General features: G+C 42.2%; 2 long non-coding RNA genes across 2 annotated transcripts; both read right to left on the bottom strand.

The window, feature by feature from the left end:
- Positions 1-16,685: 16,685 nt before the first annotated feature.
- Positions 16,686-34,725, bottom strand: LOC141571548 (uncharacterized). The gene is made up of 3 exons (XR_012496369.2): positions 34,224-34,725; positions 31,925-32,062; positions 16,686-19,514 (listed from the first exon to the last, which is right to left on the bottom strand). It is a non-coding gene; the product is annotated as an uncharacterized LOC141571548 (long non-coding RNA).
- A 15,599-nt stretch (positions 34,726-50,324) lies between these two features.
- Positions 50,325-52,613, bottom strand: LOC141571547 (uncharacterized). Its single transcript, XR_012496368.2, has 2 exons — positions 51,514-52,613; positions 50,325-50,947 (listed from the first exon to the last, which is right to left on the bottom strand). It is a non-coding gene; the product is annotated as an uncharacterized LOC141571547 (long non-coding RNA).
- Between the last annotated feature and the right edge of the window lie 19,476 nt (positions 52,614-72,089).

Below are 72,089 nucleotides of genomic sequence, written 5' to 3'. Positions count from 1 at the left end.
GGGGAATGGCATCCCTACCTGAAAGCTGCCCCCAAGAAGCTGGCACTTGTGGTTTTCTCTGGGTCCCACTGACGGAGGGGACACTAAGGAACTAGCTGTGGGCTAGGCCTGCTGGAGGACATTGGGAAACTCACCCAGCTTCTCTGGCCTTGATGTAAACCGGGTGGAAGGGGAGGGCAAAAGGCCTAGATCCATGGTTTTCAAACTCTAAAGCTATACTATTCACTCTACTCAACACACTTTTACCTAGGCACCAACTTTGTGCAAACAACATAAACAACACAAACATGGCTCAGACCTCAGGGAGCTTGAGGTCTAGTGGAAATCTTATGCCAAACTCCACCATATGAAACAGATAAAAATGGAGCTAATCCTGAGGTCGTTTGGGGCTCTACAAAATACAGTTTACACACACACACACACACACACACACACACACACACACACACACGCTGATCTCTCAGGCTCCTTCCTGCACTAAGATTCTTGGGTTCTTTGCTGCCAGGCTGGGGCAATGACAGCGGCAGAAACTCATGCTCTGCATGCCTATCTCCAGTCCTTCGTCAACTGAATATTTTCTGTAATTTTGTCCAACAAGCCCCACGCTCTCAAGCTTGTCACAGTACTGCTGCTTTGCTCCATTGGTCTGTTCTGGGGAAGCCAGCCATTTGCATGAGACTCTCAGAATGTCTAGTTCAAACCAGGCAGGGAAGGGAAGGCCATATTTTTAACTGGAGGCAGAAGGATTTTCATGCATTACTCCCCAAGCACAGAGCGAGCCCTGGAGAGGCTGCAATGGATGTTAGCAAAAGCTAGACAAAGGGACACAGTTGTGAGTTGCTTCTTCCCAGAGAATCCTTTTATTGTTTTGGTGTTTTTTTTTAAGAAAGGGAATGAAAGCCCAGAGCCCCTATTCCCTTGCTAGTTTTGCAAAACAAACAAGAGCAAATAATTTTCATTCATTGACTTTGTTTTCCCCTTCCCAGGAAATCTCTCCATCTGCTAAGGAAGACCCATTTAAGATTTACGGCAAACTGTCCACTTGGTGAGAAGGGATTTGATTTTTTTTTTTCTTTCTCACACCATTCTGTGCCAGCGTGAGCTTGACCATTTCCAGATGAAACACTGCCTTTACCAGAATGAAATATTTGCGAAAAGGTCTTTAATGAACTGAAAACGTTAATTTGAAAAGTCTCCTCTGTGGAAAGAGTGAGGCTAGGAGAGGGAAGGAAATGACACACAGCCTGTGGACTGGCAGACGGCTGGTTTCTCTCAAGTTTTTCAAAGAGGGGAGATGCAGAATGGGCTACATTAGTTGGAGATCCAAAATTGACCCTCACTTGGAGGGCAGCACCAATACAGCAAGTCTGAGCTGCGTTCATACACTCAGTTTTGTTTTGCTGTTTTAAATGCCTCTATACACAGGCTTCTCCCTAGTGAAAAAAACACTACACAGTCTGCAGGCTCCTTCCCCACCACCAGAAATTCCAGTAAATGCCCCACTGGCATTATTTCAAAGGTAATCTCAATGTGAATGATGGTCATGTTAACAGCAACAACCACCACTAACACCACCGCTTTTTTAAAATCAGGTGTTACCTGCTCTGCCCCATCAGTGCCACCCATATTGCACACAGAAGGAGAAAACTTGAAAGTTACAGACTCTGCTAAGAACACTGATTATAAGTCATCGGGCAGATATAATTACAGGAATTGCTCTCCCTAGCTGAGCTGATATTTATTTCAGCAGCTCTGACCCTTCACGAGGATCTTGCTGCCACCCCACCCCCAACTCTCAACCCCTCCACCAAAGGGCTTTACTAACTGAAAGCAAACCCAAGCCAAGTCCTGCTCATACTCTCGGCCAGGTGCCAGGAAAAGTGTAAATTTTCGTGAGCTCCAGCTATTTTGCCAGAAGTCTGCAATGTGTCTGGACACGAATGGCTGTTCCTTTTGTGAGGCCAGGCCTGAGCACCAGGAAGTTCTAAAAGCAGCACATGGAGACAGATCGGGTAACCAGAAAAAGGGCTAGAAACAGCCTGTCTGCAGTATGTGAGGCTCTCCTGGGGTGTCCTGCCTGCACCCAGAGTCGGTTACCTTATTACCCTCCCCCCCCCCAAAAAAAAAGAAAGGTAATTTTTCTCAGATTCAATATTTCAATTGTGTGCTAACTTTGTTCTCAAGGGCAATCTCCCAACTCCCGACCAGGCCTTCACCTTTCATAATGGAAACTAAACCAGTTAAGGTTGGGGTAGGGGTGGTAAACATGGTTATGCGTGCATACATGCACGTGCATGTGAGTGTGTGTCTGTGTGTGTGTAAGAGAGACAGAGACAGAGAGAGAGAGAGAGAGAGAGAGAGAGAGAGAGAGAGAGAGAGAGAGAGAGGTGGGGGGACTAACTTTAGGCACAGGCACAGCTAACTGTATTTAACCCTTGTTGCTCCTTTGGCTTTGGCAGAGATAAAAGCAAAAAGACATTTTGAAGCTATTTGAAAGAATTTTTTTAAAAGTGGAAAGCAAAGATCACCAAGCAAGGAGAAGGCATCATTAAGCAGTCTTCCGAGAGGGTCACTCTTGCTATCCAGGGTCTGTAGGCTTCTACATTCAGAACCCCCCAAGGCCCCTTGGGTGTGTGAGCTGCCCAGCCCAACTGAGTCTTCCCTTCCGTGATGGTGCGATGCATCCCCACAGTACGACATTGGGGAGTTTCACTGCTCAGTGAAAGCCTGTGGTCTGTCTCTAAATCCCCCAGTTTTCATTCCATCCCTCTTAAAGGGGACCATAAACTTTAACGTGAAAGATGCAATTATTTGGGGGCCTGGTATGACTTAACAAGCTTAAAAGCCTCTGAACAAAAGCAAAGCCAAAGGGAAGGGCATGTCTTCCAAGAGATTAAAAGCAGTGTTATTCCCTTCACACCCCTCCTGGCCACCATCTTGCCCTGACAAAGCAAGGGAAGGATGCAAATCAAAGAGCTGGACTTTACTCACCAAGTGAAGGTATTCAAGTGCACTTGCTGCCAACTTTCTATCAAACTGGCAATGTCAAGGATAGGAAAAGAAGGGCTGGAGTGAACAAAAGGAGGGGACAAAAAAACCATAAAGGAACACAGGTTTGCCTCAAATTACACAATAGACACATTTCATGAAAGTGAAATATAAATCGTTTTAATAAATGGATTCACTGTCAGTGTATCAGCTATTGTTCCTAGAGGGGAAATCTTTTGTAATTTGAAAAAGCAAAAGTAGCTGCTATTTATCTTTCAGGCCAATTTGGGTTGCTAGGTATGATATGGAATTTTTATAAAGTAAAGAACATCAAAATAAAAGGTTTTTCTGAATTTTTTAAAATATGGCACTCTGGCCAGAAATGTAGCTGCAAGAGAGGGAAAGAGAAGGAGGAAGGAAGAAGAAAGAAGAGGAAAAGGAGAGCAAGTGAGAGACAATACCCTCTTGGGTCCAACGAACCCAATTCAATGAATTAAGTTCTCCATGCCCCACCTTAAAAGGGACTGAGATAAGTAAATAGCATATAGAGAGATAAAGTGCCAAGCTGGAGAATCAAAGAGAAAAGGGGTTGTTACTGCACAAAGAGCAAAGAAGAGTAAAGGAAGTGAGGTCAGGAAAAATGCATGCAGACTCGGTACTGAGGGAAGTCAGAGACCCCAGCCATGTGTTTGAAATAGCTCTGATCTGGGCAGAAAAAGGTATGTGTAAAGGGAGAAAGGGGAAATTAGAGATACACAGGCCCCCCTTGTTCTGTAGCAAAGAAGATTCCAAAATAAAATGTGCTTTTGCTACCTTAGAATCTCATGGGCCAGTGGTCCATACGCCTTTCTTAAAGCCACAGCACCATTCTGTAATGGAAAAAGTTCAAGTTCATTTCCAGCAGCAAAATATACCCAAGTCCTGTGAGCCCTGGAAAGAGTAGTAATTCCATTGACAGAAGGAAGAAAATGAAAAGTTACCAAAGAGAGGCAAAAATAGACAGCAGAACAGGAAAACTTTCAAATCATTAATTCCTAATAAATACAGTAAGTTTCTAACTTTTGGAGTTTTTAAATATGTTGTTTTTATGTCTTTTGCTGAATATGTGTGTTTAAGAGGGAAGTTCAGAGACTGGTACGTTTTTAGGTTACGTTTTTAGGTTATTTTAAGAAATCTGCCTCAGTAATTCCATTATTCTTAGTTACACGTTTAGCCCATGCAGATTGGAAGGGGCTCCTTGGTATCCAGCACCCAAGAAGCTCCTCAGGTGTGCAAGATCCAGCCCCACCCCACAAGAGATTATGATCTCATTGTCACGCAGGGAGGAAGATCAGGCCCCAGGAAGAATCATTAGGTCTTTCTTAAGGGCCAGACATTGTGCCAAGAACTTTCCCCACCATATCTTTAAACATCCTCACCAAAACCCATGTAGATAGATATGATTCCCTCCAGCTTATGAAGGAGGAAACTGAGGCCCCAGGAGTTTACATCCTCTGCCCGAGGTCACACAGCTAGTTAAGTGGTTGAGTTTGAATTTGAAGGTGGCTGACTGAGTAACAAGTGATGTAGAACACACCGTACATGTTGTAGGCATCCAGAGGAAAGCAGAATCCAGGGTGACTTCACAAGTCACCTCAGCATTGTCATGGGTGACCTGACAGCCGAAAGGGTAGGCTGGACGGCTACCAGCCAGATCAGGGGCGCTGAGAAACACAGGTCAGTCACACATGCAACATTCAAAAGAAAAACCACCCTTTACAAAAAGCACGTAAAGGAAACCCATTTTTCTATCTTTAGGTCATTCTTTGCCTCCACAGCCATCTGCAGAGATGGAACATGGTTTCATTAAACATGATATTTTTGTCAGCTTTCTTATGCTTTTCTGTTTTGTTTTCTCTTGCTTTCAATTAAAGGATTCTTTTCACCCTCTCAGAAATTCTTTGGGGATTTGAAACCCACTTCAAGGAAGGAGAAAAAAAAAAAAAGGAAATCCATCTTACAGTATTAGTCACCGAGATGGGTGTGAAGACAATGGGCTATAAACTGAAATCAGCTCCATCTCCAAAAGCAAAGAACGATCTCTAACAAACTGCTTTGAATTTTAAGAACTAGAAATCATGCTGGCAAACAGGTTTGCCTTCCTTAAAATGTAATTACAAAAAAAAAAAAAAATCTTCCAAACTAAATCCCAATGGTTACAACCAAATAAAGAACACAGGCTTGGTCTTCACGCCGAATCCAGGATACTCCACCACAGAAAAATACTCAGCTATGAAGAAATACAAATGTGAGCTGGAAACAAAATTAAAATCACACAAGAGCGAATTTGTGGGCCCTGGAAGTCTTGCATTCCACCAGCAAATAAAACCAGTGCAGCATGGGCTAGTGTAGAGTTGGGTTCAGTATTTCCCACTTTGAAATCAAAGAAATGGGCATGTGTGGGTTGTCTGCCCTGCATGTATGACTGTCGCTGTCCTTTGCAGAGTTGTGATGAAATAATCACCCTCTTATCACAGCCTTTGATCTCACAATCCCCTTTTCCCACGCTATTAAGATATCCCATGTCTTAGCAATTCAACTTTGCACGCTCAAATCCTTTTTTTTGGCTTGCACCTGCCCACACATCAGTGGCTCTGCTTTGCTTTATGCCTTGTCCACCTTGCAATGTTTTCATTAGACAGGAACCATCACCATGGCAGAGGCCAGCTGCCACCCACATGTGGGGAACTGAAGCCAGCTTCCCTCCTCCGTGGGGCTGGAGAGGGGTCACAGGAGTGGGAGGGTTCTCAGCCTCCCCAAGAGAGAAGGCGTTGACCCAAGGGAAGGAAAAGGTCACACTTGCTTAGCAAACTTCTCCAGGATCTCAGGGACTCTCTCCAGAATTCCTGAGCAAGCATTGCTGCCAGGAGCTCACTGGGGAATTTGGCTCAAGAAGAGACTACCTACCTGTATCTTGTCTTTAACAATCATTTCCACTGGGTTTGCATCACTGCTCCCTCAACAACCTCCTGGGTCCCTTCTATGTCATATAAACGGAATGTCTATGATGCAGGATCCCAGCCTGGAAATTGCCTGCCAATTCCAGCCAGCCACCTTTGATCCTCTTCTATGGAAAAGAGAGCAAGATTCTGGAATCAGATACACCCAGGTTCAAACCAACCTTTCAGTAGGCCCGGAACCTCCTTGAGGCTCAGTTTCCTCATCTCTAAAATAAAAATCACAGTATCTTCCTCACATGTGTTTTGTGGCAGTCACAGTTAATCAAATGTGTAACCTACCTATGTCATCCAGTGTCAGGCACATAACAGGCACTGAACCATAATGGTTCCAACTCCAATTGCCCACACCGAGTTTATATCTCCTTACAATAATAATTACAACTATTTATTGAGTCTTTACTACTTGTTAAGCACTGTCCTAAGTATTTTACACAGATAATCGATTGCATCCTCAAAAATAAAATCCCGTGAAGTACTGTCCTGATTCCCCTTTGATAGGCCAGGAAACTAAGCCTCAGTGTCTCAGGTCATGGCCCTTAGTAAGCCACAGAGGTAGAACACAAACCCACATCTTCTGGACTTTAAAAACCCTGTTCTTTCCTGCATATCTGCTGCTTCCTATATCTTCACAATCTTCATGAAAACTTCTGCCTGACTTGCCAACTGGTCTTTTTAAAAAGTTTTTCCTTAATCTTTTCCATTAATTCATTCATAAACAAATCCTAGCTTGCTTAAGTATAGCGATTTTTCCCTATTCCATGATCACTTACGTGATCCGCAACTGAGTACCTCCTAGAGTATTATTAGCAAAGCAGAGATCCCAGTAGAAAGCAAATTGCCCTTTGCCAAAACCCAAGTTTTAGCCTGGGAATAGACACATTTCTTCATATTCCTTGGAACAAGAACCCTGGTCCTCATCCTAGGGCATTCATCCTGTCCACATCCTTTACAAAACCTAATTTTTATCTATCTATCCTAAGGCACAATAAAAACGTAAAAACCTTTATTATGTGTGAGTTCAGCCTCCTGTATTCACCCTGCACTTTGTTCTCCAAGCCCCAGCTCAAATCCCTCTAGGCAGCCTTCCCCCGTCTTTCAGCCCAAGGCCCAATCCCCATGCCCTGATGTGTCACAGAGCTCAGAGCCTGTTCAACAGACACCATCTGGCACTTCCTTAAAGGGTTTTCTAAGTGTTTCACATGTGGACATCTTGTCAACCTAAGAAGATTATAAATTCCTCAAAGGCTCGGATCTTGTCTTCTGTTATTTTTGAAACTCCTGAAGTGCTTAGAACTTTACTAGGCATCAAGGAAATGCCTAGTAGAACGTCCATGGGTGTAATTACCTCCTGAAGTGCTAAAAGCATCATTTGTCCCACAGGCCACAAGCATACCTCTGTTTTTTTGTTTATGGTTTACTTTTTTTGCAAGGGTCAGGGGACCGGGGGGGCTTGAAAGTTACTACCAGCCCTATCCCAGTGCCCAAGCTAAACCACAATAATGTGTGATCATGCAGAGATCCAAACAGAGGTCAATAATCCTATGTCTGTGACCCAGGTAACCACCCACCATCTCCTCCTCACGAAATTCATCCAGCCAAACCCACCCAACCCAGCCTCTCTTTGCCCTGAACTCTTCATTTATAAGGAGGCACAAACATTAATTCTTCCTTCTTCTGATAATAGAAGAACCCATGGCCAGCAGGGAAGGAAGGGACATGGCCAGCGGGGAAGGAAGGGACCCTACCCCCCACACACACACACCAATCCTAATTCTTTGAAAACTGCTCTCCTCCCAACACAATGAATGCTTCTGACCAGGGCTGAGTATCTCCTTCTGTCTACAATGATTGGTCCAGGGATGAGCACATGACCCAAGATAGGCCAATAGCATCCTTCTCCAAGATTTTTCTAACTGGAAGTAGCAGAGAACCTCCTCTCTCTCTGATTATGAGGTTGTAAACATGGAAGTTGGGAGCTGCCTGTCTCCTTTTGGAAGAGAGAAACCATCTGTGATTAGAGCAAACAGAAGACAGAACCTGAGAGAGTATTAACAAAGTTCAAGCCCCAGCTTCAGTGATCCCCAAGGCTGCTATCCTGCTGTTCTGCCTGAGGTTGGGTTATGAGAGTCCAGATCTCCCTTTAGTTTAAGTCAGGTTTCTAGCACCTGCACTCGCCGTGTCTTTCCATACGTAACTTCCCAGGAGTTATGTAACATACATAGGAGGTCTGCCAATTAAGTCTGTGAACTTGTTGCAATGATGTTGCTAACTTTTTTTTATATCAGAGGGATTATTCATTGTGAATTTGTACCAACTGGACAAACAGTTAACCAAGTTTACTATTTGGAAGTGCTGAAAAGGCTGTGTGAAAAAGTTCGACAACCTGAACTTTTCTCCAACAATTCATGACTCTTGCATCATGACAGTGCACCAGCTCACAGGGCACTGTCTGTGAGGGAGTTTTTAGCTAGCAAACAAATAACCGTATTGGAACACCCTCCCTACTCACCTGAGCTGGCCCCCAATGAATTCTTTCTTTACCGGAAGATAAAGGAAATATTGAAAGGAAGACATTTTGATGACATTCAGGACATCAAGGGTAATATGACGACAGCTCTGATGGCCATTCCAGAAAAAGAGCTCCAAAATTGCTTCGAAGGGTGGACAAGGCACTGGTGTTGGTGCATAGCTTCCCAAGGGGAGTACTTCAAAGGTGACCGTAGTGATATTCAGCAATGAGGCATGTAGCACTTTTTCTAGGATGAGTTCGTGAACTTAAATTGTTTGACCTCATACTTCCCAGGAGGGTCATGTGAGTTAGTGCCAGGAACACGTGTACATTAGACCTTCCTGCAGATTGAGGCAAGTGGGTGGCAAGAATCGGGCCATGGGTTTCTCACGGGCAGAGGCTCTGCTGGCCCATAGATGGGTACAAGAAGGATGATCTTCTCAGCTCACTGTGGCCTGGGTCACGGCCTGAAGCATCAAAGGGCTCATGACTGAAACCCCCTGGAAGAAATGTCCCTTCCTTCCCCGCTGACCATGGGTTCTGAGGGGCAAAGGGACTCACCAGCCTCCTGGTTGGACTTCTGAGGGTGGGGCCTGTTCTCCCTGGCTTAGAAGACAGGCAGCCCTGCAAGGTTCCTCAGCAGAGTCTGCTTCTCCACGTCAAAATGGCAGCAAAACAAAAGCCTAGTCGTATTACCAACATAGTACGGAAAGCTGAACAGGGAGTCAAAGCTTGAGACCCAGGGCTTCTCTGAGTCTCAGTTTCCTCTTCTGTTACGGGGGTAAAGAAATGCTTGGCTGCCTCCTTCCAGGCCTATGCGAGGCTGGAATAAGAGAAAATAACTAAACTACAACTTTCTTAGCAGTCACTATGTGCTCAGACTTCACATGCATTATCTTGTTAAATCCTCACAGCACGGCCTGGCACATACAAGAAAACTCTGGTTTGATTTCAGAAGAGAAATCTTACCAAAAGGCACAAAGCTAGTAAGTTGAAGAGCTTGGAGTGCAAACCACGTCTATATTATCAGCATTTGTGTTTTAACCGTTATTCCAGTCCTCCACTGGGAGATAGCATTGCCAGATTTAGCAACAAAACAAAACGAAAAACAAAAAAACACTCAAACAAATAAACAAACAAAAACAGGACACCCAACTACATTTGACAAACAATATTTTAGTCTAAGTATGTCCCATGCAATATTTGGGGCTTACATATATGAAAAAGATTATTTGCTGTTTGTCTGAAATTCAAATATAAGTGGGTGTTTTATACTTTATTCTGGCTCTGTACCTTCTACCTGGAGATCAATTTTATGAATCCACTTTGAAAACAGCAGAATACCACCCAAAGTAAAGCTATTTTGTGATTAGCCCTAACCCCCGGTCTGACTGGCAAGCGGCACTATCCTGGGACATTGGGATGTACAGCTATAAGATCCAGATAGTACCCAGCCCTAGCAGCTTGCATGGCTTTGTGGAAGTCAGATAAGCTCTAAGCACAAAAGATAATTAAAGTCAGTTGGGATTCAGAAAAAAATATTAACCACTCATATATCCCCCTGCACCACCATGCACTCTCCCTTTCCCAATGCCTGGGGATTCTTTTCTGGGGCTTCTCCCCTTTCCCCCACTACTTAAATACCTAGGTGACAAGGTCATCCCACTGGCGGAGTTTCTCGCTGCTGCATGCCAATTTAGTACTAGATTCTGGGGAATTTTACTGTAGAGATATGGGCCCTGCCCTCAAGGTGTCACACTATGGTTTAAGAGATAGTGTACAGTTACATAGGAGTCTAATGAGACAGTTCCCACTTATGGGGCACCTCAGACTCATCAGGCACTGTGCTAGTTACGTTCCCAGGGATAATCTCGTATAATGCTCCCAGCACCTCCTCCAGGAATCACGCACATCCTGCAACCATCCAAGCAGCTAGAAACCACCAGGGAGCTCCTACCCTGCTGTCAAAGGTGCCAAGAGAGGCATTGGCTCTTAGGGGGTGAATAATTAAAATCACCAAATCCAGTATGTTAGGATAAGAGGCCCTGCCCTTTTCCATTTCTCACTTTCTTCATACATATCTCCTTAAGACTGACCAAGATGTTCATGCCTCAGGGACAGTTAGAGTCTCTCACTGGACTGGGTCCCAAAACATGACGCCTTTCAAAACACAGGGTATGGCCAGAATAATAGCAAAAAATGGCTCCATTATTTCTCTCTTGGAGACAGAGGGGGAAGGACAGTGTCCGAGTTTCCTTTCCCTAATACCAGTCTGTGGCTCTACCAGCACAGTCAGCTACCACCTCCCAGATCACTTTCACCCAGACTTTCACTTCCGTCCAGCTAGTGGCTGTCCTGCGTTCCACTAACGCCCTGCTTTTGTCTCATTGTGAATTCCTAATCTCTTCTCATTTTTCTACATAATTCCAGTTGATAATAGTAATCAACTTTTCTCACTGTAGAAGAGGCCTTTTGAGATAATGTAATCCCTTCTATTCACAAGCAGTTGAAGGAGAGGATTCAACAAGTGCTATCCAGGTTCTAAGCAAAACAGAGCAGAATATAACAAGTTTGAAGAGGCCACACTACTTCCAACTTCCCACACCACTTTTTCCAACTCAGCCCCTGGCTACACCGGAAGCATTATACCTAAGCACTTCTAATGGTATCAACATCACCAGCCTTCCTAAGGACAGTTTCTGTTCCCATTTTCCCAACAAGGTACTACTCTCACCTTTCCTGCTTCTTCACCTGGACCTGCCCAGGCCTTGGCTACAATGACCTTGACTCATCTCTCATTTAGAGAGTGCAATGGGAACCTTTGTAAGGTGAGTTGAAGCCATGGACCAGAAGGACACCCACCTCAGCTATTGCTTGTGTTCGATTCAGCTTTGGAACTATCTCGTTTTATGATCCAGGAAATACAATTTGACACCTTGGAAAACTAAATCCAGAAATGAGCAGATAGGACCCTACTGGACTTGCATGTCCTGCTTCTATCACCTTTTCTTCATTTTCTGGACTCTATCGGTAATTGCTTTCATAATAAACATCACATCTGTTTGCAATCCCAAAGTCTTCCATGCTTCATAAGGGATGCTCAATATCACCTTTCCCTTTTTTTTTTTTTTTTTTTTTGCCTGCTCTTTCAAGGTCTTCATTTTACACCACTAACTTGTGGTTAAAAGGATTGCTTTTGTTGCTATTTCTGTATTAATCTGTTTGGGGGGTTTTGTTCATTTGTTGTGCTTTGTTGCTTTCTTTAAGAGAGTCTAGGCTATTGACACATGCATCATATATGTACCACCATATTTATGTATACATATATTACGTTTTGCTATATTATATACACATCATTTTTTTTCTGGCTACCAGCCTGTTTTTTTCAGTTATAACCCCCAAGCATAGGACACAAAAATTTATTTGTGTACCATGTCCTTCCTACATGGGGTCACAGAATGATTTGCAGTGAGTCAGTGGGGAGCTGACAGGGAGAAAACGTTTTTTGGGAGCAGGGTTTGAAAGGGGAAGTCACTGTGAGGCAAGAGTAGCCATTCATTTGTAAAGAGCACAGCCCTGATTGGCCTGGGCTCAATTCTAAAAGAAAAATCCCCAAAACTATTGAATTTTTAAGTTGAGTTTCACTGTGAAAATGGTGAAGGAATTGGTTGAGTGTGTCTCACTTTGAAGGGGAAAATTTTACTGACCCTCTTATTTAGGAACTCACAACCAAGGGAAGAGTAATGGGGGATTTGAAAGGAATATGGACAAAGGTAGGGATTTCAGAGAGGCCAAGGCAAAACAGAATGTGCTGGGTGGTGAAAAGGAAGTATTAGAGACATAAAGCGAAGAATGAGGTCAAATATCAGATACTGGAACCAAAGTTACACCCTGTTTAGTGCTCCATCTCAATCATCATTGCTTATGGCATTATTACCAGGACTAACAATTATTGAGGGCTAACTAAGTGCAGGTACTCTGCGAAGCAGCATATATGGCCTTAACTTTAATTCTCACCAAAACCCCATGAGGTGGTTATTCTTTATCATTCCCATTTTACAGATGTGGAAACTAAGGCTTAAAGAGAATTGGTAACTTGCTGAAGTTCCCATAATTTGGCAAGTATTAGAGCGAGTAGGGCAAGTAGAACTCTGGCTCATCCAGCTCCAGGGCCCATTGTGCTAACCACTGCTGATGTTCTCCTCCCCTTGGAGGCTTGCATTTTAAAACTGTACATGGGTCAGAAGTTTGAGGTCTTACTACCAGGTTGCTCACCAAGAGACTAATCAATCAGCATTGCTATAGTAGGTCAAACTTTACTCCTAATCTTTGGTGGAGTAGAAAGATGATAAATTGCTTATGCAGAAATTGATCTAAGCACTGTTTTATGAAAAATGCAGGATATCCATATATTTAGAGAGTCTTCTAGAAGAAATTTGAATTAGAGAACAATGTAATTGAATTTTTCTGTCTTTCTTGGCATTTTAGCTACTAATTAATGTAGAGTCTTGGATGTTGGAAAGACTTAGAGAGATCAATAATAATATTAACCCTTACGAAAAGGTTTCCTATGAGAAGAGATTGTAACTCAGGGTCTTTGATGGAAAAGTCAAAGGTTAGAGTTCATGAGTGCCTTCTCTATTGGCAGGGAATGGGTGTGGGGCAAACTCTATTGCTACTATCACCTTTAAGATTTCCTCAGAACCCTAGCTCTCTCTGCATCTGAGGGAGATAGTAATCCCCTTCTTAATACATTGAGATTGGGAGGGGAAAGGAAAGAGTAGGGTTGGCAACCACAACCAGGCAAGATATCTGGTATAAATGGGGCCCTCCCCATCACCTTCCCAGCCAGGCAGATCGTCCACCCCGCAGCTCTGCCCTAGTAAGAACTCCCCTTGTCTCTCAGGCCACAGTTGGTCATGTGGATTCACCCCTCCCACACTCTCAACCCCCACCCTGGCATTCTCCCTCCTTCCAATAGTCCTTTGGGCAGACATGACTGACAACAGTGCCACGGGCGATGATGTCACAAAGAAGGGGCAGTGTGCCCTGTTAGACCATCTTTCACTCCAGTGGACTCGCCTTCACAGACAAATTGATTTGCAAAGGTTCAGGCTGCCAGCCCGGCCTGCTTTGCATACAGAACGCTCCCTGGTGACACAATAAAAAGTGGCCAGGCTAACAGAGGAGCACAGCGGGGTCTGGCCGGTTCAAAGTCCAAACTCCACTCCCCCTCACCTCAGTCTGGTTTGAAAGGTCACTGTGTGTCTGGGAAAATAGTCGCAGGATACAATCCTTTATTAAAGGTCACTATTTTTCAACAGCACTTAACACACACTTACACACAAATTGAGACTGGAGAGGGGAAAAAAAAACTGGGGGCTGCATCGTATTGTATATTGTGCTTGCAAGATTTATGTCTTGTGGTCACCAGCAATAAACACACACTGCTTCAGTATTAAAGTTCACATTAATCCACTGATTCTCCATCCCCTGGAAATCAGCCTCTTCTTTGCCAAGCAGACGGGGGCTACCGAGACTTTTGTTCATCTCTTTTGTTCCTTCCCCATCTTTGCCTTCCCTTGTTGCAAGTTTTTTAGTTTGGTTTAGTTATTTTATTATTATTATTATTATTATTATTATTATTATTGCTGGTGTTGTTATTGTTGACATGCAGCTACAGGACTTTACTGTCGGTAGTTTCCTCTCTTGCGTTGTGCGTGATGTGTGCCCGGCATTTAGATCCAAGACCATGCATACTCACCATGCCAGAGACCCAGAGTGTGCCTCTGTGAGTCTGTGTCTGTCACAGACCTTGAGAAGGGAAAGTCAAGTTCTTTTCTGTACTACTCGTGAAAATCCAGGGGAGCACTGAAGCCACGCCAATGGCCATAAAGCCATCAAGGAGGCTGCCAGTCCTGCCTATCCATTATGTTGTATGTGTTATTTGAGTAAATACTTCCAATACGAGCAAAAATAGCAATTGTATTTTCTTCCAGTGACAGGCAGTTCATGTTTGGTTCCCAAAGAATGTTAACAATAGCAACCCCTGCATTCTTAACAAAAGAGATTTTCAAAGAAGTCAGCCCGAGCTGTTAGACTAATTTAGGCAAGAACTGCAAAAGAAAATATTTAGGGGAAATTCTATGAATTTCAAATAGCCGGCAAAATATATAACGTTGGGGATTCCACTGTGCTCTGTAACACATTTTTGCAAAGCTTTTGCCAGTGATAGATTTCTGAGCTATCAAAAGCACATTAATTTTTTCTGATTAAAACAGCTGTGAAAATATACAAGTGTAACTGTGAAAAATCCGGGGCTTATTGTAATACTTTCAGCAAAACAAGGATAAAAGATTTTTAAATACAGACTTGCCAAAAGTAAAATATCTAACACGGGGAGAACTAATTCTGCGCGTGCTTCTAATATTTTGGCATAAATACTTTAATCCTCTTGTCCATCCTGTTGGCACCTCGTCTACAGTTGACTTGTTAAGGGCGAGTTCCTTTGTAATGTCGTCAGCACCTCTCCGTAGTTATTGACTGTGCTCTCATTAAAACGGCAAGATCACAAAACGGCAGAAGTGAGAAGAGGTGGGGAGGAATCTGGCTCCTCACTACAAAGGTATTCAGAAAGGCGAAAGAACCTAAAGGAGAAATGAAAAAACATGACAGAAGTGAAACTGTCTACCAAGGAGGAGGAGGAGCAGGGAGGAGGAGACTTCCGGAGGTGGGGCTGGAATTAGGAGACTCTGTTTTCATGTTTCTGTTTATGATCAAAATACACAAGGGAATCACAAAGACCAAGTTCAAGTTGCTTGTTGTGTTCACCCAGAGTTATGCTGTGATATGGCACATGCATGAAGCACACGAGCATACCTACGCGCTCGCGCGCGCGCACACACACACACACACACACACACACACAGTTTGTGTCCTCATTACTTAAAATAAATTGTTTTGGAGAAAGATGTCAACCTCTCTTGTTTGAGCCCGTGATTCGGGCTTGGCTGGTAATAATTTCACTGTGGACCTAGACTCTTCATTCCCTGATCTACTGCCTTGAAGGGGTGACTTTATGAATAAAGTCATTATGTGATTCAAAAGCATGGGGTGGAGGGCAGTGCATGCTTAACCAAAACAAGGTGCCTTTTGAGGAGAACAACCCAAATTCAGCCCCCCCACTCTGAAGGCTGCAGGCTGGAAACGCACGGTTGTGCTGTGCTGCACTGACTGGCCATGGCTCCCATTCAGACAGGAATTCTGGGGTTGGGGCTCTGGGTCAGCTGTGAGGTTGCCAAGTGCTAGCCATTCCCAATGTAGAGCTCAGACTCAGCATTCCCCTGCCTCCAGGAAAACAACACAAACAAAACCCCTCCTCAAAGCTGTTCGGAAAGGACTCTGGTCCCACTATAAACGTAAGTGCCTGGCATTCCAACCTAGAGCCCCCAATGTATTCCAAGGCAGCAAGCACACGAATGCATAAAATGTCTGGGCTCAGCTGAGATGAGGCATCTCCTAGTCTCCGCAAATGAGGCCTTTCGGACAGGAAAGGATGAAGAGCCAGATTCTGAGGTGGGTTGGGGATCATGGAGCCAGGATGGTCCCTCTCTCCCCTCCCCTAGACTCTCTCTCCCTCCCAGCCTCCACCCCTCACCTCTCCGCAGGTGATTAATTCCAGGCCCAAGAGGGTCTCTAAAGGGAGCCACATTCCCTGCAGTGACACCCAGTGCTAAGGAAGAGCAGAACAAGCAGAGGCTCCTCTGTTACCAGATGTGGCGAGAAGTCAGCATGTCTCCTCCGGCCAGGCTGAGAGTGCCCTGGTCCCTGGGCAGCTGTGCACTCTGCCTTACCCAGGATGGGGTGCTCCGAGACACACTCCGGCCACTGGATTGTGGTCTGAAGAATTCCTGCATGTCAGAATGGCTCCCAGCACCTGTGTGCAGCACAGGGCAAGCCCGCAAGCTGTCTGCTCTTCCTCTGCATCCTGGTTCAGCCTCTTGCCCAGGACCACTCCACCCATACCCATCATTGCATTCTATCCCACCCTCGCCCCTCCACCCCTGGAAACCTGTGATCAGGTACTTGCAGGTACTATCCATCCAGGTACGTTCCAGGGAAATATCACCTCTCACTGTAAGAAGTACTCGGACTTTTCTTTTTTCTTTTTTTAATGTATCCTTTTTAATTAAAGTTTATTGGGGTGACCATTGTTAGTGAAGTTACATAGATTTCAGGTGTACAATTCTGTAATACATCATCTATATATCACATTGTGTGTTCACCACCCAGAGTCAGTTCTCTTTCCATCACCATATATTTGATCTCCTTTACCTTCATCTACCACCCCTCTCCCTGCTGACCCTCTGGTAACCACTAAATTATTGTCTGTGTCTATGAGTTTTGTTTTTTCATTTGTTTGTCTTGTTCTTTTCTTGTTTTCAGTTTTATATACCACATATCAGTGAAATCATATGGTTCTCAACTTTTTCTGTCTGACTTATTTCGCTTAGTATTATACTCTCAAGATCCATCCATGTTGTCACAAACGGTCCTATTTCATCTTTTCTTACCGCCGAATAGTATTTCATTGTGTATATATACCACATTTTCTTTATCCATTCATCTATTGAAGGACACTTTGGTTGTTTCCATATCTTGGCCACTGTAGATAAAGCAGCAATGAACATTGGAGCACATATGTCTTTATGGATAAATGTTTTCAGATTTTTTGGGTAGATACCCAGGAAAGGGATTGCTGGGTCACATGGTAATTCTATTCTTAATTTTTTTAGGAACCTCCACACTGCCTTCCATAGTGGCTACACCAATCTGCATTCCCACCAACAGTGTATGAGAGTTCCCTTTTCTCCACAGCCTTTCCAACACTTGTTACTATTTGTCTTGTTGATGATAGCCATTCTAACTGGAGTGAGGTGATAACGCATTGTGGTTTTTATTTGCATTTCTCTGATGATTAGTGATGTTGAGCATTTTTTCATATGTCTATTTGCCATTTGTATGTCTTCTTTGGAGAAATGTCTCTTCAGGTCCTCTGCCCATTTTTCAATTGGATTGTTTGCTTTTTGTTGTGGAGTTGTATGAGTTCCTTATATATTTTGGATATTAGCCCCTTATCGGAGGTGTTGTTTGCAAAAATCTTCTCCCATTCAGTTGGTTGTCTCTCTATTTTGTCGATGGTTTCTTTTGCTATGCAGAAGCTTTTTAGTTTGATATAGTCCCATTCATTTATTTTAGCTTTCACTTCTCTTGCCTTTGGAGTCAAATTCATAAAATGCTCTTTGAACCCAAATTCCATAAGTTTAGTACCTATTTTCTTCTATGTAGTTTATTGTTTCAGGTCTATGTTTAGGTCTTTGAGGACTTTTCCATGCATGACAAGCCCTGGAGATTGCCCCAAATGGACAGAGTCTGGCTAATGCAAAGGCCTCTCATGACACAGTAGACCTTCAGGCTGAAAAACTACTATCACTTTTCTCCAAGGCTCAGGAGTTTGGGACATTTCAGTTTTTCCTATTTTTGCAGGCCCCAAAGAGAAGTGTCCCAGGTATTTTCTTAGCCCTGCGTTATTTAATCCTATCATGATTATGTGGGAGTGTGTGCCCATATATGCGTGTCTGTGCAAATCACACTGGGGGAAACACCGATGCCGTCATCCTTTGGTTACATGGAGGGCTCAGTAGCTCAGACCTTGAGAACAGGAAGTTTTGGGTCAGCGCATCCAGAATGTCAGCAACATGAGAGCAGGGACTTTTGTCTATTTTATACACAGCTTAGTCCCAGCACCTAGTGTAGGCTGGCTCACCAGTCCGTGCTCAATAGATATTTATTGAAAATGTTACACAATGTGAGTGTATGACTCAGTGCTTTCTGTCATTTCTTTTATTTTCAACTGATTAGAAAAAAAAAATCACCTGGGTAGGAGATTGACACGTTGTTTTTTGCTTATCGGACCTTCCTTCTGTGGTCCTCCGAGGGGAAGACAAGGCAAGAGCATGTGTGTGTGCGCGTGTGTGTGTGTGTGCATATGTGTGTGTACATATGTTGGCGGTTAGCATCTATATGTGGCTCTTTTTCCTTTGCTATGTCTGGTCTAATCCCTCCACTTCTTCGCTGCCTGGGCCATGCACCTGAGCTCTGTTATAATAGTAATTACAATGGTTTTGACAGCCTTATGAGTATAGTTCGTAAAGGAGCTGTCACAGAAATTAGCAAGTTTTGCCAACAGCTCAGCTGGGAGGTGATGGGAGCCCAGGCCGGGACAGGAGGAGTTAACTGAGATGAGTGGGGTGTTATGCAAAACACCAAATCCCTAAACTCCTGCAAAGATCTTTGATGATGGCCATGATCAATAGATTCTCAGACCACACTGACATAACCTTGTCATGCCTCAGCAAGGGTACAGTGGCTAAAAAGGCGTGGGGAGGTGGAGAGGTGGGAGGAGGTGGGGGGAGAGAAAACAGGGGAGGGGATAAAGATATCATGTGTCCTCCCTTCTCCTGCCCCCCAGCGCCCCTCCTTTCCACACCCACCCCGTCTTCAACAGGCTTCACACAGCAAGTGACTGGTAATGGTTCTTTGGCCTTGTACAGCTTTTAAAATCCTTCAGCTGAAGCATCTCAGCTCCAATCGCCAGCAAAGCTTGAGCACCCTTGAGACCCTGGTGCAGATAATCATCATCCACTCAGTGACAAGAAGCTGAGCGCCGCTTCGGTACCAAGGAGACCGAATGTGGCAGGGCACCAAGGTGCCATCTTAGACACATCCAAGCAGCCGCTGTGGCAGCAGCAGCAGGAGCGCACGGGGATGTGTATGTGTGTGTGAGTTGTTGTTTTTTTCCTCCTTTTCTTCTTCTTCTTCTTCATCTTCTTTTCCCTCTTTCCTCTCACCCTCCTCAGAGAATTGTCTCTCAAGAGGGATGCTGTTAACACCGCTGCTCTTAGCAGGCTTCCCGTTACCCAGTGCCTGCCGGACCAAATTGAATCCTGTAGTCAATACTGTTGGAAAGGAAAATGACATTAATTTGTGTAAAAGTGTAATCAAAAGGTGGTTGGGTGATTTTTCTTGCTTTCAGAGAAATGCGGGTTTGAGTTCATGATTATATAAAAGAGAGCCAGCCGGTCAGCCACTTCCTGCCTTTCTCCCAGCACTTCCCAAGCACTCTTTCTGCCATGTGACAGCAGTATAGTTAATGGTGCTGCATTATGTATACAATACACTGTGGATGGTACAGCTGGCTGGGATGGTCCTGCGGACCAGGGTGCTGATGGGTATTTACACGCCAGCTGAAAGGTAGAAGACAGAATACCTAGAAATAAAAGAAGAGCCATCCCTAACATACACAGAACTGAAACCCCCAGCAGCTTGGAACAGCGGGTAAATTTCTAAATCTCAAGGGCCCCTGCGTTTATATTCTCTTTCCACCTCAGGCCTTTGGCTCACATTTTCCATTCACAGAGCTCCCTGGCAAATTGAAGATGGTCTAAACAAGGAATACCACATCCCTTGCACGTATTAAAAATAGCTCTCCAAACAGCCCGAAATATTTTCATTCCATTGTCAACTTTCCACCTCGCACCTTAACAAGGGACAGTCCTCAGAGAGGGACAGCTCCCGGCAATTGTCCTTTGCAGGCATGACTCTAAAGCCAAGTCACCAGGCCTGAACCCCATACCCAGAAGCAGCTCAATTTTACTCTTAAGCAGTCGTGCAAAGGAGATTGCAGGCACTGGAGGTTTGCGAAAGGAAAGATGCTGTTCCATTCCGACGCCGTGAGGACAGAGGTGGGCATTGCATATGCAGCTTAGCTATTCCCCAGGGGCGAATGAATGTTAGGCACTGACCACTACGCTGGAAGAGGTCACGGTAATAAAGCTGGGAGCCTGGGAGAAAAAGAAAGGGAACCATCTTTGTCCTGAAAGTATAGAAAGTTTGCCAGGAACCGAAGCAGGGAATTTTAGGATCCCAGAGAGCCTGACGAAAGAAAGCTCCATCTTTAAAAAGTTATTTAAGGGATTGGCCTTATGCAAGGAGCCGAGGAGGTGGGAACCCAGAGTCAGAAAGGGCAATCTCGATGCCTCTCTATCCCATCATCACCCCCCACACACAAGGAAAAGCTGTCCCTACGTGCTGACCAAAATTTGAATTCATTTAGTTGATTCATTCATTCAATAACATGTATTGACCATCTACCATATGCCGGGCACTGTGCTCAATCCTGGGGATACCACAGTCAACAAAATTCACAAAAATATCTGTTCCCATGGAACTTACCTTCTATCCTTCCACGAAGGATGAAGCCTTTCATAAGACAATGAGAGATGCAAACAGATAACTAGGTGTGACTGAGATCTGTGTTCTCTATGGAATTTTTAGCAGGTGGGGGAAAGGAGTGCAGGACATCAAGCTGAGAGGGAAGAAGGAAGAAAGGGGCCGTGCAAAGAAGGAAGGAGGAGAGTACAAAAGCTGAAGGCACTGAAGCAAGAGTCCCCAGGCTTTGCAATTTTGCTGAGGATTAGCACTGGCAATAAAGTGGTGATCATGCTAATATCCGCGGGGTTAAACGCCAAGGTTCTGAGTTACTATCATATGTATAAGAGGCGAGAAGCTGGCAAAAATCTTCTCTGCTCAGCAGCCAGTAAGCCTGTTTTCCAAGGCCAGGTTTAAATGCAAAACTCCAGGGCTTTCCAATATTCAGAGCAGTAGAGAAACTGTTCCTGACCACTAGGGAGCTGGCCTCCTCCTTCTCGCCCCAGGTTTCCCACAAATCTCTGGAATGCCTAGGAGCCCAAGCATGGCAACCTGTTTACCAGAAAAAAACCAACAATTTATAAATAATAACTCTTTCCCTAAAATTCTGGTGTGCTGTACAAACTTAATGAAAAACTTGACCTTCATCCTCAATGACAACAGTATCTACGAAAGCCACGGATTTCACTCAAGCCCCACGTCACGCTTTGCCCTAGTGTTCAGATTCATTCAGAGTCCTTGAGTCATAGAAAAGCCTGATTTACATCTGAATCATCCCTGAGCTTGTGTCCAGTAGCCTCCTTGCCATCATGCTATTTCTAGCCCTAACACAGAGTCACTGTCCCCTTCTCAGCCCTGATTCCCTTGGCCCTCTACCTGCATCGTGACATGGAACTCAGGCATCGCCCCCACTCTAGGAAGGTTTTTTCCTCTGTAGTTAGAATTATCGCCAACTTCCTTCTCTCATAAAAAGGAAAACAAAAAGCTTCCAAATTACTTCATAGGAATCAAATAGCATCCCAAAAGTAAATAAACAAGTCCCTTTGCAATGCCATGTGTACATGTGCACATATACATACACACACACACACACACACACACACTCTCACTCACTCACATGCAACCATCCCAAAACTACTGGCCTGAAAACTTGGCTATCCCACAGTTGCCCCTTTCTAGATAACTACATAAAAAGAGGTCAAGTCTCGGTCTGCAGCCTGAGCTCAGTCTGTGGTCTGCCCAGAGTCACTAAAATAAAAAGATCATCCAAAGAGCTGAAAGAATCAAAGTTACTCAGTGTGCACACTGCCCAGGGGTACTGAAACAAGGTTGAAAATACAACCTGGTAGGTGACGGCTATGTGGGGTATTAGATTGTGGCTGGCCCAGGGTACTGAATGGCACACTGATCTACTGGGCACAATTTGGTTATGCAGAGAAACGAGCTGAAGAGAAAGACCCAAATACACAAAAAGAATGAGAGACAAGGGGAGAGATCTAGAATGAGACCTAGTGATTGAGGGAGACAGAATGAGTGACAATGAGACAAAGAGGCAGGGAAGACAAAGGCAGTGCCCTCTTTTCCTCAATGTTCCCAGAGATTAGAAATGAAACCAAAATGAATAAATCACCATCCTGGTTGGTGATATTGGAAACTTCTTTTTTTCCTTGAGGGGAGGGACAGCGGATGAGGTCCTCTCTTTATCCAATTTTAAACAGTCTGCAGGGAGAGGGGGGAGGGCGGGATGCTGACCAGGAAAACAACAGCAACAGGAGGAAGAACGGTGCATGGATGTGAACCGACTGTGAAAGTTTGTGTGGCAATCAAATTGTTGTGATTTTATGACTCTGATGTCTCCTTGCCAATATTTTTTCTTTTCTCCCCTCAAACATGTTCCCTTAGGCCCTGCTTTATTGAACTTCAGACAATAGTGACATCAACATAGACACATACATCCAGGCAGACTCAGCCTGAGGCGGGACACCACGCTGCAAAGGGCAAAGGTTTGACCCAAGAAAAATTTCTCATGGGGTCAGATCACACTGCCTGGCCAGAGGGATTTTTTTTCGCCTGGTATTGTTTTCTCTCCTCAAGTGACTGATTTTCCCAGCCAAATCTTTAACTCTGGTGCAGAAGGAGTGATATTTACCTCTTCCAAGTTTGGGTGTAGATATCTGTCTCCTGCCACTTCCCATCAAGACCATCACTTTTTTTTAAGCTGCCACTTATCCAAGTCTCAGCCTGGTGACATAGGCAATGCAGCCAGGGCTGCACTGCTCTAGCTCAGGCCTCCCTGCAACTTCCCACCTGCCATCCCTACCCCTCCACCCCCATCCCTGTCCCATGCCCTCCTCAGGGGACTAAGCATCTCTCAAAACTTCAAGATTACATGTGGGCCAATGGGAAGGCATTTGTTAGTTGCAAATGTTCAAATTAACACTTGCTTCTGTCTCTGAGTCTACAGGGAAAACCAAGTCTGACTACTAATTACGGCTTTTGGGGGTGAAAATAAACGGGAATGTGGCAAGTAGAGGCCTTGGTGCAGAAGAAAAATGTCTTCATTTGGTTGCAGCATGTTGACATTTGGGGCCAAAAAGTGGGAGAGAGGAGTCTGAGGCAGCAAGCAACCTTATCCCGCTCCCTCAGGGAAAAGCACAGTGTCTTCAGGCCTTGCCATTATACGCTGGGCCTCCAAGTTCTAGGGCTGTCTCACTCATCTTTATCAGTTTTTTTACAGTAGCAGAATTGGGAGGGAAGTTGTCCCAGGGATCAGTGGAAGGTCAGTGGAAGGTGCACGGGCTGCCCAACATAGCTGGTCTCTTTCTGACCTCTGAGCCCCCAGTTCCCTCCACAGCACAAATCCTGGCAGAATATCCCAGACTTGCAGCAACACCTATGAAGAGTTTTCTGATGATTCCATCCCATGCAATTTCTTCATTTCTTTGAAGTACTTTTTCCACTACTCTTTTGCCAATGTAACTGCTTTGTAGAGTTGGTTAACGTTTACTGATCAGCCCTAATGAGATTTTTCAGTCTGAGAAATACTGTCTTTCGTCTTGGGAAATTACACCCTCAAATATTATTGCTTCTGCATCTTTTCCTCTATTTTTCCTCTTGGGACGCCAATTAAATATATGTTGGGGCATTTTGATCTCTTCTTCAGATTTCTTAAGTTCCTTTTCATGTTTACCATCCCATTATCTTTTTCTGCCTCATTTTAGGATACTTTCTCAGATCAGCCTTCCAGTTGCCTACTTCATTTTTTGTTGTGTACAATATGCTATTTGGTCCATGGTGTGGCTTAAAATATACCTGCAAATTCTTAGATAGTCCTTCCTCTAAGAGGGGGCATTTAATTCCTCTCCCCTTGAATTAGGGCTAGTCTTAACGAGTCTCCTCTAATGAACAGAATGTGGTGGAGTTACAGACTTGGTCACAAAAAGTATTGTGGTTTCCTTCCTCCTAGCTCTGTGATCACTTGCTCTGCCATGTTTTCCCGAAAATAAGACCTAGCTGGACAATCAGCTGTAACACATCTTTTGGAGCAAAAATGAATATAAGACCCGTTCTTATTTAATATAAGACCAGGTATGATATGATATGATATGATATGATATGATATGATATGATATGATATGATATGATATGAGATATGATATGATGATATGATATGATATGATATGATATGATATGATATGATCTATATGATATGATATGATATGATATGATATGATATGATATGATATGATATGGTATGATATATGATATGATATAATATAATATATCAGGTTTTATATTTACTTTGGCTCCAAAAGATGCATTAAAGCTGATTGTCCGGCTAGGTCTTATTTTCGGGGAAACACAGTAGGGGAAACAAGTTGCATGTCATGAGGACCCATCAAGGTGCACTTTGGAGAAGCCGCATGGGGAGGAACTGAGGTCATCTGCCACCTTCCCTAATAGGGAATCATCTTGGAATCAGGTCCTCTACCCCCAGACAAACCTTCAGATGCCTGCTGATCCGCCTGATATTTTCACTATAACCTAATGAGAACCTGAACTAAAATCATAACTAATATAGCCATAGACTCAATTTTTTATTCCAGTAACTATTTCTTCATTTCTGAAGTTTCTAATTTTTTTAAATAAATACCTGTTCTTATTTTATTGCCTTCTGTTCATATTTCATTGTCTCTATGCCCTCCCTAATTCTTGCAAACATTTAAATTAATTTTAAAGCTTTTTTTATTGCTCTAATATCTCTTTTCCTTGGATGTTGGTTCATCCATTTGCTAGGTTTGTTATTTGTCTATCACAGTGTTGGACTTTCTGGGTGCATTGTAATTTTGGTTTGTGAAATTATCTTCTATGAAAATTTCTTCCTATAAATATCCAGAAAACCCAGGGCAGTCTTAAGGAGAACTTGATATACAGGCTTCTCAGCTCAAAGTTATCTACGTACTGGCCCTGGCCCTGAGTAAAACAGCATGGTCCCCAAATCCTGGGTGGTACTTCTCAGGACCTTAGCCACCCAGGCAGGAAAGCAGGGTTTTTCTGCATTTAATGGAGAGAGTATGCTTCCAGGCCTTAGCTTTATATAGGCTATACGATTCTAGCCCCCAGCTTTCAGGGTAATGGGGTCCCAGCCTTAGCCCATTTATTAGTTCCATTCCCAGCCCCCACAAGCCTAACAGCTAAGGCCTCCAATTTCCAGCGTAGCCCATGTGTTAAATTATTTTATGGAAACCACTCCACTTATGACGCTGAAAATTTCCTCTCTTGACTTAAGCCTGATTATGCACTTGTTAAATTTGTTTCCTCATCACTTGTAAGTGTTCAAGGTAAAAGGGGAGGCTTCAGCCAGTGGCCAGTGTATCCTCCTGGTACCAGAAGTCATATTTGCTAACTTCCCACATTCAGGGTTCCTCTCTCCCCAATCACAACTTAAGTTCTAAAAGTCAGGGACAGGATCATACCCTTTTTTGTTTCCCCTCATTGGAAGAGCAGAATACCTTTAACTTGGGAGCTTCTCTATAAATATTTTATTGAATGACAGCTGAGGGGATGATATGATGAAGAGATTTGGGATAAAAATAAAATAAAACCCCCATATTCATTAGGATTTTTGATCCTCAGATTTGGAATCCCTCTAAGAAGGTGTTTCTTAAGCTTTTCTGGATCACAGACACTTGTAAAACCTAATTAGGCCCTCTCTGCAAAAGATCAAATATATATATATGCAACAAACAAACACAAAAACGTCTGTGTTCAATTTTAGTAATTTTAAAAATTAATCCTAAAATATAAAAATGCTTCTTCTTTGTCTCCCTTAACAAAATTTTGTTTGCTGTTGTGAGTTATTTTTTTCTTGCCCCTTACCAAAGATCCTTTTTTTAATCACTAGATGTAACCCTGTCCAGCATTCTCTCTTGACAGACATGGAAGCTGAGGCCCTGAGAGCCTATGTGACTTGCTCGAGCAAATCATGGTCTGACCTCTGGCTAGAAGCAGCTGCAGAACCAGCTGTTTTCCACTATCTAGACTGCTTCTCATAACTTTGGGACAAGGTACATTCCTATGTGGTAGCACCACAAAAAAGTTTGAATTAACTCTAATCCTGTCAATAAATGACACTGATTTGCTACCAATATGGAGCCCATACTTCACCTTTCTTTAAAAACACCCCCTTGTACCTGGCCTTTTGCTGCGAATTAGTAAAGTCAACTGGTACATCTAAAAATGGAACCTATAGTATCAGCCCCCTTAGCCAACTGAGTGCATGTCATGCTCCCACCTGTCATTCAAGATCATTTCAACCAACATTTATTGATGCCTGGTATTTACCAGGCACTACTTTCAGCACTAAAAATACAGAAATGACCAAGGTCATCCAGGGTTCATTGGCTAATGGAGTAATAGACGTGTGGACACATGTGCTGAACTCAGGATATCCACAAAATGGAAGACCCTTCTAATGAAGAAAATTACAATTAATTTGAAAAAGTGGAAATTGTTTAAACTGAATTCTCAATTCACCATAGAACATATCCAGAAATTATTAACAAAAGTGATAAAACCCTCCAAAAATACTCTCAGCTCCTTGAAATTTTTAAAATTCACTAATAAATAATTTTGGTTAAAGAAAGAAAAACAGTGCAGTTCAGAACTACGTAGAAAATTATATACATGAGCATATGAGATACTCTCAAATCTATAGTCAGAGGGCAAATATATTATAGCCTTAAATGTTTTCATGAATTTTTAAAGGATAAAAAGAAACTAAAATTTTAAATCAAATGATTTAGAAAAAGTAAAGAAGAAATGATTAACAAAAATAAAACAGAAATTAATGTATTAACAAAAGAAAAAGAGCTGAGCTTATAAATAAAATTAAGAGAATAATACATAAGTATTCAAAATTAGGAGTGAAAAAACATATAATCCACTGACATGAAACACTTTTACTTACACAAGAATCTCATGTGCCACACTACACCAAATAAAAATAAAATTTCTGCAAAACAGATAATTTTCTTTAAAAATGCAGATTACCAAAATTGTATCCAAAAAAAGTAGAAAAGTTGAACAAACAAAGCCATGGAAGAAATTGGAAAAGTCTGCCAAGGGATTAAACCCAGATGGCTTTATGGGCAAATTCTTTTAAACTTCCAAGAAATCAACTACTCTATTGCTATATAAAATGTTCCAGACCATATAATTTTTTTGAAGACTCCCTTGTTTAATTTGTGAAATTAGTATAATGCCAATAGAAAAATCTGACAAAGACAAAAACAAAACAATAAACAGTCTAACAAAACTTTGGCCAATCTCATATTAGTATAAGTAAAACGATCAACACATATCGAATGCAGGGTAAGTATGTTCATTATTCCCACCGCAGTTTTGTTTTGTTTTGTTTTTTAAGAAATTTAGCCAATGCAGTAAGACAAGAAGATATAAGAAATGCAAACATCGAAAAGGAGACCAAATTAATATTATTTGTATAACTGATAGTCACCAACCCAGAAAACTCAAGGTAATATACCTTTGAAACTAGTTACCCAGTAAACTAGACAATTACAAAATAAATATATATAAAACAAAGCTTCTTAAATTAGCAGCAATAACTACACAGTAAATATAATGGGTAAAGTATTTCATTTCCATTAGTAACAAAAACACAAAGATATTACAATAAATTTAACAAGAAATGTGCAGGACCTTTATAAAGGAAACAACATGCTCTACAAAGATCCATAAAGAATACTTGAAAATAGAAGAGTGTTTTAGGTAGACAGGTAGATGATAGATAGATGGATGATAGATAGATAGATAGATAGATAGATAGATAGATAGATAGATAGATGATAGATAGATAGATAGATAGATAGATAGATAGATAGATAGATAGATAGATGATAGATAGATATAGATTGACTGAAAGGTGAGATTTAATATTGAAAAATTGTACATTCTCTCCAAGTTAATGGAGTTTTTACTCATAATCACAATGGAAAATTTAGGAATCTGAAAAAAATGGTTTTAAATTTCAAAAATTGTGTTGAAAAATCAAGAAGGAGAAGTTGAACTTCAGATACCGAAACAAATTATAAATCTAGTAAATAAAACAATGTAGGACACAACAGAAAGCACCAAAACAGGTCAACCAGATAAGAATTTAGTCTAGGAAAAGTGTGACATTTCAAATACACAGAAAAGATAAGATTTTTAGGAAGTGGTTCTAGGACAACTGGGCAACTATTTGAAATAAAATGTAAAATTCAATCCTTACCTCATATGGCATGCCAAATTTTTAAGTGGATTTTAAAAATCAATGTTCAAAAAATTATAAAAGAACAAAAGTGTAGATGAATATTGATCTGATGGTTGGTATGCAAAACTTTTCTATGAATAAAATAAGGAAGGGAGGGAGAGAGGATGGAAGAGAGGAAATACCAGTAGATTTAACTATATGAAAGTTACTTCTAGATATAAAAATGACATTAATAAACACTGAAGGCAAATATAACTTGATAAAAATATTTGCAACATGTAACAGATAAAGAATGAATATTCTTACAACTAGCTCTTGTAAATCTATAATAAAAATAAAAATATTGTTTAAAATTAGCAAATGATAAGGATAAGCAATTCAAAAAAGGAAAAACACATATAATGTAGAAGTGCTTAAAATGTTTAGCTTCAATAATAACCAAAAAGTTTCAAGTTAAAACAAGGCACCATGTTTCATCTAATTTCAAAAATTGAAATACCCAAGGCTGGTGAGGATATAGGATTATGGCTTTTTTACATATTCTGCTGGCAAAGCTGTAAATTAATATACTTCTGAGGAGCAGTTTAGTAATAGGTATCAAAAACCACTCAAATATTCACCACTTTGACCCAGGATTTCCACCTCTCGAATTTCACCTTAAGAAAATGATCAAAGCTGCTTACAAAGATATGCATACAAGAATATTCTTTGCAGTATTACTTCAACAGAGAAGAGTTTGATTCCTCTAAAATACATTTAATCAGGGCCCTGATTAAATGATTTACAGCATGTCCACATGCAAATTCATTAAAATTTACCTATAGATTATGTAATGACACAAGAAAACATCCAAAATACATTGCTAAAGAAAATGTTACAAAACAGTATGTGAAATATAATCTGAACTGTGCTTCAAAATTTTAATCATGAAATTTGTTATAAGTGTCTGTCTTGTTCACTCTTATACTGCTAGAATTTTCTCATCCCTGGCTGCTCATTAGAATAGTCTGGCACATTTTTACAAAAACCCCTGCCTGGGCACCACCCAAAATAAATAAAATAAAATAAAACAGAATCTCTGTGGGTGGGTTGTTTTTATGTTTTGTTTTGTTTTTTTAATTTCTCCAAGTAATTCTAATGTGCAGCCAAGGTTAAAAACTACTGCTGTATACCACAGTGATGCTCAGCCTGGGCAATTTTGCCCCAGGGGACATTTGGCAATATCTGGAGACATTTTTGGCTGTCGTCCCATCTTGGAGTGGGGGAGTTGCTACTGATGTCTAGTGTATGGGGACCAGGTTTCGTGAGCTGCATTTGTTCCTTCAAAACTTATATGTTGAAGTCCCAATCCCTAGTACCTCAGAACATAACAGTATTTGGAGATAAGGTCATCAAAGAGCTGATTAAGCTAAAATGAGGCCTTTTGGGTAAGGGCCTGAATCCAATATAACTAATGTCCTTACAAAAAGGAGACACCAGGAATGTGCATGCACAGAGAAAAGGTCACGTGAGGACACAGGGAGAAGGTGGCCGTCTATAAGCCAAGGAGAGAAGCCTCAGAAGAAACCAACCTTGTTGTTACCTTGAGGTTGCACTCCCAGCTGCCAGCACTGTGAGGAAATAAATTTCTGTTGTGTGAGCCCCCCCAAGTCTGTGGTATTTTGTTATAGGGTGGCCCTGGCGCACAGGGATGTTGCTAAATACCACATAATGCACAGGACAATCCCCACCAACAAAGAATTATTTGACCCAAAACATCAATCGTGTCAAGGTTGAAACTCTGTTCTGGAGTCTAGCTTGGTGCTGTGTGTAGATAATCAATAAATATTTTTGTGACTAGGTGAATGAGACATTTAGTAGGTAAAAATCGGAAGGACATGGTCACCAATGAAATGTGCACAGAGAGGAAGAGGGCAGAGTCAAGAATGGCAACCAGATTTCTGGTTGGGCCAACTGGGTGAGTGAGGAAGGCAGGATCTAGCAGGGTGGACAGGTTGGCATAGAAATTAAGTGGAAGCTTAGGGGCTATCCGGTGAAAGTTTTCAGTGGCCAGTCAGAAATAGTCTCTGGAAATACAAACAAGGCAATAGCTGGTGTGTAGAAAGAGATTCAGCTGCTACACGGAAAAAAAGAAAAAAAGACTGTCCCGGAGGAGCAGCAAGAATCAGCCAGGTACCGACAAGGAACCTTGAAGACCACCAATATTTAAAGAGCAGGCAGAAGACAAAGGAGCTAGCATGTCAGATGAAGGAAAAAGAAAGACACTAACTGAGAACCATCGTCCAAGAGTAGCCATTGGAAGCTGTGCTGGTTAGTGACAATGTACCTGGCTAGTCTGTACCAGTGGTACCCAATTATTCAACCAGACATTACTCTAGGTGTGGTTGTGGGGTTATTTTGTAGCTGTGGTTAACATCTGCAATCAGTTGACTTTAAGTAAAGGATAATATGAGTGGGCCTCATCCAGTCAGTTGAAAGACCTTAAGAGTTAAAGTGAGGTTTCCCTGAGAAAGAAGAAGTTCTGCGTCCAGCAGCAACCATTCCTGCCTGAGTGTCCAGCCAGCAGCCCAGCCCTGCAGGCTTCAGACTTGCAAGTGCTCACGGTCACATAAGTCAGTTGCTCATTCCGTTTCTCTGAGGAACTCTGACTGGTACAGAAGCTGAGGAGGGGTCAGGGAAAAGGTGAGCTCACGGCTCCTTTCTGCACCCTTACACTCTGGCTATGGCATAGATGAGTGAAAAAAAGAGGTTACTCAACACCCATAGCAAGAACTCAAGAGAGGAGAAAAGAGAAAAAAGAAGAGAGAGAGAGGGCACAGGAAGATTTCAAAATTGTGTGTCTGCCTGTGGAAATGAGGAGAACCCAAGATAGGGGAACATGGACGGAGCAAGTCAGGACAGGTGCCAGGGCTGCCCCACCAGACCCCTGCCACTACCCGCTGAGCGCTCACCGCACCGCAGATGCTGCTTCAACCTTCCAGGGGGGTGTTTTCATCTTTGTTTTTTACAGACGTGGCATCTGGACTTGAGAGACACTAAGTAATTACCCTAGATCCTCCGCTAATTTGCAGGGGAGCCGAGATCCAAACACAGACCTCTCTGAGCCCACTCTCCTACGATTCCCCAAGCAGTGTCATCAGCTTGATGGAAAGTCCAGGAGTAAACAAATGGAGTTCTAATGCCGACTTTGCCCTGACTGGCTGCAGGGCATCTATAGGCAGGTGGCAGGTAGTGGGAGTCAGTCATCTGCCATGATGGAACGACACAGGTTTTGGGGTCTGGATCTCAAGTCTACCATATACTGGTCAGGTGGCCTTTGACACAGTTCTTACTCTCCCATGATTCAGCCTCCCCATCTTTAAGACAGAGATAAATGATACCTACCTTTAAAAGACTGGATTTTCTGAGACAGCATGCATAAAACACATAGCAAGTACTCAAGAAGTGGGAGTTCCAGTCCCTTCTCAATCTTTCTCTGGTCTTCAATTTTCTCACCCATTCCACCTCCTACAGGGTATTGGGCTGGTCCAATGAGATAATAAATATAAATGTTCTTGATACATTCAGGGCATCATCATTATAGAAGGACAGGATGCAAACACTGCACTCTATGCCAAATTCAGCCACCAATTGTACAACCCTGAGTAAGTCATGCACACACCCTGTGCCTCAGTTTCCCCATCTGAACGGTATGCCTAGTGATACCTGTTCCACCTTCCTTAATACGTAGGCTTCTGAAGACAAACAAGTACAATTTGTAAGTATTATAAATTGACTTTCAGGTCATATTATTGTGTTGGACTTCTAAACGGCCAGATGGCATCCCCAGCCCTCTTTGCTATACACACACCTCTCATATCCTATCATGGAAGATCATGCCCTTCAAGTAAGGTTCTTTGTCTCTTCAAGGACACACTACCTCTAACTTCATAGGATTCTCTTTTGTTTTTTCAACTCCTGACTCAATGCATATCTCATGCCTTGCTCTCCCTGTCATCTTCTCTCCCAGAGTTGACATATGGCTGAACCGATATCCTTCCTCTGTTTCCTTTCTTGTTACTACATGTCCAGTAGTATTGCATAAAAGTGCTTAACGGGAAGGGTCAAGCTCAGTTTCAAGCCTGAGGTCTGGGATTACATCAAATCCGTAACGTTTATCTGCCCTTGCCATCAGCCAAATACTTCCCAATTTAGGTCTCACTCACATCCAGAGAAGACTGCATTGTCTGGGCCACAGCGTCTCCTGCTCTTGTCTCCATTTTTCTTACTTAACTGCAGAGGTACAGCTCCCAAACCCACTTAGGCCTGTGTAATGGTCACAAACAGTGTGCCTATTCTGAGCCAGGGAGCATTTCTACCTGAGGTGGCTGCCAGGCTGCTGTCAGGGAAAACAGACCACCTCCATCAGGCTGGAGGGGGGAAGGCCCCTACAAAGGGCTTTCGGTTTCAATTAAATAAAAAGTTGATTTGAGCCCCATTTCCAAAGATCCTTGCTTTCCATATGACTTGGGTACACGGTGAATATTATTATTATATGACAGACCATTACACCATGCACAGCCCTAACTTGGGGCGAGAAGATATTGGCTAGTCCAAACACTGGCGTTTTTGTGAGATTCCACCTTAGGAGATGCCTCCTGCTGGCAAATGTGGTGTCCCTCTCTGTTCTCTTGCCTCTTGTGCATAAATTCATTGTATTGCCAGTAAATCTACAATGAATAATTGGGTGCATCCCAAGTGTCTAGGGCAGTGCCTGAAACCCAGGAGGCACTTTATAGATACCGTGTTTCCCCGAAAATAAGACCTACCCCAAAAATAAGCCCTAGTTAAGATCATCAGCCAGACAGACGCATTTAGTATGTTATAACGATGTTCCAGAAGAAGATGACATGACTGTATTTGAATAAATGTAGACTGTTGTATATGAAAAAACAAGACATCCCTTGAAAATTCACCCTAATGCGTCTTTTGGAGCAAAAATTAATATAAGACCCAGTCTTATTTTCAGGGAAACACGGTGTTGGTGTGGTGAATACACGAATGATGTACAAATTAAAAGTTCAAGTGGGGGTTAAAAGGGAAAATAGAGTTTGGGGTTTGGGCTTTTTTGTTTGTTTTGTTTTGCACTTAAATAGAAGAGGAAAAGAAAGAACTGTTTATTTGGGTTCCAAATTAGAAGGCAACAAAGCCCAGGAAAAAGTAAGTCATTTGTTTGACCCTTTGAGGGTGTAGTGGTTGGTCAGTACGTACTGCTGGAGATCGCACAGGGCACAGCTCTAGAAATCTTCTGGGTCCAAGAAGTTTCACGCACCAGACTAGGGATGTCCCCTCTGCAACCTCTGCTCCTCACTTCTGCCTGTTTTGCTCATCCTGCCCACCTACACAACCTGAATGTGGTTACTTAACCCTGACAGCTTTCTCTGCGGAGCAGTTAGAGCCTTTAAGACCTTACCTCTGCTTCACCAGAAGTATCTTCATTAAAGAGTTATTTAAAATGTTTCCAGGACCTAAAACATTAAGATTTAAAGGAAACAACTGACTGCTTTATTCCATGCCCAACCAGACCATTGTTTAACATGGTGAGAGCTACCACTGAGGTTACTGAAGTGGAAAACAGGGTCATATGTTGCTGGAAAAGAAAGTTAGCAGGGAAATTAAAAGCAAGATAGGCTGAGGGACAAACCTAGTCAATGTGATGTCTTCAGGACTCAGGCTTTGCAGGGGTCCTGTAGTCCAAAAGTCAGACTCGAACTGGCCTCCAGGATTTTCAAAGCACCTCCTTTGTCCTACATCCCATCTCACAATATAGTCAGACTGGAAATATGCAGGCCATGAGGAGAAGGCTTCATGGAGAAGGAAGCCCTTGGCCTGCTTTGAAGGATGGCAAGCCAGGCAGGCAACCAGCAGAAGACAAGATCTGGCAATGTAAACAAAGGGGTGAGAGACAACAGGGTCCAGCAGAGGCTGGAAGCTTGTTTTAAAGCAGGAGATGAACTTCTCCTTTCCGACCACACCCCACCTTGCTGAGAAAATCTCACCCTTCATGGGAAAGTGCTTTGGGGAACATCAGTCATCTGTGTCTGAGTTGGGGAGTTCATACTGAGTCATCTTGGTGTTCTGACTTGTGCGTTGCAGTTTGAGACAGGGGTTCCAATTTATTCAAAATACTATCTGGTCAGATCAGAAAATGGAAATAGACATCATCTCCTTCAAACCTGAAGTTTATTAACTCAGGACAGGAAGGAACCTCCTAAGTGGGCAGGGAATGGTGAACACATCTGTTTGGTGTCCAGCTCACAACAAATGGAAAACATCCCTGGGTTTCTCTAAGCCCTTATGGGCTTCTGTTTACCAGAACTTTCTCAGAAAAAAATTCTTCACTTTTCTGAGCTGTGAGTTTATGCAGGCATCAGGATAACTCAGCAATTAAATCCCCACACAAACCAAACTCAGATGATTTTTTGCTTTCCCGGTCATTTCCCATGAAGGCCTTGTTCTCTTTGCAGGGTGGAGTACTATCAGAAAGACCAAGCCCACATAAACTTGCCTGGGCTCCTTTCATTTCCTGTGGCTGTTTGATGCTTGTGAGGACCCCATACCCAGCACGCCCCTCTGCCATGCTTCCATGACAAAGGCCACCTTCCGGTGCCTTACTCGTTGCAGGGGCCTCATAAAGGTAATCTAGACTTTTTGTCCTAAGTAAGATTTTCAATTTTATTGAGGACCATCTGTATACGATCCTTAACTGCTAGCAAGCAACAGTGGTCATATTTTTACGGACCCTTTCTATATTGGGGGAAATTCCCATGATATCAGTCCTGCCTCCTCAATGTCGTCACAACGCAAATGCCTAACCTCTTCTGCAACTAAGATGCAGCACTGTGACCTAGCTCTGTCATTCTACATATCCACATAGGATTTTGTCCTGGAAATGAGTAAGGGAGCAATGTGAGGAACCAGGCTCTGCCAAGGGAATGAATCTCTTTGACTGACCCTAGTAGCAGCATAAATATCAGACATTGGGGGACCAAGCCCAGCTCCAGACACACAAGCAGCCTAACGCCAGGAGCAGCAGTATATGCAGGAGGGGTGATGTGGTTTAGGAACTGAGTTCTCAGCAACTGCAAAGGTGGTTCCATCTTCAGAACAATTCTACAGTGAGGTTGCAGCATTTTTCCTGGAAGTTTAACCTTGAACCTGATTCTCCCCCAACTCCCAATGATTCTGGGAGTTGGGGCGGGGGGGGGGGGGAGTGACCAAGTATCATTTAATAAATCTATTTTCTTCTTGAAACTGTCAGATCAGTTTCTGCTGTCTGCAACCAAGAATACTGACAATGGGCATTTTGCAAGTGGAGGGGACAGAAGCCTAGGGGCACATAGACCTTTGACACTTGGCTATGCTTCATGGGGGCTCTCTTCTCTGCTGGTCTTTAGTGACAGGGTAGAGGGGCAGGGACCATCTCTTCCTAGGATATAGGAAACTCATTCTTTCAATGCTAGGCAACCTCATAACTTATGAGTAAACCTTTTTTTGAATCAATGATGTCTGCATATATACGTTCTTTGACACCCAACTAAAGCTACAACACAGAAGAAATTCAAAACATGACCTCAGCAGGGGTTAAGCTTCCATGATCTCTCTTTGTCCTCCCTTCCCTGTTTCTAGCTCAATCTTTATTTCACCCCTTTCCAGAAACCTAGTTATTTCCTGTCTCAAACCCTTCTCTCTCACTAATCTTAGCCAAACTTGCAATCAACTCCTTTAAGGCATAATAACTAAAAATTGCTTAGAAGATGGTCCTTTGCCAGAAGTATTTGCATGAAACAGGAATCAAAGCCTTGGACTAAAAGAACAATACCTCCTGGCACAATTCCAAGCATCAGCCCAGCCAATAAAGGAAATTCCTGTTTGATTTGCCTCAATTTTTATTTGTTTGTTTGTTTTGGGGCCATGAGGACTTCCTAGGGTGACTACAAAGCCATCATACAGGAAGGAAGGACTTGAACATTTATTGAAAGGCACTGCGCTGGACGTATTTTCCAACACTGTCACACTTAACCCTTTGCCCTCATTTCTCCAGTCACACCCACCACCCCGATGCCCCTCCAACATACTCGCTCTAGCCTCAGGCCTTTGCAGTTTCCAGTCCCTCTCCCTCAAGAACGCTGCCAGATACCTACGTGGCTCATGCTCTTATTACCTTCAGGTCTCTGCTCAAATATCCTTAATTAGAGACACCTTCCTGGCCACTTGACCTTTACCCACTTACTGCTAGTAATCTCAGTCCCCCTTACTGCTTTATTAGTTCTCCATATCACTGGTCACCATATGACATACTTATTTATTCACTGGTCAGCCCGCTCCCCCCACAACAAAATGTAAATTCTGTAAGAGTATGGATTTCATCTCTGTTCCTAGCACCAAGAGCAATCACTGGCATGTAGTCAGTGCTCAGTAAAATTTGCTGAATGAATTAAATTCCTATAGAATGATATTCATATCATTCAGAAAAATAGTGATGTTCAGAAAAATTAAATTGCAAAGGGTCTCCCAGCTAATCCATGGTGAAACCTGTCCCCAAACCTGAATCTGAACAACAACATAGACCAAGCTTGCTCACCCCTACCACACTAGGCAGGTTAATCATAGAGAGTATTAAGTCTGACTCCCTCAGGTCCTCCGTCACCTTCCTGGTGATAACACTTACATTGCTTAAGGTAACGTTGGTTGCTGTAACTGATAAACCTTCATATGCAAGTGGATTAACACAATATAAGCATCTGATATGGGTATTCCTGGTAGGAATGGTCTCTTCCAAATGGTCAATCAGGGATCCAGGCACTTTCTAACTTATGGATCCATTATCTTTGACAGGTGGCTCACAGGATGCCTTGGGAATCACTTCCACTTTAGTCAGATTGAGAGTCACATTTACAGGGAGTTAGGGGGGTGGGTTACATTTCTGCTCACACTTCATTAACTAGCATTCAGTCATATAACTAATCTAACTACAAAGGAGTCTGGGAAATGTACTGTGGCTATGAGCACAGGGAGAGGAGGAAAGAGGTATGGTGTTCAATTACCAGCCTTAAGAAAATCCAGGTGTCATCTTCTATTAGTAACTCAGGTTTTAGAGAGCCCCAACTGCTGAGTGGGGAGACACCATGAAAAGTGGTAAACCACCTAGACCTAGAATTCAAGCAGTCTTTGGTTCAAATCCTAGGCCCACCACTCACTACTTGCTTGACCTTAGTCAAAGTTACTTACCTCTCTAAGTCTCAAATTTCTCAACTATAAAATAAGGACAATATGACATCTACTTCTCAGGTTGTAGAGGGGAAAATCTGAGATAATGCCCGTTGGGTATGTAGCACAGTCCTGACACATGGCTATTATCAGGGGGAAAATATTCAGAAGGGGGAGTCCCCAACTTCTTCTCCTGTACTCTTAATTCCAAGCTAGCTAGTGGTCCAGAGAGCCTCTCCACATCTCAAAGCTTAAATGAAATAAGCTTTGTCCCGACTTGACAAGTGACCTATGAGTCCTCTCTGTTGCATCCTATTGACGATTTCTGACAAATCCCACAGTATCAGTTTGCATAAGTAAGTTTGAAATGCCCTTTCCATTAACAGAGGAGCTCTGCTATTAACTAATTACACTTTGGCTTTTCCTGCGTTAGCCGCTGTGCCAGGGAGAAGAGGCCAAGTGTGAGGTGGCCTCTGACATGGAGAGAAAGATTGTGCAGACGGGGATAGGTGGGGGCTAGGGTGGGCATGGGGGCTGCTGTTTTCTCTCTTTTCTTCCTACAAATCCAGTTAATGGGAGAGAGGTCTGTTGCAAAGAGGACCCATGGAGGAGCTTCTCCTAATTTCCCACAGGAATGTTTTCAAAGGCTTTGGAGAAACTGAGATTTTGTAGAAACATGCTGATATTCAGAAAAAAATTTCAGTAAACTGCTCAAAGTCGCTCAGCAAATACATGGTTTGTTTATGGTGGGGTCCTGATGGGAAGAGCTCTGGTTTCAGAAACTAGGGCCCTCACCGCTGGAGAAACCCCATGGCCAACATCTACAGAGGCATCCCTGTACCAAAGAAGGAAGCAATGGTCTGCCCACTCTCATCTTCGGCTGCACCTTCCTCTTGTTCATAAAAAAAGTTTTGGTTTTGGAGTGAGTCAGCTGTCAATTCAAATCACAGCTCTACCTCTTAGGCAAGTGGTATAATCTCTCTGAGTCTCAGCTTCCTTATGTGTAAAGTGAGAAAATCCACCTTAAGGGGATACCACAAGGATAAACTGTGAAAAAGTGTGATTCAAAGTAGATACCAAGTAAACGTTAGTAGGTAAGAGTTTCCTACTTCCTTCCCTCTCCTGGGATCTCTCTCATTTCTGTAGGCCTTGACGTCATCCATGTGAAAGTGTTCTTAAGAAGTGGCCCTCTCTGAGGTATTGTCATTTTAATGCAATGCATTGTATAGCTGAGGAATGGGGGAGTTTGCCAAACCTTCAATAGTGAGGTACAGGTATCTCTGTGACACTGATGGAGTGGGCCCACCAGAAACCCACTCAATGGGGTCTGAAGAACCTCTGGGGGACAACTCCTCCTGAGAGAAAACATCAGAAATTATGAGCTTCACCCAATAGAAAGTCTTCACCACAGAAAGTGTGTAGGGATTTTGAGGTGGAATCACTCAAACCTATCCCTATCCCAGCCACATGGATAGGTGTCTAGGTCCGGGACATAGACAGTTAATAAAAAGAGCTGCGCGCTGCTTTCAGTTAGAATGCAGAAAATTACAAGAAACTGTTGCTTTTACCCTAACATTGAAAACAAACCAAATAAGCTACAAAATCACAATTGTTTAAAAACCATCAGAGAGCTGAGGGTGCAAAGAAGTGAAAATGAACTAAATTTCAAAAAGTGATCCTTTCCTGGCAAGAAGAGACAAATGATGCTTTCATCACTGGTGGAGGAGCAGAGAAAGAGCAATCTGCCATGCATAGGAGTCAGGAGAAAGCCACCAAACTTTTGGCAAACTAATAGCAGTGAGTGGGTTGCCATGACAGACTAGGACCTGAGGAGTCCCAGCTATACTGTGCATCTGTAACTACAAGCCAACTCACTCCCACTGTTCTCATATAGGCCCAGAGGTAGTATGCTGAGGGCTGGGGATAGGGCAAGAGGGCTAAGACAGATTTCTCTGTGGTCTCCAGAGCCTTCCCCAAGTACAAGGCTGAAGCTGGGGGTGGGGCAGGAGATCTGAGGGAAATCACTTGGAGGTACTCTGGGCTCTCACCGAGTGCACTGAAGCCTTCCTCCAAAGGATGAGGGAAGGACATCTGGGGAGAGAGAGAACTCTCAAGATGAAGAAAGCTAAGGGCAGAATTGGAAAGCAAAGAGAATACTCTCCAGTGGATGGGTAAATAAACAAACAAACAAATAAATAAATAAATAAAAGCTGGTAGCCCAATTATAAAGCATAAAAAATTTTCTGGAAGTTCACCAGTGCTGAGATCCCAAGCCCTGCTACAGAGAATCTTGATTTTTATTTTCTCTCAAATTATTTTAAGCCAGTAGAAAAATGAATCGAACTTAAGTTGCAATCAAGCCCAGACTCAGCTGAACTATAGATTGACTCAATATCCCCACACATGCCCTCAGGAAAAAAAGATGATCTCCTTTTCTGGAGACGACTATTTTTATTTAGTCTCTACTGTTATTCTACACATAATGATCCCATACATCAAGATCTGTGAAAGGGTACAAAGCAGCAAGAAAATCTTACCCATGGTCAAAAGAGGAAATGGTCAACAGAATCAGACTCAGAGATGGCCCTGAAAGGGACTTTAAAACAACAATGATAAATATTTTAAAGAATCTAGTGGCGGGGGAAGCATATGCATCAACAGATTAGTAATTTCAGGAGAGAGAAGGAAACTATAAGAAAAGACACAAATGGAGACAATAGAAATGAAAAAAATATATATGATATCAAAAATGAATAATTTATTTAAGATTTAATAACAAACTAGATATGGCAGAGAAAGTTTGAGGAACTTGAAGACAAATCAACAGAAATCATCCAAACAAAAACCAAGAGTAAAATAAAAGAAAACTGTGGGATAAGACCAAATGGTCTAGAAAAAAATGTATTAGGTTGGTGCAAACCTAATTGGGACTTTGCAATTATTTTTAACCTTTTAAACCTCAATTACTTTTGCACCAACATAATAATTGGAGTTCCAGAAGAAAAAGTGAGAGGTAACAGGGCAAATACGGTCTTTCTTCCTTCCTGCTTTCTTTCTTTCTTTCTTTCTTTCTTTCTTTCTTTCTTTCTTTCTTTCTTTCTTTCTTTCTTTCCTTCCTTCCTTCCTTCCTTTCTTTCTTTTTTCCTTGCTCCCTTCCTTCCTTCTTTCCCCCTCTCTTTCTTTTCTTCTTTTAGAAATAACAGCCAAATTCCATCCCAAATCAACCCATAGATCCAAGAAACTCAGAACCCAAGCAGGATAAATACAGAGAAAAAAACCACACCTACACATGACATACATCATAGTTAAACTGCTGAGACTCAAAGATAAAGAGATAATTCATAAAAATAGAAAGAGGAGAAAAGATACATAATTTACATGGAAAAACAATAAAAATGAGGCCAGAAAACTGGAACAACTTCTTTATTAGTGCTAAAAAGGGGGGGAAAAAAGCTATCAACTTAATGTTTCATGTGTTGTAAAAATAGAGAGAATGTACAGATATTTTCAGATAGACAAAAACAGAGAATTTGTCTACAAGAAATGTCCCTCCAAAATTATACATATGTGTATAACACATATTTGTGTACCTGTGTGTTATTTATAAATAGTGTAATGTATGTGTGTGTGTGTGTATAAAATCTCCATAAAAACTGTTGACTTTTCAAAACAAAAAATAATACATTATGAGGTTTATAGCATGAATAGAAATAAAATATATGAAAACAAGAGCATAAATGGTAAGAGGCAGGTACATGGAATCATTGTTGTAAGGTTCATACATTGTTCATAAAATAGTATGAACATATCTGAAGGTAGATTGTGATCATTTAAAAATGCATAGCTTAATTTCTAAAGAACAAATGCTATAAAAATAACACAAAAATATAGCTGAAATGTCAATAGAGAAGATAAAATAAAATACCAAAAACTACATGATTCATCCAAAAGAATACAGGGAAAATAGGAATCAAATAACAAAGAACAGATAAAACAAATATCAAAACGGTAGACTTAACCCAATCATATACTCAATTACATTAAATGTAAATAGATTAAACACACCAACAGTAAGGTAGAAATTGTCAGACTGTGTTAAAAAAAAAAGTAAGATTTACCTACATGTTATTTAAAAGTAACATATGTTAAGTACAAATTCACAGGTAGATTAAAAGGAAAAAATATAAAAAGATACTCTATAGTACACCAGCATAAGAAAGCTGGACTACTATTAAAATCAGACAAAATGGACTTCAAGACAAAACATACTACCAGAGATAAAGAACATATTTTATAATTACAAAAGTGCCAATTCATCAAGAAGACCTAATAATCCTAAATGTGTGTATACTCAAAACAGTTTTTCAAAGTTTACAAAGCAGACATTGACAGAACTAAAGAGAAATCCATATTCATAGTTGTAGATTTTAACACCCTTCTCTCAGTAATTAATATAACTAATAGACAAAAAAAAAAAATCAGTAAGAATATAAGAGTTGAACACCACTTTTAAACAGCTTGACATAATTGACATTTATAAAATACTACTCCCCAAACCTGCAAATACTCATTAATTTCAAGTGCATATTAACATTTACTAAGAGAGACTGCATGCTGGGCCATAAGACAAATCTGAAAAAATTATCAAGGCTCAAAATCATATCAAAGTTCAAAATAATACTCTCTGATCACAGTAGAATTGTTAGATATCAAATACAAAAACAGACCTAAAAAAATCTTGATTTATTTCAAAATTTAAATGCCCACTTCTAAATAACCCATAACTCAAAGACAAAATCACAAGAAAAATTAGAAAATTTCTAACTGAATAATAAAGAAAATATAACAAAATTTATGAGATGCGGATAAAGCTGAGCTTAGAGGAAAATTTAGAGCTGTAAGTGACTATTTTTAGAAAAGAAAAGAGTAAGTCAAAGACCTAAATTTCTACTTTAAGGAGCAAGAAGAAAGCACAAATTAAAACAAACATTAAATACAATAAAGCAAATAATAAAGTTAATAGCAGAAATAAATGAAATAGAAAATGGACAAAGAAATAAAATGGACAAAACAAATTAAAAGTTGAATATTTGAAAAAAATTAATAAAACTCATAAATCCTTAGCAACACTGATGAAAAAAAAAAGAAAACACAAATCACCAAAGAGTGAAAGGAGATGATATCATTGTAAATCCTACAGATGTTAAAAGAATAAGGGGCTAGATCCAAGATGGCAGAGTAGATAAACACTGTGCCTGCTTCCTTCCATGAACACATTAAAATTACAACTAAATTATAGAACAATCAACCTGGAGAATCATCTGAAATCTAACTGAACAGAAGTTTATAACTAAGGATATAAAGAAGCCAAGTCAAGACTGGTAGGAGGGGTGGAGACGTGAAATGGGCTGGCCCCTAACCTCTGTGTGGTGGTTGAGAATTGGAAAAAATATCACAACCATGGAGGTTCCCCACCCAGAAAAGCGAGAGACTGAAGCCCCACACCAGCCTCCCCAGCCCAGAGTACTGGTGCCAGGAAGAGGAAGCCCCACAACATCTGGCTCTGGTGAAAAACAGTGGGGATTGCAAGCATCCGGTAGGACAGAAGGCTTTGGAAAACCCAGACGTCCTCTTATATGACCTGTGCACAGACTTTCTCACTCATAGGCACTCACTTTGGGCTCTAATAGAAGGACAGTAATTCTGAGGGGGAGAGTTGGAGGTATGGGTGGGGAGCAGACTAAGGTGTATGGCTGTGAAGTGAGAACTGGAAACAGTTGTCATTTTCCTTGTGTGGGGTCCTGCTGCCATGCAGCGGGCAGGTGAGTGCCATCTTTCCTGTATTGAGCCTTCCCCCACAGCTCAATTCTGAATCTGATTGGCCTGGTGAGCTCTGCTGCTCTGCCCTGCTAACTCCCTGAGACCTCGCCCCACCCAACTTGCCCAATAGCAGACACTTTCTCTGAGAGCAGCCAGCTCCACCCACATTGCACTCTTTCTTTAAAAACTATCAGAGTCGACAGGACCCAGACAGGTGGCAGTTGCCTTCGGTGTGCTCTGAGACTTCTACTGAGTAGCTCCAGGCTCAGCACTGGTACCAAACCAGAGTTTACATTAACCTGGTGACTCCCTGAGACCCTGCCTCACTCAACTCGTGCACCACATGAAGCTTTATCAGGGGCTGAATCTTAAGAGAGCCAGCAGGTGGCAGCAGGCCTCAGGGTGTCCTAGATTTTTGCAGAGATACCCTAGGCCCAGTACTGGTGGCAGCCATTGTCAGTTCATAGCTTGGCCTTTCCCATGTGCCTCTAGGGTTAGCACAGGCTCCTACCAGATAGTCCCCCAGTCACAGGCAGTGAGTGACCTGGGCCTGAACCAGAGCCCCTCCCGAAAGGACCCAGAACCAACAAAATTGGAGGTTGGCTTCACACCACAGCAGAGCACCACCTAATTAGCCCCATAAGTGGGACGCCTTAAGGGCAGTCTCAACAGGCACAAGAGCCTACCTGGTGCTGGTGCTCCTTAGTGGGGTAAGCCTCCCACACAGCAGCCTGTAATCTGTGGGTGTGGCCAAACCCCACAGCCAATCAGCCTGAGGGTCAATACCACCCACTGGCATGCCAATAGCAACCAAGGCTCAACTATAACAGGAGGGCATACACAACTCACACAAGGGACACTCCTGGAGCACCCAGAGTAGGTGACCAGGGAAACTGCAAGGTCCCCACAGGGCACCTACTACATAAGGCCACCCAGCGAAGACTGGGCGATATAGAAGATCTGCCTAATGCATAGAAACAGAGAGGCAATCAAATGAGGAAACAAAGAAATGCATCCCAAATGAAAGAACAGGAGAAAACTCCAGAAAAAAGAACTAAATGAAATGGAGGAAAGGAACCGACCAGAGACAGAGTTCAAAACAAAGTTTGTAAGGATGCTGAAGGAGCTTAGTGAGAACTTCAACAAAGAGATAGCAAGCATAAAAAAGACATGCAAACCATAAAAAAGAATCAGTCAAAAGTGAAGAATACAATAATTGATATGAAGAATACACTAGAAGGAATCACCAGCAGACTAGATAAAGCAGAGTATCGAATCAGTAATTTGGAAGACAAAGGTAGCAGAAAACATCCAATCAAAACAGCAAAAGGCAAAAAGTATCCCCCCCACCACAAAACAAAAAAATGAGGATAGTTTAAGAGACCTCTGTGACAATATTAAACATAACAACATTCGCACCATAGGGATACCAGAAGGAGAAGAGAGAAAGCAAGGGATTGAGAACATATTTGAAGAAATAATGACTGAAAACTTTGCTAGCCTGGAAGTCCAGGAAGCACAGAGAATCCCAAACAATACACAAAATAAACACAAGAAACCTCTCCCCAAACTAGGAAGGCAGGAAGAGAGTCCAACTAACTTAGTCTGATAAAAGGAATCTACAAGAAATCTACTGCTGATATCATACTTCTATCCACAGTCACCACATCTATTCAGTATTGTACTAGAAGTCCTATTTATGTAATAAGGCAAGAAAAAGAAATACAACACATAAAGATTTAAAAAGAAGTAAAACTATTGTTATTTGCAGATAATTGATTGCTTGGGTAGAAAATTCTGTAGAACTTACAAAAGAAGCAGTAGAACTAATAAATGAATTTAGCAAGGTCACAAAATACAAGGCCAATATACAAAAAGCAATTTAATTTCTATATAATCCCAATGAATAATTGGAAATCATTTTTTAAAATCTTATTTACAATATCATCAAAAATATTAATTGTGGAAAAATAAATCTATTGGAAAATGTGCAAGGCACAAAAATATTTTTTCAAAAGTAAATTAAAGAAGCAAACAAAAGGATATACCATACTCATGAATTAAGAGACAAAATATTATTAGATGTCCATTCTGTCTAAATGGATCTACAGATTCGATATCATTCCAATTAAAATTCCAGCAGGCGTTTTGAAAAATTCACAATCTGAGGCTTTAAGTTATATAGGCATAGAATATCCAAAACATTTGAAAAATAATAACAGATTTAGAGAACTTATACTGCATGATCTCAAACCTTATCATAAAGTTATAGCTTGATCTCAATGCAAGAATAGACAAATAGATCAATAGAACAGGTAGAGAATCCGTAAATCAACCCACACATACATGGTCAATTGATTTCAACTTTTGTTGAAAAGGTGTCTCTCTAAATATGATGCTGGATCAACTGGATATCTGTATGAAAAATAAAATGAACCTCAACATTTACTTTACTCCTTACATAATTAATTCAGGAAAGATGGATCACAGATCTAAATATAAAAGTCAGAACGTTATAACATCTGGAAGAAAACACAGAAGAATATCTTTGCAAATTTGTGGTAGCCAAAGATCTTTTAGAATGGTTGCAAAAAGCACTAACCAGTAAAGAATAAACTGATATATTAGAATTAGACTGGGGCAGATTGTATTTTCCAAAAATGACTATTTCTAGTCCCGTATGCTCTTCCAAAACATTCGCCCCTCCTCCACTGAGAAGTGGAGTCAATTAACCCTCCTCTGGAACCAGGGTGAGGTTGTAACTGTTCCAACACTTAGATTAAAGCAAAAGTGATGATATATGACTTCTGAAGCTAAGTCAGAAAAAGAAAACAGCTTCCATCTGACTCTCTTTTTCTTGAGATGTTCTCATCCTGGGAAGGCAACCCCATTGAGAGGTCATGGTATATTTTATTGCCAATAGCTCAATCTAAGGTCTAAGCTGACCATATCAATGGCTAGATATGTGAGTGATGAAGCCTTCAGATTATTTCAGTCCCCCAGCCTTTGAGCCACCCCAGCTGACACCAAAGGGAGCACAGACAAGCTATCCCTATTGAGTCCTACCAAAATTACAGATTTGTGAGCAAAATAAGTGTTGTAATTATTTTAAGTAAAGAAAAAAATAGGGGACAGTTTGTTATGTAGTCATAGTATCTGGAGCATTATCAAAATAAAAATGATTCTGCCCATCAAAAGACACCATTAAGAAAATGTATAGGCTACCCACAGACTGGGAAAAAATATTTACAATACATATATCTGACAAAGGACATGTATCCAGCACATATAAAGAATACCTATAAATTAAACATTTAAAAACCAACAGCCCTATTTTTTAAATAGGCAAAAGACACCTCACAAAATATGTCCAATTAAACATGAAAAGGTGCTCAATATTATCTTGAAGTACAAATTAAAACCATAATTTCATACCTACGAGCATGATTTAAATAAAAAAGCACTAGCAATAACAAATGTTGGAGACAATGCGGAGCTAGTAAAATGTTCACATATTGCTTGGTGCATATACAAAATGGTACAATCACTTTGGAGAATGGTTTGAGTGTTTCATATAAAATTAAATATATATCTACCGTATGACCCAGTAATTTCACTACTCAGTATTTACACAAGAGAAATGAAAACATGCTTCCACAAAAAGACTTGTACAAGAATGATAATAGCAGCTTTTTCATAATAGACAAGAACCTGGAAACAACCCAAATATTAATTTATAGGAGAATAGAAAAACAAATTGTGGCATATCCATACAATGGGATATAGCCCACCTGTATAAAGAATGAACTATAAATACATGTGCAACAACATGGATGAATCTTGAAAATGTTCTTTTAAGTGGAAAAAGCAGACACAAAAGAGTACATATTGTATGATTCCATTTAGGTAAAATTAAAACTGATCTAGGATGATAAATTAGAAAGTGGTTGCCTCTGGGAGACAAGGGAATTGACTGTCAAGAGCTACAAGAGAAACTTGTGGGATGGTCTTTATCTTTTTTGATTACACAGACATATACAGTGGTCAACACCCATTGAACTGAGCACTAAAGATCTGTGTATTTGTTTAAATATAATTTATACTCAATGAAAAATTAGAGATGTTTCTATAAACTCTGTAACACATTGGTGCTCAATCAGCCCTTCTGTGGGACTTCCTCTAACAAATGCTTCTAACAAAGAAGACTAAGTCACTGCTCTGCCCCACCCCCCACTCTCCCACAGCACAGCCCTACAGTGGTGCACAGAGGTACTGAGTAGGACACTGTGGAGAGCAGCAAGACACATGACAAATATCCAAGGTCCACCAGCAGGTGCAAGCTTCTTTACACACAATGCTTCTCAGAATGTCCCAGGAGTACTAGTGTAAGTAGGAATTTTTGCAGGGGGCCCCAGGTCATGAGTTATGCAGGTTGGACTAATGAGCCAATCAAATATGTGACTTAATCATACCCAAAGGTTGGTGAGTCAGGTTACATCAGAGACCTGAAAGCTTTAAAAATTCACTCCAGTGAGATTGCTCACCTTACTGTATTTCCCAAGCCACCATCTTCCCCCACCTCACCAATTACCTCCTCTACCCAACTGATGAGCTCTAAAATTCATTCCTGCCATGTCTTGCATATACGCATACTATTATTTTCTAAATGTGTGTTTTCCAAAATGTAAGTAGACACTGATTATTTAAATACAAATTCACTTACGAGCATTACTGAATTCACTATATCTTCTCAAACCACAAATGTTAAAGGTAGAACTTCTACTGAGGGCATCAATTATTTTTAATAAATAATTTTAAGGGGAGAGGTTCTTATTCTTGGACACATACTTGGCTTCAGACAGACCTGGATTCAAAGCCTGACTTTACAACTTGCTGGTTGTGTAACCTTAGGAAAATTACTTCTTCTTTTTGACCTTCAGTTTCTCACATGAAGAGAGAATAATGACAGTCTCTGCCTCATAAGGTCATTGGGAGAATTAAATAATGATATCAAAGCCTTTAACACAGTAAACGGCAGATAGTATGTGCTCCATAAACACTAGCATTATTCAACAGAAACTGTAAGTTATACCAAAAAAAAAAAAAAAAAACAAGTCCAGGACCTAGAGTCAAAATCCCTAGTCTTCCTCCTGTGCCCTCACTTCTCTCTGTGATTTGAGCATGTTCTTTAACTCTCTGGACCTCTATTTCCCTACATGTAAAATGAGAAGCTTGAGACTAGTTGTACTGGTGGCTCAGCACCCCTGAGCACCTCCTCCTGTAGCTTGGCAGAAGATGCCTAAGGATGGAATGGTTTATCCTACCATCGACACAATCCCAATGCAATCCCAATTGCAGCAAAATGGCAAAGAACAGCAGGGCTGGGGTGACCATAACTGCCACTCTCTGCCAGTGGCACAGACAACAGAGACATGATTCAGGAAAAAATCTGGTCAGCAAAGAATTTGGGCGTGTTGAGATAAGAATGATCTCTTCCGTCGGGATTGGCAAATGAGTCAATTTTTGAAAATCCAAGCAACGAAGACCTTCGGGATAGGAGAGGCATGGGTCTTTCCAATGGGTCTGCCTCTTTCCATTTCCATTACTGCCACCTAAGTCAGGCCTTCCTGGTCTTGCCTTGGAACTATAGAGAAAGTCTCCTCACCCATCACCATGCCTCAGGGAACCCTACCTCCATTCTATCCTAAATAGCACAGCAAGAGCTGCCCTTCCAATGACATGCTCTCTCCTGCTCAAAGTCCCTCAGTGGTGATCTTGGATACTGGCCTTATGCTCTTCCTTCCACCAAGAATGCTTTCTAAATTCTGCTGGTCCTTGAAGGCCCAGCTCAATTCCTACTGCTTCCAGAAAGCTTCTCTTCATGGGTACTTGGATGGAAAGTGTTCACTCACTGGAGAATCTCGAGAAGAATATCCCAAGCACATGTACACAAATCTTTATTGATTCCCCATTTTCTATTGAATTCAAAAAAGAAATACCTCAGACTGGCACTCAGTACAGCCCATAACATAATCCCCACCCATCCTTGCCATTCCACCATACCTCACCTTATCTCCAGCCACTTCTGAGAATTTCCACGTCTGTCTTTATTCGTGCTCTCTCAACCTGGCATTTTGCCCTCTGATTGTCAAAAGGTGACCCATCCTTTGAGAGTTATTTCAAGTGCTATCTTAACTCTGCTGCTTTCCCTAATTTTATTCTCCTTCCAAGCCCCCTGAGCACCTTGTTTTTCGCTTGGGACTCGAAATCTCCTTGGCATTTCAGTCAAAGGTACACTCAGAAAACATAAGGCCATTGAGGGCTGAGACTGACCTCTCTGTGTGTTGTGGTTGCTGGATCAGCACTGTCCATGCATGTCATGGGGCTTAGGAATTGTTGGCTGAGGGACAGTGGAAGACCGCTGCTTTGGCGGTGGTACGACACGCCAGCATTGAATGGGAAGTCAGACAAATGGCACCTAGAGTCCCTTCGTGGTCTAATCTCCCAGGAGCCTGAGAAGGCTCAAAGACCCCCTGAACTCTGCTTTTTCTGAATTGCTTTGGCTACTAGTCACCCAATTCAGCATGTGATTGGCTGTTTTTTTTTGGTGTTGTTTATATTTAATTTTTTTCAAAGATAATACATTCACATAGTTCAAAAATGTTTCCATAATTAAAAGGTACAAAGGACAACATCTTAGCCCCCACTCTTATCATGTGATTGCTCAATTAACACTTTTATTAGCTTTTTGTATCCTTCCAGATTTTCTTTATGCAAATATAAATATATGTTCTTCTATTTTATTACACAAACAGAAGCTTGCAGTTAGTCGTTTTTTGCAATTGATCTGGGAGTTAAATTTGCCTCACCAGGTGCAGTGAAATTTCTGTGTGACGTGCGTACCTTAAAGTTCCTTCATGTCCTATGCTGCCTAGCTCAAAGCTGGGCGCACACAAATGCTCCAATGAGTGCTTCTTGGTTGGCTGCCCTTCCACAACTTTCTCTGGAGCTGAGAACAAGCACGTGCCCCTCATACAGCTCCAACGTGCAAAGAGAGGCTCTGCATTCTCACTTCCTCTGACACATTTTTAGAGAATGACCTGGGCCCCAGGAGGGATCAGTACAAGTTTCAATCTGCGGTATGCCAATCCTCCTGCCACCTTTCAGTTTGGTAGAAGAGAAAGCAAGATGGACTGGGAGTCAGCAGACTTGGAGTTCACTGCAGCTGTGTCCCCACGTGGCCATGCAACTCCGGACACGTCATCTGTCCTCTCGGCCTCAGCATCAGCGCAGTCCTGGGTCAGGGTCCTTCAGCCTCAGCTCTGTAGACATCATGCTCTGTGGGCATGAGGGCATGTTTGCACCCAGGAGTCCATGGGAGCCTTCTGAGGCACTTCCCCTGGACCTGTGTCTGCTGCCCTGCTGGTACTGGTCATGATGACACAGACCTTGCTGTAGTCATAAGACAGAGTATGAGCATCTCAGGGTAACAGTTCCCTCCTTGAAACCACAGCCAGCTGTCTGCGTAAAGCCAGACTGAAATTTTCCTGGTTAATCAAGAGAGGTCTAAGTAAGTGCCCCACAATTGTCCAACTTTGGACCCCACGAAGCCTAAGGGCACATGTGGGGAGGCCAGACTACCCATCCATGCAGCCTTCAAGGCCAGCAACCTTCTCACCTGCACCCTCTGAGCAGGTGGCACAAGAATAGGGAACTGTGTGGTTCCCAAGAGCCTCTGCTGGGGAATTCCTCTCAAATCCTCTCTGCTCTACTGCCCTTCCTGCCTACCTCCATCTGCCTTCAGGGACAGGAAAGAGCTGACTTGGAGGGACTTCCAAGGCCATCTGATCTACTTCTCAGTCTATAGATTCAGAAATTGAGTCCAGAGAGGGGAAGTCACTTACCTGGGGCACACAGCTGCCTGAGGGGGAACAGTCTTCAATGACCAGCCACCCAAGTCTCAGAAAAGGTAGCCAGGGAGGGCCCTCTCTTGCCTTCTGTTGGCCTTGTCTGCACATCCACAGTGAGACAGGTGCCATGCCAAGGGTCCCCTCTCAGGGAACAGGGTGGGAAAGTGTCTCAGAGGACGCAGCCAAGCAGAGACTTTTCAGTTTCCTGTTCTGGAGGAACCCCGGTTGGTTGATTCGGTTCTCTGCACCAGTGGCAAAGGCTGGCTGCCTGCCTGCCTCTGGGGGCATGATGCTGGTTATAAACTTATCACGACTGTCATGAGCAGGACAGGCTGAGCAGAGCAAGGGAGGAAAGCAAGGTGACAGTTTTGTCTTCAGCTGACCGGCCTTCAAATTGGGAGTCAGGCCTGAGCTCAGATCAAAAAAGTTATTTCTAGGAGGCCTGTTCCCTACAAGGCTTGAGATCATAAAGGTTTATGACATTTCCTCCCTCTGTTGAGTTATTCCTACCTCTCTCTGCCTGTCTAAATCCTCTCTCTTCTTTGAAAAGCCGTTCAGGGCTGCATCTTGCTTGAAGCCTTCCCTGACTACAACCCCCTGCCCCCACATACACACACACACAAGGCACACGTGCTATATCCCGGACTACTCCTTAGAATGTGTGTATGTCTGCAATCATGACCAAAAGCTGGTGACTTCAAGAGGAGACCAATGTCCTACTTCTTTAACACCCTCCACAGCCTCTAGCCCAACAGAACACACAAAGTGTACACAACAGCAACTTGCTGGTCAACCGATTCCAATTCCTCCCACTGAAGGAAAGTGAAACCAACCACACCATCCTTGAAATGCTTGTTCTCCTGTCGGACAGCCTGTGTGCCCCACACCAGCGCCCCAGGCAGTTCCATGAGGAAAGGACTGCATGGTGAAAGGTTGTCTACAGGGTACGAGGACCTGGGATCAGCCTTGGACTCCACACGGCCTCAGGGACTAGGCACAGTGCAGCCACCCAGAATCTGTAAGTCCCACCTTCTATCTTCCCTCCAGTCATCAACACACACACACACACACACACACACACACACACACACACAATGTCCTTGTGTCTTCCATCCTTTCCTACCTTGACATCTCTTTTCCTCCAACTCTTCCTTGATGGATAAGTTAGGACAGGTGTGATTTCTCCCAGGGCCCATATGGACTTGAGTAAAAGTCATACCCCAGTCTCCACCCATTACCTGCCACCAAACTCTCCCCCAGGGAGCCCCTCCAGCTCTAGGAAAGGCCAACAAGAGAGCTCTGCACACCTGTCCTAGAGGGATCAGAGCAAGTCAAACCAGAAATGGAGGAATAGCAGCAATAAAAGCAAATGCCATTTCTTCACTGGACCTCACAGAGGCCCTTGCCCACATTTAGAAAGACCCTAAAATTCCCAGACTGGTCTGATCAATAATAATCTAGAGACAACGTGAATGCTTGATTTCTCTTTCCCCAGGATTTGTGGCTTGTGTAGACCTCAAGATCCTTGCGTTCTAAATAGTGTTTCTGCTCATTAGGCAAAGCTGCAGGCCCCAGTGGCAGTGGCTGTCTCCAGCCTCCCTCACCTGGCCCAGCCTGAGGTAGAGGAAACCTCCTTGGTGAAAGCGAAGGGTCTCACAACGACATTAATTCAGACTCTTCCACACGTGTAATATTCCTGAGTAGTGCTTAAACTTGTAAATCCATTATTTACGATGCAGAATTACCTGTGTGATGTGATGTGGATATGTTAGCATCACCACAAGAAATTAACTTTTGATTGGTCTTGTTTCGAGAGGTACAACATTTACAACTTTGGCAGTATGTCACCAAATATTTCTTACATAGCTTACTTTCATATGTTGTTCAGACTGGTTAGTTATATTTAAATATAGAATTCCCCTACCTGATTACACTGAACAAATTAAAAATGGCTCAATTATTTGCATCCACGTTCTGGGTTTCTTACCATCGCACTCGCTTCCCTATTGTAACACTGAAATCAGACCATAACTGTGTTTGTGAAACAAAAACACAGGAGGCCATTTTCATTGCAGAACAGAAAGTCATAGGCAAGCACCTGCATTTCTTTCTTTGTTGATTGGGGGTGGAGCAAGAAGGGAGGAGAAAGAGAAATACTTCTATTTCCATGTGTCAACTTCAAGTCAGAGATTGGGAATTTCAACCACTGCATGTCCAGGGCACCCATTGATTTGCCTTCTCTGGGCCATAACCGCCTGCTCTTGAAAACAGCCTCTTATCCTGCTCCTCTTAGCGGTAGGCTGGCTTGCCATATCCCAGCACACACCCTGCGCTTCAGTCAGAACCACAACAATCCCACTGAGTCACTGGCTCACGCTTAATCTACACCACCCCCTGCCCAGCCTTGTTCTTCTTGGTCCTGCACCAGGACCTGGCTCACCTGGCTCACCTGGCTCACCCTTAAATTACACCAGCCCCCTACCCATTCCTTCTGCGTCCTTCCATTCTTCCCAGCCTCACGCAGCCCACCTCCTCCCTGAAGTCTCTCCCAATACCTTCTGCCCCTCACCAACCTCCCTTCTCTGCACTTACGTCGTACTCCTCGCTATGTCACCAGCCTTATATTAAAGACTATATTAAAGCTGGTGACTTATACCAGCTTGTCCCTCCACACTTGGAGGACCCCTAGCTTATATGTTGGTGCATTCCAAACAAAGCTTAACAGAGCCTTGAGTTGAAAGTTGACAATAAATATTCAGCCCTTTTTGGATGAAGAGTTGGCAGTTGCAATCAAAATTTTAAATACACTTGGCCTCTAATCTAGCACCCCCACTTCCAGGCACCTAACCTGTAGAAATACTTGTTCACTAATACAAAGATGCAGTTTAAATTAGTTCATACATGGAAAGACCTTAGAGCGGGACCCTGCCCATAGTAAGCAAACTATTCAGGATTAATGGTAGCTGTTGCTGATGCTATTGTTGTTAGGATGTTCCCTGCACTATTGTTTATAATAGCAAAACTCTGGAAAGAGCACAAACGGCCAGCAATGAGAATCACTAAGTAAATAATGGTACATCAATACAAATCTATGTAGATTGTTAAAAGAATGAAGTGGATTTATATGTACTGACATGGGAAAATGCCCACATTTTTCTTGTTTACCAAAAAAAAAAAGCAAATTGTGAAACATGTATAATATGATTTTATTTTTTAAGAACTAGATATGTAATTGTATGTGTATATGTATTATCCACATTCCTGGAGGTAGCATAAAGGCATAATTAAGAGCACAGATTCGGGACTCAGACGGCTTGGGTGTCAGTCCAGACTTCAACTCCTACTACCTGTGTGATCTCAAGCAAATTACTTAAATTCTCATTGCCTCAATTTCCTCATCTGTCAAATGAAGAAAATAAAAATACCTGCCTCGTACTGTGTTTCCCCGAAAATAAGACTTAGCCAGACAATCAGCTCTAATGCGTCTTTGGGAGCAAAAATTAATATAAGACCTGGTCTTATTTTAATATAATATAGGACCGGGTATAATATAATATAATATAATATAATATAATATAATATAATATAATATAATATAATATAATATAATATAATACAATACAATACAATATAATATAATAATATAATACCAGGTCTTATATTAATTTTTGCTCCAAAAGGCGCATTACAGCTGATTGTCCGAGTAGGTCTCATTTTCGGGGAAACACAGTAGGACTGATATATGGACTAAATGAGTTCATATGTTTAAAGCATTTAGAAAAGTATCTGGCACACAGAGGGCTCCAAATAAAAGTTAGTTGTTATCAATATTATTACCTGCAAAGGGGAAAAGAAGAGGAAAAAAATAAACTATTAACAGTGGCTGCTTCTGGAGAAAGAAATCGGAGCCAAGGAAACTTTCTATTTTTTTTTTCACAAGCAAGTATAACTTACATAATATAAATATAAAGATGCAACCTACTTGCCAATAGGTTGCAGGTTTGACTCCTAACTGCTACCTGAGATGTAGTGTGAGATATCAGGATACAGGACCATAAGCCACGGCTTCCCCATTTCTAAATCCCAATTCTAACTCCAACCCACAGCCAGAAAATAAAAAATAAAAGATGTTGTTATCGCCAGCTGCTGCCCCCCACACTCTCAGCAACCCCACAACGTGCTAAAAATTTGAGAACATCTGTTTGAAAAAAAAAGCATCAATTACTATTTTGAACGGGAAGAAAGGGAACAGGAAGTAAATTTGGTGACCAGTGTATTTTTATTCATACATCTTGACTGCCAAGGTAGGATCTAATGCTTCTTTAATCATTATCTTCCTGTGGTAGAAGACGAGTCTAAGAACTACAAAATACTATTCCCTCCACCTTGCAAAACCCTCCTCTTCCTAGACACCTTCCCAGCTAACCCCAGTCCACAGCATTCTCTACCTCCCACCTGTCAGAGAAAAGCTTTGGCCTCTGGCCTCCAGGAAGCCATCATTCTGGTGACTCACATGATTTGACATGTGCTCCACCGAGGCCCAAAACCTGAGAACAGGGGTCTCTCTACCTATCCCATTGGCTACAACACAAAACCCCAACTCCTTAGCCCAACCTCAAGGTATCTTCTAGCCTAGCCCACACTCTTTTTCCAGCCCATCCCTCCTACTCTCCCATAGGATGCCCTCTTTCTGGGGATGAGGTAGACTGGCCAAGTTCCTGCCCTCCAACTCTACCTTTTATTTTCCATTTCTTACTTTTGTGGCCACTTACATGTGTTCCCCTTATATTCTCCATCTTTGTGCTACTGTCAGCGTCACTTCCCTTCCTCTTCATAGACCCACTTCTGAATATCTCTTTAGGCCAACTTAAGACCCTACACCCTGGTCCCTGACCCATGCTTAATGATCTCTTTGCCCTCTCCACTCTGCATCCCTCATCCTGTACTCAGCAAATAACCCAGATCACACAAGCTACCCTCTGAATGGGAGAGCTTATCTCCTGAACCAAATTCCTTAAAGGCAGGACACATGCCAAGGTTCTTTTCCTTTCTTATATTGGGCATGGGAAGAGTGGGGTAGAGGGAACATTGGGAATTAGGAGAAGGGGAAGTGGGACCCTTCTCCCAAAAACCTAAAGTGGAGTTTCATTTAGTAGTGAAATCTTTATTGACAGCTTGCTAACCTCTCATGGTAACATTTTCTTGTTTGTCTTTCTGTTCATTTTTCTAGGAAAGAGGGAAATGTGTTAAAATTTAAATCTAAAACTTTCAGCTCTGATAAGATGAGTTTTCTCAAATGCCAATAATTCCACACGGCTCAGCTAAAATTAGAGAGAGAAGTGACCAGGATTTTTAATGGATTGGCTTTCACAGTAGATGCAAGATAGTCAAAATTTATTTAAATGACTTTCTTAGGGAATTGGAGCAGCAGGCAATGCATCAGATGCCAGAAGTCCATTTAAATATTATACTAAGAGAAGGGAATTCATTTGGTCAAGCTGCTAAAGTGAATAGGCAGGAACAGAAATGCCCTGGAGAAGTGCTGGGTGTTGCATCTTGAATCCATTTGTAAAATAAACACATTTATTTTACCATGTTTAGTACTTCAACTACTTCCTGGAATCAGTATTTGCACAAATCTAGACTGGGATGGCCAACTGGAATTAAAAAGTGACCAAGACGACAAAATTAATTTGACACTCCTCAATTTCCTTGTTTAGAAACACAAAACAAAATCCTAATCAAATTGGAAGTTTATACAGTATTTCAGCCTACAACTTGAAAATTGTCACAGGGTGTTGGCAAAAAGCAGCCCTCAGCGCCTCCAGCCCCAATGTGCTTGCGATGATGGTTCAGGCTGCAGCTGTTTATGAGCTTAAAATGCAAACATACTAACTCCTTTCTTCTGCAGGAAGAACTTGCATCCCCACTGACACCTACTGCTGTCTCACAGATGGGCCTAGCCCTGAGATTTCAAATCTTCTACAGGAAGCACACAGACACACACACCCTGCTCAGGCCCCATGCTACCCAGACACTTTTTAAATTGCTTTTCCAGTAGGATCCCAGGAAAAGGTTCTGTTTAACTACCACCTGCACATGGCCAGGATATGACTGGTTTGACAATCTATAGCCTCTCCGGTCCTGCAGGGGTCCTTGAGGTAACTCTGCCCCCCGCCTGGTTAATGACCCCTTATGGGCTTTGGATTGGGTGTTTGGTATCCTGAGTTTCCTGTGGCTAGCAGAGGCAGGAAGACCACACAGTATCAGACATAACATCCCACAAAATGAGGTGTGGCACAACAGACCTACTGTGCTGGCAACTGGGGCTGGCTGTGGAGCATGTTGTTTAATGGGTCAGCAACTCAGGGGCTGGTTTCATTATTGAACACCCCTTCTCCCCCCAGTAACAGAACTCCTGCAGGCAGACCTGGCTCTTCCCCATAGCTCTCAAAGGTTACAGAAGGCCCTTCTGCCCTTGAAAACTCTTTCAGCAACAGCCTGACCTGTTCTCCCCATATTGTCAACAGTTCATAGCTGAAGCCTCAGTGGAATATCCCATCCAATTTCCCATAAAATGGGACATGAAAATAAACACACATATTGTATGTTGGTTTACATTTCCTGCACAGACCCAGCAGGGGCGACAGGAAAGACATTAAGGAAACTATTTCTAAAGCAATGGGCTACATTTTAGCAAGAATACTCTCACTGACCCTAAAAAGAGAGCCATTCAGATGGCTTAAATCCCATATAATTCTTTGAAAACATTCTTGAGCATTCCCATTTTAATTTCCCAAATCAATATGGCTTGCTAGTGCCCCATGCTCGATGACAACAATTCATATTGATGGGGAGGGAGGTATGAACATTTTTCTATTGAATGGAAAATTTGGTTATTTTTAAGGACATTATTCCAAGAGAGAAAAAGGTCTTAAGTCCATTGCACCTGACAGAGTATTGCTTTGTTCCTAGAAGGCTGGTTTCTCTTGACATCTCTGCCCTCATTAAAAAAGCATATCACGGTTGTCACCTTTATGTTTTCAGTCATGCAATTTCAAGCCCCCAAACAGAATGTTGTCATTTATTTTTCTTGTGAAGAAAAGCGCTCCCGTGCACTCCCAATGCCAAAATTCCAAGAGAACATTCCCGCCACACGTCCCTAATGCAGAGGATCCAGCAAGTCTCAGTGAGATGTCTGAACTGGAGAACAGGAAAGGCTGTTTTCTTTCTTTCAAGCAAATTCACTAACTAGATAATAATCACTTGCCATTAGGACATTAAAACTGTATGTAAGTGGTGCTACGAAAGTGCTAGAAAGCCGTTTGTTCTCAGGCAGATAAATGGTCCCTCCTGCAGTCTTGTTCACACTGTTAATCTGCTCAGCAAACCCTTTCCTCATAGATCATGCAAACATCAGCCCCAGGCGCCATGCCAGGGAAGCACACACAGCCCAGTGCCACCTTGAAACAACAATGCATCTTCCCCCACAACGGAGCCATTTTACCTTGCCTCAGAACCTGAAAAACAACAACAATAAGGAGGCACTCTAGGTAATATCATTGCCTCTCTCAGCAATGACCTGCCTTTGGTTGGGGACAAAATCTTAGTCCTACACTCCAACCATCAGGAGAAATCCGGTAGTTCATTCCAGGAAAGATCCCTTCACATCCTGCTCTACACTAGCCTGACTTGATGCCGAGTCTTCCCCTTCTTTCACTCCCAAGCTTCTTCGTGTGATGAGAGACAGGTGAAGAAGTGTAGTGTGCCTGGGTCTGCTGCTCCTTCCCGTTTCATCTACTGCTACTTCTTTCTCTGAGCACCCCCATGTCACTGAGTGGTAACATGATCCCGAATCCATTACCTTTGTGGGTTGGCCAAGGTGGGCATCTTAAGTCAACTCTACTCTAGCCTTAAAGAGAAATTTTCTCTTCGGCAGCTCTTCCTTGAAGACCTGCACTTTTTCTCATCTCAAAAAGGGAAATGTGGAAGACCAAGCTCAGAGTGCAGGGCTACAGGACTAAGGGGATCACTAGACTGCATTTGGGCCAAGCCTTCCACCAGAAGGGCTAAAGGAGCCCTTATGACACATGCTTGGTGCACCAGATCTCAGCAGGAACAGGAGTTTCACATGAGGGCATGTGAAGCCTTTGCCAAGAATGCCCGCTCTGCATAGCTCCCTTGAGCCTGATCTAAGATTTGACATATGGGATCCTGCTTAAATAGCTTTCTAACTCATCACAACTAGCCTAATGAGTGAAGAAACCCCAAAAGCCAGGTAAGTGGAAATTTGTACCATAAGAAGCTGAGCTAATCCATACACAAATGACAAGTCCCCAAATGACTATGGGTTGATCATATGCACCTCCAGACATTTTCATAAACCAAGAAGAGTTAAAACTGGCCAAAGTTGCCCTTCCTACACTTGCATATAACACAATTGCTAATATCTAGCTATTATCAGGGTGAGTAAATTTGATGTTATACATAAAATAAGATCTATGTTCCAAAGATATTAAGATCCACTGTCAGACAAATCAATCTTTCTCAGCTCTGATAAGAAACTCAGCAGGGTAATTGGCTCAAGAGTCATGCAACTTCCCACCCTTCATGCAGACAAGAGTGAAATCATACTTCTGGGGACCCTGAGATAGAGGTTGAAGCAGAGAATTCCAAGTAGAAGTTTCCTGGTTTTATTTAAAATTAATACAGATTTTGTATTTAACTCAATAATATAATAATAATTGTTCCGTTAATTAAATTTCCCTCAGAAATCCTTAAGTAAAATAAATGCTCCAAGAAAATCACCATGTTTATTTTACAGCCCCGAGTTTTGCCCAGCATACCACCATCTCACCTTACATACCCCAGTCTGAGAGGAAAAGCAACACGGGAACCAAAGCTGAAATCTACATCTTGGAAGGAGAAGTGAAAACAATGCTTACCAAAGTAGGAGGAGACCAAAAAGGATACTGATTATATTTTTCCCAGAACAATTTTCCATAGCCACTGCTAGAAAGTGATTAAAGTATTATGCTGGCTTGTCATGAGGTTTCACACTGAACTGTGTTCAATTGGCGCGTGAAAAGGTTTCTCCCCTAGGGACCATCAGAACTTGGCTTAGTAACAGGCTCTGAAAACACCTGGAGAACTTCATACCATTAAGCCAAACTCCTTGATCCTTTAATACACCTAAATTCTGATGAAGTCACTGAAGGTGTCAAAGCAAGGTGCAAAATCCTCGCAAAACTATCATCAACTTAGCATTTCCAGTTCAGATGGAGATGTTAGCTGTTAGCTCCACTTCTCAAAGAGAAGTACAGAAAGATACTCACAGTGAAAAGCAGAAACCCAAATTGAATAATATTGTGGGTGGGTCTCAGCTGGTTTCCCTGAATTTATTACCTTAGAAAGTTCAACACAGATCTAAGTTTTCATCCAATATGGTAGCTAGTGGGAGATAGCAACTGGGAGCAAATTACCAGGATCACGGTGGCATCTTTATGGGGTAAAGTCTTCACAAACTAACCAACATGAATAAAGGAAGAATAATCATTTTGGGAAGCAGGTTAAGGAAACCGTTATGTCTAAAGACAGGAACATTTTACATTTTAATATTATTCTTAGGTAATTTGATATACAATGGGATGAGACCAGGAGGAAAAGACTGAGAGATATGGGAGAAAGGGGAAGTAAGGAGGTGAGGGAGAAGAAGGAGTAAGGAGTAGTAGGAAGGATGCAAATTCCAGAAGGCAGAGAACAGGAAGTATAGGAAGAGGCCACATGGTAGGAATGGACAAAAGCACCCACCAAAATCCTTTACTCAGGAGGCATGCTTATGCCATTCAGAGAAATATCTTTAACTTGCTTTGGTTTTTCTTACTGTTTCAGAACATCTGTGGCTTGGACAGACAAACTTCTCATTTGAAAGGAGAAAAAGAGACCTCACTTTCCACGCATATAACTTAAATTTGGCTATGACTTTAAAACCAATTTGGGGGAAAAAGGAGTATAAGCCTGAAGCTTCAGAAGATGGACCTTAAATTTGATGTGAAGTTCAATTCACCTTCTTGAAACAAAACAGTAATTATTGTACTTTCATAGTCACATCTTCTATCATGATTCAATTTGTGGGAAGAATCTAGAAAGGCATGATTATACCTAGGGAAAGGTATGGTCAACAGAGGTACATCTTTGAGTTAGGAGAATCATTTTCTCTATTTCACCCCAAAATGTCAGACATCAATATAAATCAATCAGTCTCTCTCTCTCTCTCTCTCTCTCTCTCTCTCTCTCTCTCTCTCACACACACACACACACACACACACACACACACACACACATACACACACACACTTGAGCATATATACACTCCACCTCACCCTTTCTCACTCCATATATTCATGCTGATGGAGAATCCCAAAGTCTCTTTCACCTGTGCTCCATCATCTTTTTTCCTTGCAATCTTGGAGCCGTGTGTGACTTATCAATTCAGTTCTCGCTTGTCAATCAGGTCAAGAACGGGGCAAATACATAGGTTTAATTTAAAGAGTGTCTGGGTTGTCAGAATTTCAACATTCTAACAAAAACTAAATTTGACTTGGAGGACTTTTTTTCCTTTAACTTCCTGGTGAAGGTACAACGAAATGGCCAAAAGGTAGGTAGGCCATGGAGAACAGGTACAAAGGACTGGAAAATCCACTGCTCTTAAATAATTGAAAGCAGACCAGAGATCCTTCTGTTCTGTAAACTCTTCTCAATTTGAGAAGGTTCCCTGGGAAGGTCCAGGCACTGGTCAGAGAATTCCGAATTACAAAGGGACAAGTCTCTTGAAAGAAGAGCTCAGTGAGAAATCCCAATCTATATAAATTGTAAAGACACCAAAAAACATGAAACTCTGCCTGCCAGTCCTGTTCTCATTCACTTGAGCCCACTACATGCATGTGCTTGGATGCAGAAAATAAAAATGGCCCTGCAGTGCCTTGAAAAACTTTCCTTAATCTTGATGTTACTTTAAAGACGTCGTAAATCATACAACCTGCCAATCTTGCCATGTTTTATAAACTGTGGGGAGAGGTAGAGCATTTCTGGCCCAATGATCTCCCAGTAACAAATGCCATTTCTAATGCTGTGGTATTTCCTGATTACTGCCCGACCTCTTAAACAAGGCTCTGCAAATATATTAACTGTCATATTCTCAATTTCGTTTTTACAATGGGAAATGATATCCTCTTATGACAAACTCAATGGAGCCAAGGGTAGCTGCTGTCTGGGGACTGAAAAAACACCCAATTGTGGTGGGCAAGGCTTTCCTGCCAGCCAATTACCACCCGCAACATTTTATGGGTTCTCTGTTCCCTACAAGATCCCCCAAGGTCACACCCCACTGGCTCACCAGGTTCCTGCTCAATTCCAGCCTGTCTAGGCAAATCATTGCCATCAAAATGGGTGCCAAAACTAAGCCCCGCAGGGGGACACTAGGCCTGGCCTTCAGGATCAATCGAAAAATCTGAACCCAGGCAAGCCCAAGGCCTGGCTTGCCTTCAGAAAATTCTGGGCTGTCTGCAACAGCTGCGGTTCGAGTAGTACAACAAATTCACTTACTGAATGACAACAGCTTTATTGGCAAGCCAATTCAATTAAAGCCCCTGCATCCAACAAAGTCTCCGGCAGCCCTCTCTGCATAAAGAACATGGAATCATGCCTACATTTCCCTGAGTGCCCTCAGCCCTAGCTGTCCCTCTACATGAGAGGGAGAGGGATGAATGAATTAGACGCGGATGATGGTAATTAATGGCTGGCTGTCAGAGAGTCATTTTGGAGGCTCAGCCGTTGAAGCCTCCATATTAAAGACCAAATCCCAGCACAAAGTGACCAGGACAGGCTAGAACTCTCTTTCTAAATGGTAGGAGTGTCACAGGCACCTGGGGCAAGGAGGGAGGGGGGAGCAGGGGAAAGCAAAAGAGGGTTGGAGGGGAAATAGACAAGCAAAACATCAGGCTACTTGCATTGATCAATGTTTTTTATGCTATTGATATATAAATAATATGTTCATTTTTCATTTTTACAAAATATGTCCTTTAGGCTACCATTATGGCAAACTTACTTCAGAGTTCTGACATGAGCTTATTAGGGGAGAGAAAGGGAGGGCTGACTGTAGAGCTATAAACAAAACACATTTTCTTATAAAATATACATAGCCGATCATTTCACCTGCAGTAACAAAGATCAAATCAGTTTTTCGGAACCTTGTCACAGTCTTGCCCACCAATCGCTGAGCACTTGGAGACAAGAGGGGAATGGAGGAGGAATAGCAGAGGGGGCACTAAACGGAAAGAAAATGATTAACAAATAAGCTCCAACTGGCTCATTTATATGGATATGGGCAGCTCTCCCTTTGCCTGTCGCCAAAGCCAACAGAGCCAAGTGCAGGCTAACTACCTACAGGAGATAACTTGGGTTGACTGGGCTTCATTATTCCTGATAGTAATAGGTTACCACATGCACTGTTTGGAGCATAAACATAAGCCAAGTGTTGAGGGGCCAAACTGATCCTTCTCCAACAATTCAAGTCAAGGAAAATCCAGGCTCCTGGCTTGTTCCATCTGTCTAAGTCCTAGTCTTAGAGGCTACAGGGCCTGAGCTGTCACCAGTGAAATATGGGAAATCTGTGCCTGTAGTAGTAGAATGAGTCTCTTGTCTCACTCTCATAAAGAGAGGAGAGAATTCCAGGGGGGGAATTACATTTAGGGAATTTGTTTCTCTGCTCATGATGATCCTCTAGAGTGCTTGCCTAGAACCCTACTTCAAAAGTTCAAGTTCAGAGCAAATGTCAACTCCACCAAGAAGCCTTCCCAGATTCTCTCAATAAGAATAAATTTCCCTCTGCTATACTACAGAGCTCTGCATGGGTCTCTATCATTCCTCTTTACACCTTAGTCAGCTGTCCCCTTTACTGCCTTCCCCAATAGACAAGGGCTTCCTGGGGGCCAGAGTCTCAGCTTTGTATATAACTGGCACTCAATAAATCTAAGTGTGATTGAATTGAATAGCCCTTAGGAGATGGATGTAATTTGGCAAAACCTCAGTCTTGAAGAATTATGTAGGGCCTTGTTATGACCCTACAGCCATCAAGATCTCACTACTGTTTTCCTCACTGCAGCCACCAAATTTGTCGCCCACTTTAATTAGAACAGAGGCCAGATGTCTGGCCACCTCTGCTAGAACCGGAAGAGCTAGCAAGTTGGTGGAGTTTCCCAGCTGGGGGCTCAAGAGGCTGGCTTCGTGTGGTTGGGTCACCTTCCCTTGCATACTTCCTTCCCTCTTGCTTGACTCGCCTTCCCCTCCACCACCACCCTATCCTGAGGGCAGCTGTCCCTTTTATCAGCAAAAGCCCTTTCCTGACAACACATCTGTCCAGCACAATGTTTCACCCTGTCCAGTGATTCGGTTACCCGAGGCATTTGCATCCTTAATCTCTGCAAGGGCATGAAACATTTGTGTCTGTGAAGAGACAGCAGAGGCAGAATATCTCCTTTCAGAAGCCTACCATGCGCTAAGTAATGAAATCTAATATTTAAAGGGCGTGACACCCCGTTCATACTAGATTTCATTAATCAATGTTTTCATGGAAAGGATAAATCCTTTATGCATGCCTTTTTCCTGATTTTTTCCCCATTTAAAAAAATGCAATGCTTATTTTTCTTCCCTACAGTTAGCTCACAAAGACCCACTACTGTGAACCCTGGTTCCTTGCCTCCTAAAACTCACCCTTTCTTATTCACACTTAGAGAATGAAGTTCAATCAAGAAAACAAGTAGAAAGAGAAACAAGAAAGTGTCCTAGTTAGTTTTAAGCATGTTTCATTAAATAAAACCTAAATAAAACTGTAATTACAAGGCCGTTCTTGGCATGTGAGTGACCAATACATTCAGTGCCTCAGGAAGATAATTTGGACACTCATATTACTGACATTGAACATGGCAAGAATGGCATCGCTATTACAGCCACAAAACCCACACGTTTAGGTGAAGTCCAGATACATAGGATATCACTGATATCCTTACTAAAGGACGCTGACCAAAGAATATGCTGAGTTTTTTTTCACCCTTGCATGTAGACTCACACATCTGTATATGGCATTGAAATTGCAATGAAGCCTTGAAGACCAGCACCAAAGTACTTAACCATGTTGCTAAGGATAGAAGAGTCCTAACACCGCAAGACCTCTGAATGAATCAGAGGTACTCTAAAGGTGTCTAAACACCTATAATTGTGCTAATACGTTAATGCTGCATGTTCCCCTCAATTTATGGAATAGTGAAGACCCAACAAATTGTTAAATAATGCCCCATTTTCTCACTGTAATTGTTAAATAATGTCCCATTTCCCCATTAGCTTCAAATGTAATTCCCACTATTAAGTAAATATCTTGGTTCCAAATGACCCTTTTTAAAAAATGCAGCAAATACCACAAATATGAGAAAACAATATGTTCAAAGATGCCCATCACAATATGCTTTATAACAGTGGGAAACTGGAAGCAATCAAAACGATAACAATAGGTAAAACAGTTAAATAAACTACGATACACTGCAATGGACCATCATGAAGTCATTAGGAGGATAAAGACCATATAACAACATGGAAAAATGCAAGTGACACATGCCAAGTGGGAAAAAGATTGGAAATTGTATTACACTGTTATTACAACTACATAAAAGCACACTTGTAAAAAAAAAATGACTGGAGGAAAAAACAAAGAAAATAATTGTGTTAGGGATTATGAATGATTATTTTCCCTTATCTTTACTTCTTAAACTATCAGTAATGATGTGTCTTTTATAATTTAAAAAACAGATGGAAAACCCAGCAGCTTTTTAAGAACTATTATTTTTTAAAGTAGCTATAATTTTTAAATAAATAACAGTAATATGCAAAATATTCTAACTATATTAAACCCAAATTAACATGTTCCACATAGAAATAGTGACCCTGGCAGGATGAGCGTCACCCCACACTACTGTTCCCACCGCTAACACACCATCTGGGAGAGCTTTTCCCTCTGCAGACTTTTCCATGGACTCAGATTTACATGCCTCTTTCTAGATATTTTCATTCCACCTGAACACTTTATTTCAGTATAATCACCAAGTGGGAAAAAGCAGAAACCCCTGAAACTGAAGGCTGGAATGTCAGAAGTCTGCTTAACCATAGATGCTGGCATCCAGTTGGTTGGCTCTTGGGTTGTCAGCTGCAATGAAGCTGCTCACGGGGAGACACTGGAATGGCCACATAGGAGAGATAAAGGGCTGGGAACAATGAGCCTAGCAATTTAAAATAAACTTGAATCTCCTTGGCTCTGTTAAATAAGATCCCAGGATACTGGAACAACTTGTAGCTTTGGCCTTAGATCCACTGTGCATGATCTTTGAAGAATGAGAATAAATGCATCAGAATACCAGCAGGGGCCAATTTATTTCCTTGTTCTTAATGGTACCTCTCATTGTTCTAGTGGATTGTGCCCACTTCTTGACCATAATCCACTCCCAAACTACCATCTTCTGGACCCCACAGAAGAGAATACATAAAATTTATCTCGTGGGCAACTGGTAATAATCTATAGGCATTAGCTAAACAACAAATAAATTTCTAAATTATACATGAAGACCTTAGATTACCATAGCTTATCCAGCAAGATATCCCACTCACTTGGCTACACTCTTCGTACTTCATATTAAATCATACACGATTTCTATATCACCTTTTCTGTAGTCTTGGGTGAGTAAAACTCATGTGCCCATGTAAGCTATAAATACTAATTATTGTTAAGACAATGGCCTCCCTTTAGCATTTAGCTTTTTGCCATGTATTAAAGTATCCAAACTCAAACTCATAAGCATAAACTATCTTACATTGCTCCATGAGTCTACACCTAAGACTAGCTCTTTAAGTTGTTACAGCTATTTTTATATGCAACCTGAGTACAAAATAATATCATATTCACTTTGGAAGCCAGACCTTATAAAGTGTGAAATCTTTTAACACACCATAGGAGTGTAGAAAACAATTATAATAAGTATAGCACATATTTTAAAATGTGACTCTGGCTGGCCTTCCTCCTCATCTCAGTGCTTCTGGTCTCATTTCTTTTTGGTCAGCACAGTCAGTTGTTTCAGCCATGTTCTTCCCAGGGAAATGGAAGGAAAAATTAAGCTCTTCCTTTGGGTACAAGTTCTAGACGGCACCTCAGTTAAGAGACCTAAGCAGAGGAGAGCAAGAAGAGGCCTCTCCCCATAAAAGTGATTTATAAAAGGCAAGCCAGTCCTCAACTTTTGCTTGGCATGAGCAGAGTTTAAGAACTTGCATCAGTTCCCAACAAGCAAAACTGATGTCTTCTCACACTACACACTGACCTGTACCACCTGCTTGGTAACTTCCCCATTAGACTCTCAGGTTTTTGCAAGTCTTTGCCTGAAACAGCTGCTTAAATCTACAGTTAAGTCAAGTGCCACCTGCTCCCTCCAGAAACCTCAGCCCACCCAGGGTCAAGACAAAGGGTTACTGCTGAAAGCAGGCATTGAGTTGGAACTCACCTGGGTACTCTTTAGTCTAGAGGGGTCCCTCAAATCAACAAAAGAGCCTGTGACCCAGCCCCAGAGACTTCGGTGCAATGGGACAGAAAGCCACCCAGGAATAAAGATACACACACACACACACACACACACAATCACACACACACACACACACACACCTCATAAGTGGCCAAGTACAGCACTTTCAGAAACAGTGAGGTAGTTGAATATTCTCTGAGGCTCAGAGAAGTTGCCCAAGACACATAATCAGTTGGCAGTAGAATTCAAAGCAGTATTCAGGGTCTGTAGACTCGCCACATCCTGCTGCCCCAGGGAAGTAGAGGAAAAGCAATTACAATTGGACGCCGGGCAGGAGTGGAGAACATTATTCTCTCCCGTGAATACCAACATGTGCTGTGGAGTTTGGAACTGGTAGCAGGCACTTGGTAGAGTTACTAAGGGGTCCTAATTCCACCTTTAATGATGCCTATGGCTAACCTTCCCCACAGAAGTCACAGGAAGAAAACTACTTTTGGGGCACCTGCATTTGATCTAGATGAGACAGACCTGGACATTTGGGGCTGGCTTGGCAAAATCAGAAAACCAGACCCAGCTTCACCAGGGGCCAGCCACCGGAATGTGTCCAGAAGTGAGTCACTCCCCAGCTCCTGGGCTTCTCGTTGCCACCTGAGAGATGAGCCTAATGTCTACCCTCCCTATTTTTCTGAATTGTTATGAGGATCAAATGAGATTGTGGGTGTTCTTTCAAAATTAAAACCTTCTAAAAGCATAAGGTGCAAATTCCTTATGGATCTCGTGCAAAAATAGAATGAATGGACCCTTTTCTAAGACAAGAATCAGACAACACACCCCTTTTCAAAATGACCAGCATTGCTTATATTTTCTAGGAGCCTATAGCTACTCTACAAAGTGTGCGCACAGACCCGTGGTAAGCAGAAGAGAAGTGATGTAGCCTTTAGAAGGCATTCGGGATGCCTTCAGATTTGGCCCCTGTGGTTCCATTGACTTCCTATAGCCAAGACCCACAGCCACAAAACTCAGGTTTATTTGGTCCACTTAGCCCTGGTCCGAGACAACAGTCTGATGATTCTGGGGTGTTTCAGTGGCTCTCATCCCCAGCTATCTAACCACATGGTGCTGAAGCCACTTCCTGTGCCTCCTATACTAGCACCCATAAATGCCTTCGGGGCAGGATTCCAAACAATCAATGTATTGCCTGCATTTGAATGTTTAAAATGAGGAAAATATTTTAGACATTTTCTCTTTTTCTACTCCAGATGGAATCTGTTTGTGAAAACCCAGAGCTCCCTTCAGGGGCCATTGAGGGGTGGAGGAAGGTGAGGGGTGGGGCTTCTGGTAAGGCTTTCGGGCCCCAACTTCCTCTTCAAGTAGAGCAGCTGCACTTCTCCCTAACTGGGCTTCCACAGAAGGCTTCATTTTGCTAACTTAAAAATAATAATAATAATAATAATAAGGCATGAGAAGTAGTTATCTAGTTCTCCGGTTTATAGGTGAGGGGGAACACATTGGAAAAAGTTTAACTGGTTTTCCAACTTCCTTCCATAGCCACTTGCCCAGGCAAGACAAAGATGGGAAATTCTGCTTCCAGGAGACGGGCTTCCTGCCAAGATCCTCAGTCTCAGTGGAGGTCTCTACCTGTGGCAGCAGCTGGGAGTGGCTTGTCCTATCCTGTCCCCAAACCTGGCAGCTCTCAGCAGGGGCCAATTCCAGTTCTACCTCATCAGTGCCTCCCTAGGTCCTCTCCTGGGGCACTCCAGTCAATACCTGGGGTGGCATCCCCAGGGTTCCTGCCCTCTCAGCCAGCTCCTTTGAGCCTCTGGTTTCTGAGTAACACAACCTTTACAAACTCACTCCACTCTAGGAGTTCTTTCAAAAGACAGTTCTCAAAAGAAACATATTAATGACTTGGGAAGGACTCCATGGAAGCAAGTCCAGGTGAGGCACCTGGTCTGACCTTAGTTCTCCCCTCAGAGCCCAAGACCTGCTGATTCTCCTTAGCTCAGGATGTGTTCCCAGGTCTCCAAAGCTGTTCTCCCAAGGTTGTAGGGGGAGTATGCTTGCTCTTTTTGGAAAATATCCAATCTCATAGCTTAGGGCATTGGCAAAGCTTCAGGTTGTTGTTTATGAGCTCCCACTATAAGGCCCAGAGACACAGGTGAAGACTGACTCCCCAAATATCTAAGCACATGATACTGAAGCTGTAAGAGATGACACTGGGTGGGACCTTAAACAATGGCTTAGCCATTTTGCATGGAAGGGGAGTGTCTGGATACAGAAAGCTTCCAGAAACATCTTCTTTCTTTACTATAGGCTATCTCTCTGGTCTACTCTCCTCACACCTCACTCTCCCAACCACCGGAGGAATAGACAAGAGAAGGTTAAGGTGGCGTGCAGGCTCAGTTTTATTCCATGGAGAAAATTGCTTCCATCTAATACCAGGTGAAAAGTCTCCAGGTGTTGCGGTATCAGTGGCTTCCCTGGTACTTAAATATCAAACCCAAGGACTTGACTCACAAAGGAAGGGAGAATGCACAAGGATCCAGAATGAATAGGATGGTGGTCACCTTGATTGTGATGTCCTAACATCCACCAGATGTTAATAATTGTTTTCTTTTTATATGGGATCCTTGAACTAGGAGTCCTTGGAGGAAACGGTTGATTCTAGGTCTTAGGCTAAAAGTACAATATGGTCATGGGATATCTTGATCCAGAGAGTAAGGAAGTATGCAAATATTAATAGAGACATGACAAAAGAATAGAGGAGCTGAAAGAGAGGGAGAAAGGGAGGGAGGAAGGGAAAGGAAAGAAGAAGAAAGAAAAGGAAAGGGAAGGGGAAAGGAGGGGAAGGGAGGGAAAGGTTACAAAGAACCTTTAGATGACAACAAGGGAAATGTGAATATGACACTGAATGTATATTAGATAATATTATATCTAAGTTACATTTTTTGAGCTTGGTAATAGTATTGTGGTTATGAAGGATAATATCTTTGTTCCTAGAAGATATGGTCTGGTGTGTGTGTGTGTGTGTGTGTGTGTGTGTGTGTGTGTGTGTTTAAATGGAAAAGGTGGAGACTGAGAAAAAGAGAGATAAAACAAATGTGACAAAATGTTAATTGGTGAATCTTGGTGAATGGTATTGTACTAATTTTTCAACTTTTGCTTGGGTTTGAAATTTTTTCAAATAAGTACTTGGGGTGGGGAAAGGGGTCTCATACAGAGGTAAATTGACCTTGAAGTGGATGAGCTTAAGTGTCATGGCCCCTCACTAGACCCATCCAATACCTGGGTAGGTTAATGAGGGTCATCAATGTGAAGAGTAGGTAAGATGAGTTACTGCACCAGAAAACTTGAAGTGTCCTGAAATGTTATAGCTCACATATGAACAAAACTTGATAGAGGTTGTCACAAATTTATCAACAACCTAAACATCTACATGACATTACCAACGAGTGGAAAAGCTGACACTTTCTTAATTATTAATAATAAAAGAGAAAATTTCCATCAACCATGTTAGAGAAAGACTAGAGTATCTTTCTATTCACTCTGTAGAAAATATACAAAATTGTTGTCATATGAAGAAGGTGAACAAAAAAAGTGTAGCCATAAAATAGAAAAGTATCACAGAAGTATGTCAAGTAATTAATGGATAAAAATATTATGTTTGTTTTCTAGATTTTGTCATGTTTGTGGAATTCACCAGCATTCTAATAATTGCGTAATTTGATTTATTTTCTCCTGATGTATATAAGTTCACTTTTACAGCCCCCCTCCTTCCAAATTTGTATACATTGTTGCCCAAACATGTTGACCACACAAATACACACACACAACCATACACACACAAATACATATAGCCTCTTTTCAAAGCAACATCTTTTGTGCTCAGGGTTCCTTGGAACACATTTGGAAAATGGTGCCCAAGCACAAAGTAGCCTCTTTTATCCACATCTATCA

This window comes from Rhinolophus sinicus, chromosome 2 (genome assembly GCF_057876585.1).
Source record: "Rhinolophus sinicus isolate RSI-liver-muscle chromosome 2, RSI-T2T, whole genome shotgun sequence".
In the NCBI taxonomy this organism is placed as follows: domain Eukaryota; kingdom Metazoa; phylum Chordata; class Mammalia; order Chiroptera; family Rhinolophidae; genus Rhinolophus; species Rhinolophus sinicus.
The sequence above is the reverse complement of the archived record's forward strand: the minus strand, read 5'-3'. Positions and strand labels throughout refer to the sequence as shown.